The following is a 55,885-nucleotide window of genomic DNA, read 5'->3' on the forward strand; positions in this document are numbered from 1 at the left end:
AGAAGAGGTTGGCAGAGTGAAATCGATGTCAAGAATGAGAGCCCACTAACAGAAAGTAAAAGTTCAGACATCAGAGAGAGAAAAAGATTGAAGCTTATCTTTCAATATTTCTTTTACTGGATGGTGATGATGGTTCTCTTTTCATAGGGAGTAGCAAACATCTGTTACCATATTTTCCTGAAACACCCACGAGTATACATAGATACAATTTTTTTGCAGTAAAAAGAATGGCAGAGCAGTTGTTTGTGCCTGCTCTGGATCATGTGCTTTGCATGCGGGTTATTATGATGGGTATCGATTCTTGTCCTTGTTGAAGCAGCTAATTGAAGAAACTAGGACAAAAGACGGAGAAATAGGGAAACCCAATTTTTTTGTTTTTTTGTTTCTTTTATACTGTTCTGTCATGGAGGCTACAGAGATTTAGGAAGCATTTCAATTTCCCAGAGTGTGCGTTTCTTTTTAAGAAATAAAAATTCTTGCTTGGATTTGTGTGTAAGGGCTTGAGAGGGATTTCCAGGTAGAGTTTCAGCAGAAAAACAGAGAACTTGTTTTCCTTTTTCTATTCTCTGTTACCTACTTTTGAACAGCTAAAAGTGGTTTCTGCGACTAGCGCAAGCAGCAATTCAAGGCGGTGTGACATTAATCATTTCCAAGTGAGTTCATTTCTTTTCTGACTTTCCATCTCTTCCCTTTCAATTTCATGTTCTTTGTGCCTAATTAATCTGATTCCTTTTTTTATTTTTCTTTTATGGTAGTTGTTTAATATTATAATTTCTGGGGGCTGATATACTTCTGATAAGAGGTAGTTATGCTGAGGAATAGGTCCAGAGCAGTGACCAGCAAGCAAGCTCTAATGGCTGATCACAGCTCTCAATCAACCCCTGCCCAGAATTACACTAGACCAATCCCATCTTTCTTTGGTTCTCCAAGATTTAAAGCTTTCACCACAAAGGGTCTCCCCGATACTGAAGCTGTCAAGAGTCCTACTTCAATCCTTGATAACAAACCATTATTTCCTTTCGGTAGTCCCTTTGGTTTTGATATCAACCAGCCAAAATCCCCAAGAGTTTTCTCACCTAATAACAAACAGCAGCACTTACCTGAAAAATTAGACTCAAAAGGAATTGGTCTTGCTATAGTCGATACACTCAACGATACGCCAATTGAGGATAAGAGTTCTAGCGAGACAAGTAACAAAATGGTTTTGTTTGGAGCCAAGCTCAGAGTTCAGATTCCTCCACTGCCATCGTCTTTACGTTCTCCAACTACTTCTCCAATATCTCCAACTTATTTTGGAATCAAGAACAGGAATTCACATTTATCATCACCATTTGGTTCTCCCGATTCTGATATCCATGTAAAGGATTCTCCTCGGGTGTTCACTGGATGTCTTCCTGTTAGGGAAATGGAGCTGTCTGAGGACTATACATGCGTGATATCTCACGGGCCTAATCCCAAAACCACCCATATATTTGATAATTGCGTTGTAGAGAGCTATTGCACTCTACCGGATAAGCCCAAGTCGGCACCAGAGAGTTTCCTGAGCTTTTGTCACACATGCAAGAAGAATCTTGAACAGAAAATTGACATATACATGTACAGGTTCGTTTCCTTTTTTTCCTTTTTTCTATCTGATAAAACTGGATTGTTTTAGGTTTAAAAGCTTAATCTGATGATTGTTTACACTGCAATGCAGAGGTGAGAAAGCCTTTTGCAGTCAGGAGTGCCGCTATCAAGAAATGCTCCTGGATGGAGAGGAGAATTAAGATTTCCATTACTGCTTGGAGAAATTGTTTTCTGTTGCGAATGATTGATTCTATAAGCCAAACATTGCTAGTTAATTTTACTTCTTTTTCTTTGTAGTGTTTAGTTTTTTTTTTTTTTTTTTTTTTTTTTTATTTAACCCTCTCCCCTGCAGATAGAGATAAGAGAGGATGAGATAATGTGGGCTTAAATTAATTTTGTTTAAATGATTGCCAATGGGCTTTTTTCCCTTTGTGTTGATCCATGATTGAAAACTTGCCTTATCTTTTTGTGTTATTTTTTTTAAGAAAAATTACATCAATCATCATACATAAATAATTTAAACAGGGGAACCAATTATTTCGCTGATGAAGATTCTCATACCATTCTGTTTCTTATCACTTTTCTGGTGATCATACCCATCGTTGTCTGTATGGGTTGAGAAAGAAACATCTTAAGGAAATATTATATTATGGACGTTTGATATATGAAACTGACATTTTCAATGAGATAGATCCAAACTCGACTCTCGTTCTAGATCAATGCTTACAGGAGTGGACCAATTAACTATTAGTAGTAGTTGGGAACTTTGATCCCTTGTGCACAGATAAGTCCAAATATTCAAAATGTAACAAAGAAGCTTTTCAACGTGAATTATCTACCCACATCATTGCCAGGTCCCTCTTATCCCAACCTTTCTCAAAGAAAGGAAATATAATAATGATGATAATAATAATGGTGAGAACAGTGATAGCAATGATAATTTGTATTAGGCGAATGAAGAGAAAGCAACCTTCAGTTCCTATATGAATGAGCCTAGATAAGACTCGTTCAAAGCAGTAGCAAATTTGGTAAAATCCAGTGATTGTTGTGTGAATTTCTACCTTTTAACAGGGTTAAGTACTACCATAACCATGATTAGAGAAGTTCTAGAGGAGCTGGATCAAAAAGCAACTATAACATAAAATAGTAAATTCCATCCATCTCTCAACGACCTATCAACCTGCTCTTAATCAAAACCAAATTATGAAGGAATGCTTAGGTTTTCTGAAAAAGGTGAACAAAGCATGTGAATCATTTACAAAAATGATGTTACGATAATCAAATGGCTGGAAATGCAACTTGATGGTGACAATGCATTGCTTTGAGAAACTCTAACATAATTATCAAGAAAGAAAAAAAAAAAAAAAAGGCATCAGAGAAGTAAAATTGACAGAAGCTCGCTTTTCTGCAATCTATATATGATTTGTTTATCCCAGAAAATTGCCAAACAGCTTGCTTAATTTTTGTCATCAGACTCTGCCAACCTAGTTCTATCCCCACTTCACAAATTCCACCGAGATATTTCTCTCGTCTTTTATCACTTGTATTCTTTCTTGAATAATTGAATTTATTCATTCATCCATAAAAGAATAAGTTGCTATAAAGAAAAGAACCAGCTAGATTTTAGTTATTTGATAGTTTGTAGATTTATAATGCATGCAGGAATTGAATGTACCATTTCTTCTTATTAATTGTGTATGATTTTAGTATATGATTTGATAATGAAATCAATATTGATCATATTAATTGTTGAGATTAAGTGCATGTTTGGCTTAACTTTTTTTCAGCTTATTTACTTCTTAAAAGCAAAAGTTAAGCCAAATATAATTTTTTGATAAGCTCTTAAAAAAAAGTAATTTTTTTTTAAAAAATAAAATTTTAAAAAAAAGAGCTTAAAAAAAAGTTTCAAGGAAGAGCTTTTTCTTCTCTTCTTTTAAAAATATAAGAGAATTTTTATTTTTATTTAAAAAATATCCTCATTTATTAAAAATAATTACAATATTACCCTCTCAAAAAAAAGAAATACCTTTTACATTATTTTTCATAAGAGTTTCATAATAGCTTTTAAGTTAGAAAAAAGCTAGACCAAACAGGCTCTAAGTGTATTAATATTTTCTTATTCCTTGATCTATTAATTCTCTAATAAACGAGAATCTTAATATTTTTGTATAGACAAAAGAAGAGACCTACCATTTCTTTTACATAATGATTCCTTAATTAATCCAATCCATTATAAGACTTAAGATTTTTTTATATAAGCTTACACTTAAACTCACATTTAATATTGAACTCTAATACACTTATACATATATTTAGAGAAGGAAAATTCGAATGTTGCTCTTTTTTACAAAGAAATCATACACTAATCAATAAACTAAATGCTTGAGTGCGAAATCTAATACACTTTATTAAATCATAACTATAGTATTATTATTTTATCAAAATCAAATAAATTTAATCTATTTTTTATAAAAAAATTAAAATAATATAAATTCTCACTTTATTATAGAAAAAAAAAAAGTAACATAACAGTCATGGTAATATGCCTCCACATCTGGGTTTGAACTATCAAAATTGAAACTATCCGAGGTGTAAGAGAAAGGGTCAAAGTCCGGAAAATCAATTTTGCAGTCCAGTCAGCCAGGCGAAGCAATGACAAGCTAAGCACTAATTCTCAAAGTGATTGAAGATGGCCCGATTCGTTATACGAGCATTAGTGTTTATCAATCTGCACATGCCTTGTCACATATTATGCATCACAATTAGTAGATTGACACGTATGGACTTCGACCTTTATATCAACTGATGATCCCTTCACTCTTTTCCTTTTTCATGTTATTTGCAAGTATACTGAAATTGAACCAAAATCTGTGATTGGCCAGATAAAATAAAATAAAAAACCTTGGTGGGGACTGGGGGAGCAAGCAGCAAACCCCATTATCATTCCCGGGTAACTGGCTAGTTGACACCAGAAGAGATGAGATGACAGCAATATGGACAATGATTTTTAGAGCCCCTGTTTGTAAATTTAAAATCAGGAAGCCATGGGAACGTGTTCTTGTATTCAGACACACCGTTTTTGAGCTTAAGAAACAGGATTTGGAAGCACATTAACATCATCCTTCGGCAAATTCTACAGTAAGGTCACCATTTTTTACTTTACTGTAAGATTATTAATAATAAAGATCATCTGATCTATGAAATTAAATTACAGCTATTGATTTAAAACTCATAAAAAAATTGATAAACAAATTCAACCGGTAAACTAAAAATTCTTTCTTTGATAGACTCTTTTTATACTTTATTAATAGAAATCATTTATTTGCATTGCTTTTATTCAATGGCTGAAATTTCATATTATAAATAGGATTATCACTATAATAAATCAAAAGTCAAAATTAAAAATGTATAATAATAAAAATAAAAACACATGTAATTTGAAGTTGTCACTAAAAAACTTAGACATAAAGTTTTTGAAAGTTATGATTAAAAATCCTTAATATAAAGTAATAAAAATTAACATAAAAACTCGTAAAAGTAAAATAACTAAATTTAAAATTTTAACGTAAATGTGTAAGAGGTAACGTAACAAGTCATCTAATTTTAATGAAAAATAAATATTTAAATTTATATTTTCAGACTAAAAATGTTTAACGATATACAAATTTTAATTTTTAAATAAAAATAATAATAATAAAATAATTATAATTCAAAATTGACATAAATAAGTTTTGATGTAAAATTGTAACAATTGACGTAAAAACTTATAAAGGTAGAATAACTAAATTTTAAATCTTAACGTAAATGTGTGAGAGTTAACGTAACAAGTCAATTAAGCAAAAAAATCTAATTTTAATGAAAAACAAACATTTAAATTTATATTCTCGGATTAAAAGTGTTTAACAATATACAAATTTTAATTTTTAAATAAAGAATAATAAGGATAAAAATAATTATAGTTCAAAATTGACATAGAAAAGCCTTGACGTTAAACTGTAAGAATTGATGTAAAAACTTATAAAAGTGGAATAACCAAATTTTAAATGTTAACGTAAATATGTGAAAATTAAAGTAACATGTCAATTAAGTAAAAAAAATCTAATTTTAATGAAATATAAATATTTAAATTTATATTTTCAGACTAAAAGTATTTAACGATATACAAATTTTAATTTTTAAGTTTAAGATAAAACTGGTAAAAGCTTATAAAGATGAAATAACTAAATTTTAAATCCTAACGTAAATGTGTGAGAGTTAACATAATAAGTCAATTAAGTAAAAAAATTTAATTTTAGTGAAAAAAAATATTTAAATTTATATTTTCGAAATAAAAGTGGTTAACAATATATAAATTTTAATTTTTAAATAAAGAATAATAATGAAAAAAATTATAATTCAAAATTGACATAGATAAACCTTGACGTAAAATTATAAGAATTGATGTAAAAACTTATAAAAGTGAAATAACTAAATTTTAAATTTTAACCTAAATATTTAAAAGTTAATGTAATAAGTTAATTAAGTAAAAAATTTTAATTTTAATAAAAAATAAATATTTATATTTATATTATCAAGCTAAAAGTATGTAATGATATTTAGATTTTTATTTTTAAATAAAGAATAATAAGGATAAAAATAATTATAGTTCAAAATTAATATAAAAAAACCTTGACGTAAAATTGTAAGAATTAACGTAAAAACTTATAAAGGTAGAATAACTAAATTTTAAATTTTAACATAAACGTGTGAGAATTAACTTAACAAATCAATTAAGTAAAAAAATATAATTTTAGTGAAAAATAAATATTTAAATTTATATGCTCAGACTAAAAGTGTTTAATGATATACAAATTTTAATTTTTAAATAAAGAATAATAAGTATAAAAATAATTATAGTTCAAAATGGACATAGAAAAACATTGACGTAAAACTGTAAGAATTGACGTAAAACCTTATAAATGTTGAATAATTAAATTTTAAATCTTAAAATAAATATGTGAGAGTTAACATAACAAGTCAATTAAGTAAAAAAAATCTAATTTTATTGAAAAACAAATATTGAAATTTATATTTTCAAAATAAAAGTATTTAACGATATAAAAATTTTAATTTTTAAATAAAAATAATAAAGATAAAATAATTATAGGTCAAAATTGATATAGATAAGCCTTGACGTAAAACTTATAAAGGTGGAATAATTAAATTGTAAATTTTAATATAAACGTGTGAGAGTTAACGTAACAAGTCAATTAAGTAAAAAATATAATTTTAGTAAAAAATAAATATTTAAATTTATATTCTCAGGCTAAATGTGTTTAATAATATACAAATTTTAATTTTTAAATAAAGAATAATAAGGATAAAAATAATTATAGTTTAAAATTAACAAAGATAAGCCTTAATGTAAAACTGTAACAATTGACATAAAAACTTATAAATGCGGAATAACTAAATTTTAAATCTTAACGTAAATGTGTGAAAGCTGACATAACAAGTCAATTAAGTAAAAAAAATCTAATTTTAGTGAAGAACAAACATTTAAATTTATATTCTCGAAATAAAAGTGTTTAATGATATAAAAATTTTAATTTTTAAATAAAGAATAATAAAGATAACAGTAATCATAGTTAAAAGTTACTATTAAAAAGGCTTGACATGAAGTTATAAGAATTGACATAAAATCTTATAAAAATGAAATAATTAAATTTTAAATCTTAACGTAAATGTGTGAGAATTAACGTAACAAGCTAATTAAGTAAAAAAATATAATTTTAGTGAAAAACAAATAATTAAATTTATATTCTCAAACTAAAAGTGTTTAACGATATATAAATTTTAATTTTTAAATAAAGAATAATAAGGATAAAAATAATTATAGTTCAAATTTGACATAAATAAGTCTTGACATAAAACTGTAACAATTGACGTAACAACCCATAAATGTGGAATAACTAAATTTTAAATCTAAACGTAAATGTGTAAGAGTTAATGTAACAAGTCAATTAAGTAAAAAAAAAAATCTAATTTTAGTGAAAAATAAACATTTAAATTTATATTCTCAAGCTAAAAGTGTTTAACGATATATAAATTTTAATTTTTAAATAAAGAATAATAATAATAATAATAATTATAGTTCAAAATTAACATAAATAAGTCTTGACGTAAAACTGTAACAATTAACGTAAAAATCTATAAAGGTGGAATAAATAAATTTTAAATCTTAACGTAAATATGTTAGAATTAACGTGATAAGTTAATTAAGTAAAAAAATCTAATTTTAATGAAAAACAAACATTTATATTTATATTATCATACTAAAAGTATGTAACGATATTCAAATTTTTATTTTAAACAAAGAATAATAAAGATAACGATAATTATAGTTGAAAGTTACTATTGAAAAGACTTGATGTAAAGTTGTACGAATTGAGGTAAAGTTGTAAGAATTAACGTAAAATCTTATAAAAGTTGAATAACCAAATTTAAAATCTTAATATAAATGTGTGAGAGTTAACGTAACAAGTGATAATAATAATTTTTATTAAATAAATTAATTAAATACAATTAATATTAAAAAAAGAGTTCTTTTTATAAATGGGTCCAATGCATAAGGCGTTTTTGAAAATATGCCTCCCCATAATTTTAACTGTTTTTAGCCAAGATAATTAATATTTGGACAAATTTACCCTTAATGAAACTGACGCATTTGTTTAGTTCCACGCCTCAACTCAAAATCTATTAACGGGTCAAGTATGTTTAGGTTCGTGCCTCAAACCAACTCATATTCTTTGAGCTTTCCTAGCCAGATCATTCATCTCTGGAGTATTTCTTATCAGAAAGAAAAACGTTTAAACATTTTGAGCATTTTAGAGTAGTTTTTAATACACAAAGAAAAATCTTTGAACATTTTGAGCATTTTTAAGCATTTTGGAGTGATTTTTGATATACGAAGAAAAATCTTTGAGCATTTTGAACATTCTTTGTCAAGTAGGCATTTTCGTTAATTATGTTATTAAATGGAATATAGTGTATCGTTTGAAATTGTTGATCTTATTAAATGAAATTCAGTAGTTCTGGTAGTTTTTAGGTATTGTGTAATCGACTTTTGGGTATTGTGTGACTAGTTTTTAGGCATTACGTTACTAATTTTAGGTATTGTTTGACTGACTTTGGGTATTGTATGACTAGTTTTTAAGTATTGCGTGACTAATTTTTAGGTATTACGTGACTAGTTAATATGGCATTGCATGACTAGTTGATAGACATTGCGTGACTTGTTAGTAAAGCATTGCGTGAATGGTTAGTAAGGCATTGTGTGACTTAGGCAATGCTTAAAAATCAATCACGCAATGTCTAAAAATCAATCACACAATGCCTAAAACTAGTCACGTAATGCTTAAAAATTAGTCACACAATGATTAAGTCACATAATGTCTAAAAACTAGTCTTGCAATACTTAAAAACCAATGATACAATACCTAAAAACCAGTAATGTAATCTCTAATAACTAATTGATTTACTTGCTCACAGCTAAGTTTAAGTTACCAAAGTCATACAGTGTTCTAATGTACAGATATATCTAATCAATTTCAACTCCTCAACTATGGGGTTCTATGAATAAACCAATAAACCCAAGAACTAAAGCACATACTTTTTTTTTTCTAAGTCATGAAATTGTGCATTTATTAAAAAAGATGTTACAAAACTCCATAACCCTTTAAAATAAGACAAAATATATCCTTATCGGGAGGGCCTTGCTCACTCTCTTTATGCAAAAACAAAATATATTCCCTTTACAAAATATTCCCTGAATAATTTTAACTCAAAATCTCATAAAAAGAAACAAAATCTCTAGCAAACATGCTTAAAATCATCTCAATCCTAGACACAACAAAATCGTGAACCACTATAAAACCCATCAAACATGCTTTAGCTACTCATTCTTGTAGACACTAAATTGTAAACAAGGAAAAATTAAAAATATAATAAACAAAAAAAAATGAAAAATAATGAAAAAGAAAGGAGAGAGGTACGACTGGCAGGGTGCGGACGCACCCTGCCAGGCACCTCTCTCACCTGCCAGACGCGAAGAATTCGCGTCTGGCAGGATAGTGGAACTTGCCCCTGGGTGCCCAGGGACAAGGCAATGGGGCGTGCCCCCTCCAGAACCCGGGAATCGGGTATAAAGGAGAGGGGGCACTGTAGCATCGAGGAGGAGGAACCTGCAACAAAAAATCCTGGCAGCCAAGAAATCACAACAAGAGAATCCCTAAGTTCTCTAGCAAAGAAAACACAAAAAAGACCACACATATGCAGAAGAAATGAGAGGAAGCCTGGGGTTTTAGGCCCACCGCCGGTGAAAACAAAAAGCAGAAAAAAGGAAAGAGAGAGAGATCCGATTTAGTGGGAGCTGAGGCTTTTGGGTTCACCAATCACCGACCGGTGCATGAGAGATCTTGACCACCGGTGATAGGAGATCTGGAGATCGGATGGAGCGGTGCTAAGGAGGAGACAGCCGACCGGCGCAGGAGAGACGTTGCCGATTCGGGAAAGCGTTGACTGTTGGGTTGGCCGGCGGAGATCTGGAAATCGGATAGAGCGGTGCTAAGGAAGAGTTCGTCGGCGGGGGTCCTCCAACAGATCGACGGTCGAGGAAGCTTAACCGTCGCTCCACCGTACACGGCACAGGAAGGAGAGCAGCAGCACCCGATCGACGCCAAGGGGGTTCGCGCCGGCAGGAAGAGTTCATCGGCGTGGGTCCTCCAACAGATCGGCGGCCAAGGGGAGTTCGCCGGCGGGAGAAAGAGAAATCCAGCGGTGGAAGAGTGTAGAGAGAAGTTAGAGAGTTTGTGGGTAGAGAGAGAAAGTGAAGGGAAGAAATGGGAAGAAAAGAAAGAAAAAGTGCTTTTATAATTAGAGTTTAAAGCTAAACGGTGTCGTTTTGGGGAATACGATTGGGCAGCTCAAAGACATTCAAAACGACTGCGTTTTGGCTCAGGAAGGCTGAATACTTGAGGCATGATCACGGGCTTTCTGCCAGACTGATTCGTACTGGGCTAAGTTGGGCTTGAATCTTGGGTAAGTTTTAAATCTTGGGCTTTTGTTTGTGGTAGTTATGATGATTTTCTTAATGTAGTCTTGTTAGTAAAATAATGGGGACATAGTATAATAACATGGTAATATAAATTAAAAAAAATAATATAAGAAAAATAATAATAAGTAAAAAATCAAAATCATTAAAATAGAAAATATATAAAAAAAATAGGTAAATAACAAAAACAACAATAATAAAATAATAATATAAATGAATGAAACAAATATTAGGCTAAAAGATTAAATTAAGAAATTAAAAATTATTAGATTAAGCATCAAAATAATAAGATAGGTATGAGAATCAATATTAGAAATTTAACCCTTTTAAAATATATATATATATATAATTAATAAAATAATTTGTCGATGATGGGATAATCGATTGGGATGCGAGAAGTCGCGATCCCGAGCTTATGTTCCCTAGGCTCGAAATCCGAATCAAGGCTCCACCAGTACGATGGGAGGGCCTCGATTTCAAGTTTCCGAAATTCTTAATAAATGAAAAGTTTGACTATACCAAAAAATTACTTGATAAAAATAATAAATATATAATAATAATTCAAACATATAATAAATAATTAATTTGTGAAAATACAATATACATGACATTAAATAAATAAAATAATAAAATAATAAAAAACAACTAATTTAAAAGTAAGCATCGAATATTAAGTGGCATAAAGAAATGTGAAAATAATAAATAAAGACCTTAGGCATTAGGTTTGAATAAAAATCGCTTATGAAAAATATAATAATAATAAAAATATAAAAATATATATAAAATAGTACGATAAAAAATATATAATTTTTATTCATTAAAATAACATAGAATTATAAACAATTTGTCTAACTATAAATGAAAAACAAAGAACTTAGGACAAAAAAATGTAAAGTATAAAAATAATAATAATAATAATAAGAAATAAGAATAGGAAATAGGATAATAAAATATATAATAAAAATAAAAATAATAAATGATAAAAAAATAAATAATTGTATTAGCATAACATATACATATTGCATCATACATATCATTGCATATCAATATTTTTGGTTTTCGAGCTTAAGCCCCGATGATGGGATCTTTCGGGGATCCTGCGAAGGCGGGTATTTCTCGAAAAGTTCTTTAGGTGAAAAGATGTCCTCGGGTCCCACCAGTGCGATGGGAGGGCTCGAGAACCATATTTAATAAAAGGCTTTTGCTCGAATTAGGTTCATTATGCACAAAATATTATTTTAAAAAGAAAACGTACGATGACCCCGATGACGGGAATTATTCGTCGAATTTGCGAAGGCGAGTTTCTCGGATAATTCCTTAGGTGAGAGAATATCCCGAGTCCCACCAGTATGATGGGCGGATTCGGAAAATATCCTCGATAAAAGGTTATTTGTCCGGCATTTTTATCTCACGCCATGCATTTCATCTCACCACCCATTTGCATTCCATTTTAGGTTAAATAGGAGATAAAATAAAAAATAATAATTAAGGAAATCTAGTGAAATTAAAAATTAAAGCCCAATAGGATAATCTAAAAATGGTACCGTTCATGGAACGGGCGTCCGAGGGGTGCTAATCCTTCCCCGGGTGTAACCGTACTCCCGAACCTAGATCCAGAAAATTGTAGACCGGTTTAAGGTTCTTTTCGGTGGGCTTAAAATTAATTTAAGTTTGCATCGATTAGAATCGAGTCAATAGGTGGCCAATCGCACCTAGTAGTAAAAAAAAAGATTGGTGGCGACTCCTAGTTAAATTTTTTAGTGAGTTTTCACATTCACGTCTAGCGGTCGGGTTCCCGGACCCGCACGTTACGACACTTCTCCCTGAGCCCATCATCTTAACCAATCCGATCCAACTCATCAACACAAGCATCTCCATTGCAAAACACGTTTCGAAGCAAGTACTCACTAGAAAGCATCTAGTTACCACATTCATCATACTGACTGCAATCACCATAAAAGAGCAAAATCGTTGTTTATCGACCTTGAAAATTTGAAGATCGACCATCCAAAAAAATAAAATAAAATAAGAAAAAGCTTGATGTCATCTCTACTCTTTAGGATTGCGAGAAAGAGCTGGATGATGAGATAGATAATATTTAGTTAGAGAGAGAAATCGAGATTTAATTTTGAAATTTTTGTCTGGATGGCGAGATAGAGAAAACTAAAATCATTTTAATTTGTCTAAAATTGTTTAAAGGGCATTGTTGTTAAGTCATGTCAAAAATTGACTAAAAATAGTTAAAATTATAATGAATGATATTTTTGAATTAAGCTTATGAGGAACATTATCTCTCACAAGCACCCGAGCATTTGGTTCATTAGTTGGTACATTATCCCCTGCTTAAAGAGCAAGATTCGAATCCCCCCTCCCCCAATTACCAAAAAAAAAATTATCTCTCACAATTTCCTCTAAAAAAAATAATATTCTTATAGTTTAAAGTAAAAAATAAAATAAAATTAAAAGTTAAATAACTTTTAAAATAAACTAAACAAATTTAAAAATTATCAATCGTTGTTATCTTAAAATGGATAAATTTAAAGAATTATATATATTGTTTACCTGTTATACAAATTTTTATTATTTTTTAAAAATTTTATTAATTGATCTTACAGTAAGGTTAGACTTACTGTAGCATTTACCTTATCCTAAAGTCAATAACTCCTCCCATCATAAGCCAATATCTCGCTAGTAACTTCTGCCGTATTGAATGGTTCAGAAGAAATCGCTTTAACATTTGGATTCACTGTCAACGATTATTTAGACATAACCTTGCAAGCCAATGCATCAAAACTGAAGACATTGAGTCGCTCGTTTCACACTTTGCATCCCATATCCGAATAAAGAAGAGAACGAGGAACTAGAATTTATCAACCCTTTCAGCACAGCAGGAATAGCTTCTAAAGCTTTGCCGGACTTATCTCCTATTCTTCAATTTTGAGAATAAAGAGAACAACACTTCCCAGATCAGATACCCATTAATATGCTTTTATACCAGCTATGAAGACTTGAATTCAAATATCATTTTCTTAACAATTTTAATTTTACATTATGTGAATCTCCAAAATATTTAAATTTAAGTTGCTATCAATAATTAAATTAAACTTTATATAAATCTTAACATCACTCGTATAAATGTCTGATAGATATCACAACTACACTTCCAAAGAATAATTAAAAAAAATAGAGTACCTTGATCTCTTTTAAGTTTTAATCGAAATTTTAAGTAAATTCATTATTTTTTGAAATGGACACTCCGTTTTAAAAAAATATCTTTCGTTACATATATAAGTCTAGTCGTTAATGAAATGTTAACATTTTTATTATTTTGATGACATGATAATATTGAAATGATAATTTTATTTTTTATTAATTTTAAAAATTATTATTATATAATTTTTATTAATTAAAAAAAAGTTCAAGGGAGATTGGTGCTCCCAAAGGGAGGGGAGCACCGACTTGGTGCTCCCTTCCCTCACTTTGGGAGCATCAATCTGGTGCTCCCTCTTCTTGGAAAGCATCGATAAGTGCCTTTTTTTAACATAATAATAATTTTTTAAATTAATAAAAAAAATATTTTAATCATTTCATAATATGCTTTATCGGTGTTTGCATTTAGAAATAAAATATCTATTTCAAAAATTAATATATTCATCTAAAATTTCTATTAAAACTTAAGAGTGTCAAAATATTCTATAAAAAAATTAAAAAGAGAGAATGGAAATCAATTTAAACCATAATGTTTGCTTGAACCTTTTAATATTTTGAATTCAACTTCGTTTTCTATTAATAAAGTGAAATCAATTTATTAATTTTTGTATTTTTTTTATTTTTCATAAAATAAAAATATTTTATTTATAAATTTAAATAAAGAGACTAAAAACAATATTAAAAGTTAAAAATATTTAAATTTAAAAAATCCTGAAACTGAATTAGGATCGCGTTGGTTTTTTGAAAATCAGAGGTCCGGTCGGAGTCGGGTTTAGGGTGCACCGCCTTGATGTATATATAGATTAATATATTTTATTCTTTACTTGGGCCTAAACCCATATTCCACTCCCTCATTTAAACTTTGACAAAGAATCCGAGCATTTCAAGTCCTCAAGTTACCAGGAAGGATTGAAGACAAAAGTACTTGCCAACTATGATAATTTAACATTACAATAGATTGGTATTCCAACATACTTAAGCAGCATAATGCATAAATACAAGTGAAAAACACCCCTAAAAGAACATCCTTAACTCTGAACATTAACATTGCACTTTAAAGAAAACAAAGTCCAAAACTACAAAAGCTAATGCTTCAAGAACTCGTTGAAAAGCAAGAAACCGATAACAAACAAACATTTCTGAGACAGGTGCCTTACAAGACTTCATTAGCGACTACATCTAAACACGAAAACATCTTTAATAAAGCCTCCTAAAATACTTATCCCAGTCGCTCCCTGAAGAAAAATATAGAGCAGATTATTAGCAACAGTTAACAAAGACTTTCTAGTAAACTAACATAATAATCTAAAGTAAGTTTCATGGAAAGAAAATACCTTGTAAGTAGCTTGGCACAGTCAACAATCTCCAAGAAAGATGGGCTCTACGGACACTACAGTGAGAGAGTGGCATTACCCATTAGGACGAACAAGACACAAACAACACTTGCAACTGGGCATGGCAACACTGACTAACCTAACAAGATTCAGAAGCAGAAGTGACCACTTTACTTCCCCTTCCCATTTTTCCCTTTTAAAAAACAGAAAAAGATGGTGAGGAAGGAACAACACCCTTGCAGAGTGTAGAGGAGGGAAATCCTTACTAAAAGAAAGAGGTGTATTTTGGGGATATTTGATTGTTAAGCAGCCAATTCAGGCAATGATGGACAAAGGAAAAGTGTAGCAACAGAAAAAAAGATCATGTAGGCAGGCTACTTGAGGCAAGGTTTAAAAAAAGAAACAAAGGAAGTAATCAAAGTTAGACTATTAGAAACTAAAGACACTGATTGGAGACCAAGGAAATAAAAATGAGATAAAAAATAAAACAGAAACCTAAGGAATTTGCAGAAGCAATTTAGTGGAGATTCTACAGACTACAGTATATACATTGTACCTAATACAAAAGGAAGAAATTAGTTCAAAGTCAACAACTGAACTGAGACCAACCACCAAGGACTTGGTATCGTAAGTTGTCAACTAACAAGTACATAGTTTCCTTTAAGTCCAAGAGATAAAGAGGCAGTTATCTGTGCAATTTCATGACAAAGTAGAGAGCAGGCAATCTTTGATTCTAAGATAAGCTCCCAGCTTTCTTAACAGCTCGAGTCATCTTCCATCCAAGCTTACAGAGCCCATACTTCACATAACTTGTGCATCTTGTTAACAAAAATTTTCATAACCAGCACCAAACTCTCACAAAATCTGGAGATTGTCGACCTACAATTGCCATTACTTTCTCTCCTACCACCTCCCGAAGAAAGCTAAACAAATTCATACTGACCCATGCTACCAAACATTTTATTCAATCTATATACAACCTAAAACTAACTCCAATTTGCACAGTAAACTTATTTACAGGAGCTGAAATGCTCCTTCACTTTTCAGTCATCAGTGTTCTCAAGATTGAGAATGCGACGTAAAGTCTTAGTCGCAGAGTCAGCACTACGAAAAAGTTCTGCTACAGAAGGGCTCAGCTCCCTGGTGGGGGATGCAGGTGCAGACTTGGCAGTTGGGTAAACATCAATAACAGGGTCAGAAGTAGGCAAATCAAGTGACACGGTCCTCTTTGCACGAAGCGAGAATTTGGGTATTGGCAAAGAGCTAGGCGGTGGTGAATTGGAATAAGCAGGTCCAGCCCAAAGCTCAGAGCACAGGAAACATTCCCCAGAGATCTCTTCATTAAAAGACTTATCATTTCCAGGGGTTTTGTTGTTTTTGATAGGAATAGGAGAGCTTTTCCTGGTAGTCTTCAAGTGTGTTCCGTCAGCAATAGGAGATGGTGTTTTTAAGGAAGATGATGTAGAAGATGATGATGATGATGAAGGAGGTGAAGATGCCCTTTTGCGGATAGGAGTAGAGCTATACTTAAACGGGGTTGGAAGTAATCCTGCTCCAGATTCAAAAGTCCTACAGTTAATCCCTCTGAAATTTCTAGAGGGTGATGACCCAAATCGGGCTGGCCCATGTGGCTTCACCCTGCTACAATACTGATTTCTATGCTGCGCCACCACAACAAGAGTCTCCATACTTCTATTATTTTTGATAATCGAAATTCACTAATTCAACGATTCAACTCGGTCCTGTGATAACCCAACTTCTAAATCCACTAAATCCTCGCTACAGACCACTGAAATACAATAAAGGTGACAACTTTGAGGGCTAAAATCATACCCAAAACGACACCTTTAACTTCAAGATCTTCGCCATCACAGATCCAACAAGATGATACTAAAATCAAAGTGATTTAGATTTTTGTCTAAAATTACTGCATCAGAAACTTCGTAGATTCAAAGGAAAATCATGGTAATTATAAAAACCCACAACTCTATTGCCTCGAATCAGACAAGATCTTCGTAGATCACAACCATCAACCATCAAACTGTAAAAACAATGAAAAAAAAGGAAAACTTTGAGAAGTGACAGGAAAGTAAGAACCCTGAACCGTAAATTAAGAGAAAACAAAAATTTGACAGTCATTTTCTCGGGAGAAGCTTGAGAGTGGGAAATTACCGGAAAAAGGCTGGCCCTTTAGAAATTATAAGAGTGAAGTGATCTGATATTGTTAGATCTGAAGAGAGAGTGAGAGTTTCTTTTTCTTCTTCTTCTTCCTTCTTCTTCTTGTTCTTCTGGTGAACGATGATTTCATGTAAATTTTTATCGTGTGTTCTTTTTTTTTTGGCTTCTACTAATTTTTTTAGGGTTTTTTTTGTTTGGGTTCAAATCAAACCGCCGTGAAAATGAGACCCTGGAGAGGTTGAGAGAGAGAGAGAGAGAGAGAAGAAGCAGAATCCCACGGATCTGAAAAGACTTTGTCACAGTTATATTAAAAATCGTACATGTACTGTGTGCTCCTCTGTTTTACTGTGATTTTTAGAGGAAAAAAAAGGTGGGCCTCATGTTGACCCGATTTACGATTTTGACATTTTATTATTCTTTTGACACATGGGAAGGAAAATTATGAGTTGTTACATGTCTGTTTTACCCTCGGAATCATTTTTATTCTCTCTCTTGGAAAGGATAAACAATATAAGTACAAACAAACAAATAAAATAAACCAGTCATCTACAAGAAAATAAGTATATTTGATTTGGATTTTATATTTGAAAGACTCCCATTTGTGCTTTTATTTTTTTTTATGTATGGACTTGTTTCTACTTCTTAAAAATTGAAAATAAAATACCAAATATGAAAACACATTGGAAGACCATTTTAAAAGTCCATTAAAATTGTTTTCAAATGGTTATACTACTATCTTATATCTTGAATTTTTACTAAAGTGTCAAATTTATGGTAACAATCATTTTCCATTCCTTAAAACAAACAAACAATTTCCATGTAGAAGTAACAAAATTTATTGATAAATTAGTTGTTTTAAATGCTTTCATGGATATAACTTAAAAGGGGAGCCAAAGGAAAGAATCTTGGCCCTAAGGAGGTTCCCACAGAAGTGGCAACATGAACCTTTGGTTTCATTGTATAACTCATGCTAGTTGACACTTGAGTTATATCATTTGATGAAAATTCATAAAACTTTATCAAACTTTTTAAATACCTTCAAAAGTATGCAAAATAGGGATTAACATTAATGCAAAATTCAAATATTTGTTATGGTTATACCTTACACAAGAAAGCCGCAAGCCTAGTCAATCAAAGGCCCATTAAAATTATTCATCATTTTTATTAGTGTAGTAAGCTCAATTAGAGTGAAATTTCAAGAGAGGACAAATTGAAATTTTTGAAAACTTTTGCAATTTTTGAGATGATAAATATTTGTAAGCTAATAAAACCTTTTCGAGGCTTATGTAACATAACAAACTCTTAAAAAAAAATTTGTTTTCAACAAAAAGAGAGTTTGAGAGAAGGAAAACGCTTGCACAAATATTTTATAGAAGTTCAACCTTTTTGCCTACATCTTCACCCTTATCTTACTAAGGGTTTTAAATCCACTAATAAAAATATTTTTCTTTAGGTTTAAGCACAACATTTACAACAACTTTTTTAAGACTAAGATTTAACCTCAACTTTTTCAATGGTTAAGGTATAACTAATACTACCTTTTAATGATTAAAGTATAACCTTCTCAATGATATAATAAATGAAGTGAGGAGTAGCAAGAAAGACATTTTAAGGCAAATGTGCTTAATGGGTACAGAGATTATTAAGAGTAATACATACGAAGTGAAACGGTTTAGCTCAAAGCTCTAATCTAAGGAAGACTTCAATGTAGGGAAAGGAAATATTGATTTGAAGATTTTGTAGTTGCTCTTTTGTGTAGAGATTATTTTTTAGAGTTTCCTCTTTCATAAATGTGGTAGAGAGCTTCAATTTATACTCGAAAAGCCTTTTATAGCTGTTGAAGGTCATTAAATGCTGAAACTAGCCGTTGTGCACCTTAAATGCAAGTCTGTCGTGCTCCAAGGTTCGACCCTTTACAAAAAGGGGTCGATCCCTTGTTGCAATTTTTTTTCAAGAGGGATCAACCTTTTAAAAAAAGAAGGTCGATCCCTGCCAAGCTGCATGAGATAAAAGGCTTTCGAGTTCAAAGGGATCGACCTTTTAAAGAGGAAGGGTTGATCCTTGACCTTCAATGAAGGATATTTTGCTCTTTGTCTTTCAAGGATCGACCTTGTATCTTTAGGGGGTCGATCCCTATAGCTAAAAATTAAAAATAACTTTTCTTGAAAGCTTCTTTCATGTAAAACACTTAACCAAATCATTTTTAATTATATAAGGGATAATTTTACTAATTTAATTTCATTCTAAAAGCTTGTTTAAGCAATTTTGATCATTTGATTTTGTAATTTCAAAATAAAGGTCAATTTTAAAGCTAACAATCTTAAAGGACATGTGGTGTCCCAAACAAACACCATATGCCCTGGACATTAAGGACAAAATATTGTTACATTGTTTTCATGGTATGTTGTATGAATAGGTACATACCTTCCTCCTATACAAGAGGAGGAACACGTCTCAAAAGCTTTGATATCACTTTTTCTACCATTTTCTCACTCTTACCTCATCTTGTTCCTCATTTCCTAGTTGCTTATTGACTTCAACATTGACAGGGAATCATTGTAACCCTTAATGTCCCATTTTGCAAGTCATCCCTTTGGAAGAATCAGTTTGACTAGAAATTCTTCTAGTAGACCTAATCCATCTCTCTACTTTATTTAAACCTCAAAATTTGGCATCATTTGTGGAAACTGATGGCAACCATGTCTATTTTCCCTTCAAACCCCCTTTCTTCTCTTATTTTGGCTTCAATCACCTTATGTCCCATAAATACTTCTTCCCTTCTTAGTACACCACCTATAAATACTTAAATAACTCGCACCAAAACTCCAGAGAATCCTCCATCATTAGACCTCGTCAACAAATTACTTACAACATCATGGATCAACAGGACTAACCTTATGGCGATATATAAGCCCTTTTATCCTTAGCATCTATGTTCAGCAAGCCCACCACCTACAATTCTATACAACCTACTACAACAACGATAACATCAAGTAACCTTTCTCTACAACCTTACACCACAACCTTCCTCTCATAGCTTTTGTGCTCAGAAAAGCCATGCAAACAATTTAACATTAAAAAAAATTTAAATTTTTTTCCATAGCAAGATCATATTTAGTTGTTTAATACAAATTAATCTTAGTTATTAGGTAAAAGTTTGTTATTCTTTTGTGGCTCCACAAAAATTTGTGTCTCAAAAAACCCTCCACCAAGTTTGAGTTGTTGCAAACCTCAAGCTATCCACTAGTTCAATCTTCAATGGTGATTCAAAACAAGATGCAATAAAGAATAACACCAAGAGTGGTCATGGGGTTTTCTTGCCGCCAAGAGTGGTCATGTGGCGATCATGCTTCTGTTGGGATAATGCCTTAATGAAAGGATCTGTTGAATTATCCTTTGTGGGCACACGCTCCATTTTTATATCACCTCGTTGTATGATTTCTCTAATCAAATGGTAATTCCTTAACACATGTTTAGATCGTTGATGAGACCTTGGTTCATTTGCTTGCACACAAGAGCGGAATTAGCTAACTTTTGTTGGGAGGGCTAAAGACGAAGAGGACTCCAAATAAACTAATACCTGATAACATTGAGACAAGGATACTCTTATAAAATTACAGATAATTATCCTCTGACAAATCATATATCATGTTCACAAACATCAAAACCTGTTACACAACAAGCATAATGTAAAATTACTATTATAACACAATTATATATGACCATTCATGATCAGATTATATGTTGTATCCACCAAGTCAAAAATAATTTATTCAACTATATCATTTGATTCCTGAAATGAGAACTAAGAAGAAGGATGATCAAGGACCAATAAAAATTATATTATGAGCTTTAAGTCCTAGACCCTTTAATTTGAAAGGACGAAAAATGGTACCTAACTTTGAGCATCATTAAACCAATTAATTTATCAAAAATTAGAAGATGCTTTTGAGAATGTAGCAAGTATATGGTAAAGTTTTTTTTTTTTTTCTATTTGAACATCACATTTCTTCCAAAAAGAGGCTTAAAGGCTGAAGCATGCCATGTTAGCTCTGAAACGATAATCTAACAACCATTCACCATTCAATCTCCAAGCTATTGTCGATGTTTCTGTCAAAACCCCATCTTTAAGAAAACCAAAACGTCTACCCCTGTTAGAATATATCTTGAAAATAAACACTTTCAGCACCTGACTAAACTAGGTACTAATTCTGCCTAACCATTGTTTACCCACCCTAGGTGGTCGATTGTTGACAAACATGATAAAAATCTTATAAGGATTGCGATTCACCTGCCAATTCTGGTTCTGTTTACAACTTCTTTCTACACCGCCTTTCATTGTTCACTTCCCCAAACCTCTTTTGGCCCTTACAAAATTTACCATAATGAAGATGAGATTTGTCCCAAAATAATATGATATATATGGAAACAATACACATCGCTGTACCATATTTGTGCATCAAAATCTTTGAAACTCTAAGGTGACGTTTGGTACTTTATAATACAAAGTGATTATAGGTAATGTGATTACAAGTAATGTGATTACAAGCAATGTGATTGCAGAGAAAATAACATTACAATGTTTGATATACAAGTAAAATAATGATTAAAATGCAGAGAAGATAACATTACAGCGTTCGGTTTACAAGTACTTTGTTGGGAATGTCATGTTAATTTTCAAAATTACTCCTATTTATTAAAATGAAAGTTTAATATACTTGTATTTTTTATTGTTAATTTTTATATAATATAATCTCTTAGATATATTTTTAATGTCATATATTTTATTTTTATTTTTTATTATAATTTTATATATTTTATTTTTATTTCTTTAATATAATTTTTTATATTATATATTTTATTTTAATTTCTTTACCTATATTATATAAATTTTAATTTCTTATATTTTATTTTATTTTAATTTTTGATTCTTATATTATATATTTTATTTTAATATTTTTTATTTTAATTATAATATTATAAAATATTTTTAACAAAGTAATAAAGTTGAAGGGTAGAAATGTTTTTAATAACATTGCAGAGTGTAATGTAATATGATTGCATTAATTTTGGACTGTAATCACATTACATCATTTGGTTGTAATGTGATTGTATTGCAATCTGACATTACAGTAGTCTATTGTAAAACAAATACTACAATATAATTTAATCAGATATATTGCAGGGAACGTGCTCTCACTTTTCTTATACCAAACGCTATCTTAATGTTTGAGAATGTACACTCAAAGTCCTTATCATGCAATGTACATTAACGATCATTTTAAACTATTTTATTGAATAAAATAAAAGTTGATTGTCTAAGGGAGAAGATGAAAAACTAAGAAGACATTTTTGAATGAAAATGTAGCTTCGGTACCATTTTGGAATACAAGATCTTTTTGTTTAACACAGAACACGTGCAACTAAGTAAAGAATAAAGAGCATAGCAGTTAGCATGTGCAACTTTGTGAAAATGTGGGTTGTTTAGCTAATTAAAATAGTACTAGAAAATCTCTTCACTTCTCTGCACCTTTTTGTTCTTGATAACTAAAAGACAAAAAAATAATGTTATTTTAAATAAATAACACTGCTTCAATATCTTTTATTTAATACTTTCCTTAATTTATTTATATCACGATTTGCAGTCAATCTGTTATGCCAGCAAATAATAGAAGGACACTATAGTCATTTAGCTACCCCTTCATTGTTCACATTGATCAGCTTGGTTAGTAAGTTGTCCCAGTTGACGGAACATTAGAAGGAAAAATGCAAACAGGTCAAGGATAGTTTGGTAAAATGGGAAAGGCCCGATATGTGGGACCCATAAAAGTAAGAGCAAATGGACATGGTCCTCAGCATCAGGACAAAAGATAAGGATGACAAAGGTTGGTTGGAGTGCAGTGGGCAAAGGGCGCCGATTCTTGGTAACTATTCACCAGCTAACACGTGCCGGTTCTTGGGGCCTAGATCTTCCCACTCTTTTACCCTTCACCGTCCGATCAACTTTGAAGAAAAATAATATCAACTATCAAGAGGTTCTTTGCTTGGTGGGATCAAAATGTAAAAGCTGTCAAAGAAAACGTTTGATTGGGCTTTATTTTGAACGCCGAAAGGCATTACCAAACTGCCTACTTTTACAGATTGCCAAAGTACACTTAACCTTTCATTATGTTAAATCCAATAATAATTGAATATTATTGTTCCTGTTTAAATAGTTTGAAATGAAAGATACCTTCTTTGTTGTCCTTTATTTCCTTATAATAAAGAGGAGATGTATCTCTTTTTTGGCTTTTTTATTGCTACTAGTACGACCTTTTTTCCCAAGCATGTTTTTGCATGATTATGCAGGAAATATCTTTCTTATTACCGTCATTATTCAATGTTAAGCTGTTGATTATAGAATATGTTTGTGATTCCACATTGAGTTTATGTTGTCATAAAAGAATCAAGTTCAGTACAATACCGGTACACCCTCCACCACCATTAAAAATATATAGGAGTATATTATGGATGGTATAAATAAGATACATGTGAGATTCACGTGAAACAGGTTCTGTGTCTGCAACTACCCTTGCCACGTAAAATCGATTTAAGCCTTTCTAATTTCCCACATGAAAATTTTAATTTACTGTTTTGCAAGTTGTCATTTAATTGAAAAAAGTAATATATACAAAATATCTATGTACACATGTACATGTATTTTTCTTTTTTGAAACATACATGTACATGTATATTAACTACTAGTTTGATGTATTATAATTTTTTTAAAAATATAAATTTTGTAAAGCAGTTTCCCTGTGTTTCTATATTTATTTATCTTAATGCACGAGCTTGATGTATTATGTCAATAAAAGTCATTAGCAAAGTGTTAAAGACTTTGGATACATGTATGTTAACTACTAGTTTGATGTATTATAATTTTTTTTAAAATATAAATTTTGTAAAGCAGTTTCCCTGTGTTTCTATATTTATTTATCTTAATGCACGAGCTTGATGTATTATGTCAATAAAAGTCATTAGCAAAGTGTTAAAGACTTTGGATGGCATGATGGTTTGATACTAATAAAATCACCTTTCAAAAAAATAATTAATAATTTTTAATTTTCTTTTGAGCAAATAATTACTACATGAATACCATTCATATTAATTGTTCTTGCCATGTCATATTTTGAAAATAATTGTTTATTGTCACGTGAACATGTACACTTGTTAAGGGCAGCTGACATAAATGGTTATTTGGAATATCTATGAATGTTTGTTATTTTTGAAATGGTTGAACGATCAAAATAACAATATTTGTTTTTTTTAATAGTTAAAAATAATATTTATAAATGTTGATAATCAAAAATTAACTTTCAAATTTAAGTAAACAAAATAGAAATTTTGAAAAATTAGATGAGGAAATAGATAATTTACTTTAATTTTTTAATCTTAAAATCTTTATTTTTCAAAAAGAAAGGCTTTTACAGGTCTGCTCATGGAGGTTGAATAATGGATTGATGGTTCTGCCCTTTGGAAAGCAATAAGGAGGGACTTCCCTTTTATATGATCATTGTACTTGTAGGTGGCAAAGACAACATGTTGTTTAAAATATGATTGTATCTTTTGGTAGGATACGAAGCTTTTCTTGAGTAACATGCACCTGAAGCATACACTTTTTTTATATATAAAATATATAAAAAAATGTGGATGCTATTAATCAATATATTGAAAGATGATCCTTGGCGTTGGCTTTGAATGTGTCTACCTTATAACACTGCAAATTATCATTGCTTGCACATGATGGAGGGATCCCACACACGTTTGCTTTTGATGAGCTTTGATCCCCTACCATTTTATTTAATGCATGTATTGCCATGAAAAACTGCTAAAAGATCGTTTCTTAGACAATCTTGAACTCAATTGAGTTTGACTGGTCCACCTCGATCTGATTAAAAGCTCACTAATTTATTTATTCTAAACAAAGTTATGCTTTGTTTGAAATAAAGAATTTCAAGTAACTTTAGTGCATATTTACTCTCAAAAAAAAAAAAACCCCCCTTTAGTGCACTTACCAAAAACATAGCCCATTCAGCGTCAAAAGAAAAGGTGTGTTAAGTAAATCTTGGCAATTAAAGAATTTTAATTTTTAACAATTAATTAACGTCTCAATGACCCCCAAATACTAAGAAATCAATTCAATCTAGAAACTTTTTAACTTGTTCAAATTCGAAAAATAAAGAGATAAAAATAAGTCATTGTTTGTAAAGAAGATTTCAAATTGTACTTAAAATTATGCATAATCCATGTGATTCTGCCAAAAAAATTATCAAAAGTCATCTTTCAGATTACATCTACTCTCGGGTAGAATTTCTTAATTTCATAATCCAGTACCATTTTCCTATTCAAGTCAGGGGTACTAAGTGCAGCAGCAAGCCCATAATGGTCCAAACTCCAAATACAATCAGGGGCTGAGGCCCAAAACATAAGTTAATGTGCTGTTGACCAACTTTTGCTGGTGACCAAAATAAATGTGGCAATGAAGAGAAAAAAAAAAAGAAAAAGAACAGAAATGAGCGAGCGAGAGAGGTTTTCCTTTCTTCTTTCGTTTTTACTTATACTTTCCAGTCCTTATGCTCCGACCCAGCCAAGTGTACAACAAATGGCGAACTCGGGTTCAGCGTAAGCTTTTATCCTTGTCATATGTCGCATATTTGGGAGTTAATCTATGACAAGTTTGAAAACCCAACCACCACCTGTCAACCCAAGATCCATATGTCTTGTTGCCTCGCTGAAACGTGTTAAACTTAAGTATACGTGGACTACGCATTTATATACCCTAATGCACCACCTCGACCCTCCGTAGTGTGTTCTCACGAAATCCATCAGTCTTTGATCCACAGTTCCACTAAAAGAAATGAGCCAGAGACAACCAAGAAGGCCCCAAGGCGATCAAACTTCCGACCAGGAAGCTATCAAGTACGGCGATGTTTTCGATGTCACCGGTGGATTGGCATCTAAGCCAGTTGCACCACGAGACGCAGAGACCATGCGCATTGCCGAGAACCAAGTGCTGGGGAAGACGCTCGATGCAGGTGCTGCCGCTGTAATGCAATCTGCAGCTGATGTAAATGTGATGTCCGGTGTTGTTGGTCCCAGCCCAGGCAATAAGATGGTCGAAAGAGAGGGCGTCGCTGTACCTAAATCGAGAGACCTCCAAGGAAAAGTTGTTGTCACTGAAGCTATAGCTGGCCAGGTTAAATATATTCTTGTCTCCTGGCATTTTCAACTCACGGTGTAATGATTATGATATGCAAGTCGTAAGAGATTGATTGTTTTTCTCAAGCAGATTGTAGGGCAGTACACTCCATCTGATGTTCGAGGGATAACCCCTTTTCCATCTCCAACGCCAGTTAGAGGGGATGTGGGTTGGACAACATCTCCAACTCCAACGGGTGCGGTTGATCATAATGGCATCACCATTGGAGAAGCTTTGGAGGCAACAGCTATCTCTGTTGGCAACAAACCGGTTGACCAAGGTGATGCTGCCGCAATACGTTTGGCTGAGGTGAGAGCTGCTGGCAGCAATGTGACCCAACGTAACGGCCTTGGCGCCACAGCTCAAGCTGCTGCCACTTTCAATGACCGTGTGTCTTATGATTATAATAAGATGACGATATCCAATGTTCTATCGGTAACTAAGACTTCATATATTCTTCGCCCTTCACATAATTAGCTAGAGTAATAATTTTTCCCAATTCGTCTTTCCTGATAATTTTCTCTTGGACAGGATGCTTCTTCAAAATTCCCTCAAGATAAAGCCGTGACAAGTGAAGATGCTGATGGAGTGAGAGGCGCGGATCTGAGAAACAAGCTTGACATGATACCCACGCCCGGTGGAGTGGCGGATACCATGGCCACAGCTGCTAGGGTAAATCGGGATGACACGCCATGAAGCTTTCGTGTGTATTTCATACAGTAGCTCATGTTACAAGACCGTTATATTTTCCATATTTTTTTTTCTTTTTCCAGGGCCTTATCCCAAAGGGAGCCCTTTCATAAATTCTCTAAGGCCAGGGCCGAACCCAGGCCTAAAAAGGGGGTTTGGAAATAATTTTCAACCAGCAATAGACGCGCCTCGATTAAAACCTCACCAGCTGCATCATTGCCCCAAGCGCAAAGATAGTTTCCATATTTTGTAACGATAAAGTTCAACCAAAACTAATGTATGTTACATGCAGCATATCTTAAATAGCAGCTTTTAAGTTGAGAAAATTGTGAGAAATAATCTTTTTTATAAAGTGATTTTAAAAATAATCACTCATATAAATTTTTTTGTTTTTATTAAAAACAAGCATGATTAGACTAAAATGCTCTTAAAAATATCTTGGTAAATTAATCTCTTGATATCTCTCTCTCATCATAGAAAAAATAGAAATAAATGTTCAGCTATTTGAGCTTGCTTAACTCTCTCTTTCAACTTTTTGAACTATATTAGTTCTATCAATTCTCTTTTGAGCACCATCATCATCAACTCTCTGAACTATATTAGATTTGTCAACTCTCTGTTGCGCACCATTATCATTATGCTGTGGTCTATCTCTCGGCATTTGGTCATATCGTCGTTGATAAACAACCCTATTGCAGAGATGACATCAATGTATGTTATTGGATTTATTACTACAACATATTAATTTCGGAAACTTTTTATATAAATTAGAACAAACATTGCCCAAAGTTGTTACACACCATGCATTTATAATGCACATGACGTGTAAAAAATATATTGAAATAACATGTGTTAGCACATGGTGTGTAACATGTTGTGAACATGGCGTGTAACAATTTTGAACTTGTGTGTAACATTTTGAAAATGACGTGTAACATTTTGAACATGGTATGTAACATTTTTTGAACATGGCATGTAACAAATACTTGAAAAAATTTTAGAACACGCCATGTAATGTGTAAAATGACTAACAAATTTTTTGTTTTTAAAATTTCAGTGGGGTTCCAACTATGCGACTTGTGATAAGACACGGTGGTCAGTGGGTGGATGGCATTTACAAGGGCGGTGAGTCATGAATGTGGGGAGTTAGGAGTGATTTGTTGTTTGCGGGCTTGATGAAACTAGTTGAAGATGTTGTTGGGGTAAACTCAGAAATTCACAAGATTAAGTTAAATGCATTGATCAGTACACCCGAAGAGCTATCACACCCAAATATCAAGGATGATGAGGATGTTGCATTAATTTTGCTAGAATATAGGAATGTTTCAGCTCTGTATGTTACCATTAAGAAACGCCAAACAAATGTTATGTCACATGAAGAAGCTGTACAACATGGTAATCAGCTCAATTAAAATGAGATTTATAGTGCATCACATATACCACAGCATTCGGTCCGTAACCCATAACAATGGCAATTGACGTATGCACAAAGTTTGTGCAACCCAATAGACACACGACATTCACAAAATAGTTGGCTGCAGAATTTCGATCAACATGTGCATCGAACCAATTACTTGCTTTTGTCCAACAAATGCAACGATCGGGTGAAACTGTAGAGGGTGTAATGCCATTTTCAAATAAGACTACGACACTTGAGGACAACATTGCGACGTTGGAGGGTGACACTGCGATGCTCGAGGATAACACTCAATTGATGAGGAAAATGAGGATTTGTTCCCTGCCGATGAAGATAGATTTGATGATAATTCAGATGACGGGCCTGATGAATGACATGATGACAGTTTAGACAATGACTGGCTTTATGACAGTGACATTCCAATTTGCAATAATGTTGAAGGCAAAACAGAACCTGTTGGAGGTGTTGATGTAGGAGATGTTCAATGTGATGACCTCATATACAAAAACCCCATCGCTGGTGAGAACGAGATTCATTTGCCTTAGATATTGCTCGATGACAGTTATCAAGAAAGGCAAAATGTAGGGATTTCTCATACGTGGCTAATTCTAGGTGCAGAAAGGTTATCATTCCAAACAATTACCACTAAGGAGTCAGTATGTGCCGATAATCACTTATACAAAACGACAAGGTGGTAGCAAAACGACAATTTATTTCACATGAAGGGGGATGTCCCACTCATTGAGATGCCCTATCGGGAGAATGGACCCCACATAACCCTTCATCAAAACGGTTGTCTTATAGTAATCAACGCAGAATTCAACAGCTTCACATTTGCATTTATTGAAAAATACAATGAACTCAATGTTCAAGCATAATGAAAATGTTATGTTAATTAGGTTTCAAATAAGAAATAAAGATATCCTGACCTTATTGTCACAATGGCATGGCTGCATGGTAGTAGATCTGTTTGGAACTCACAACATGAACACGTCTTCTTGGACAAGTTTACAAGTTCGTCCATCTTCCCATCTTTAACTTCGAACTCCACTCGATTGATAGGTTTAACTATAAAGCGATGTGCATCATTGAATCGTTTGCTCAACTACCTGGCAACCTAAGGGCCGAGAGGTGTGGTCACCTTGAAAGCCTTTTGGTACCAATCATGGAACCAAAGCTGGAACATGTCTTTGATGAACTCGATCAAAATAGTGATTGACATTTGTCATGCATGCTTCAAGCATGAGTTAACACATTCACCAATGTTGGATGTCATGAGTTAGCATCGCCTTGCCGGTGAACGTGCACATGCCCATCTCTTAAGGCTTAGTCTCATAAGGTTAGAGTGGGCTCCCGTGTGAATTTGCTTGAGCTGGTTCATATGCCTGTTAAAATTGAAAACCTTATAGCAATCTCGAGCAAGGGTGAAAATTATAGAAACGTCATCGCGCTTGAACTTGTTTTTAAAGTTTTTCTTTATATGGTAACCATATAAACTATGGTGCGCTTCTAGGTATGCATTTTGGATTACTTTCTTAATGTTGAGATGCTGATCAGAAATGAACATAGGGTTTTTAGGACAACCAATCTCATCACGCAACTTGCTAAGAAACCACGTTCACAAGTCTTCATCCTCAACATGGCCTATGCCAAATGCAATTGGATATACGCACTCATTCGCATCTTTGCATATAATGACAAACATAATACCTTTGAACCTGCCTTTTAGATGTGTCACATCAATTATAACAGTAGGATGCATTACATCCCTAAACCCCCAGATACAAGCCCCGTCTGACCAAAAACAATATTTGTGTCATGGCCCGGTACTCCCCTCGAGCCCGTGACAACCGTCGCGGTGTCTCGATCGACACTCATTACCCCGAATATCAACCGGAACCCTGCAAGGCTTTAATATCAGTTTCTCATTTTTCTTGTGAGTAACCGTTGTCAAATATTATGTTCTAAAAGATTTTAAGCTATTTCCAAGTTAAATCAATTAAAAAAAATGATTTCTGTCTCACAATGCCATTTTGGTAATTTTTTCTCAAAAATCTCGAAACCAGTTAAAAATGTAGTATGCAAGTGAAAAACACATATTTCATAATAAAAAATAAGTTTAGATGTATAAAACATTCATTTAAAATGAAATTATGACTATTTGAATATAATAAAAATATTCTATTTTCTTATAAAACAATATTTATAGAGTTACCGGTAAATAATTTTTGTAGCGAAAAAGCTAAATAAATTCATACATATTGTAATACAGATAACCAAAGTATAAAATTTAATTTACAGTGACACGTGAACTCACAAACAATCAAAAGTATCAAAAACGGTAAACCTACAGTTTTTTAAGATGCAAGTCCAACTGTAGCCCTCAACGAAATGAGCTATCTCCCGACTATCTTGAGCCTAAAAGGGGTGAAAATGAGGGTGGTGAGATTATATAATCCTAGTGAGTAAACAAATATCATTTAAAATATCTAAAACTGAGTAAATGGAGACAGATAAATTAGATTAGCATAAAAATGATTATTAGCATTTCAAACTCATTTTAATAAGATAAAATAGATTCATTTCACCAAAATAAACAACGAGACTTATGATTTCTTGAAAAGTTTGGCTCGTGCCAAAATCATTATCATACTCAATTATCAGGGATACCTTGGCCAAGGGCTATCCCAACCGAGTTCGCCAAGGCTGTTAAAAAGTCATGTACGCATAAATCATGTTTTTGTTTTTTGAAAATATAGTCGTTCCTTGGCGTTAGCTGAGTTCACCTTCACGTGGTGGTTTAGCGTGAAATGAACTCTAAAGTGTTAACCTCAGGAGTTATCCATCTGCGCCTCTCATACTGAGGTAAGAATATAATAGGGTTACCGTGCCCCTCTAATAGGCTGGTCCACAGAACCCGTCCACTACAGCGACCAATATATAACCCACCAATTTAATAAAATTTGTAATAGCATAACATGACAATTATTTTATTTTACAGCCTCTCAAGGTAAATCAACAGTTCATACATTTTCAGCACATTTACCAAATCCAGCCACTCATGCCCACATTATCATAAGCCATTCAATTCAAACCATAATTTACAACACAACAATTAGTCTCCAATTACTCCATTTTCAAAACCATCATTCAATTTCAAGACAATTTTATAAAATCACTTCATTTAATCACATTTTGTTTATAAAACATAAAAATTTACCATTTAAACTCATTTTCCATAAAATTCACAAAAACGAATAAAAACTACTTTAGATAATTAAGACGATAGTAAGATTACTCACTGTATCAAGAGTTTGAAATACTCCTATTCTCAGTCCTCTGACACAACGTCTTTACCCTTGTTAGAGGGCTCACCACCTATATACAATACACGACACATAATTCCATATACTGTGTCATACCATTATAAATCTATTTCAGGCTCTTTACTAATGCATGAAATGGGATGTGAAATGCTCGGGTAACCATCTAAATACGGTGTTCAATATAAGTTCAATTGTGTACCGAAATAAAATGGTATTGGCCTAATTCGATCTATCACCCGATTAATTGGCCAATACGTCCAATTCAACTCCAAATAATTCCATTTTTCTCTCAATACTCCAAATCATCAAACACAAATTAAATAACTTGAAATATGAAAAAATCATCCTCACATTTTCTTTTGGAAAATTCGGCCATGGAGGGTTCACTAACAATATAATTTTTCAAGCTTGATTTTCATGCTACACATCACTAATCAACTAAAAACACTAGAATATCTTAAAATCTAACCAAAACAACCATCAAAATCTCTCTCTAAGTGTTCGGCCAGCAAGAGACCCATCATGAAATCATGTGATTCAACCATGGAAAATGCAAAAGAATGTATGGGAAAGGTAGATCACAAGTCAAAATCAAGAAATTTTACCTTTGATTGCTTGATTACTTGAAATCCACCAATTTTCTCTTGAATTTTCACTCTAGGGTTTTTGTTCTTTCTTTTCTTCCTTTGTTCTTGCTTTGGCCTGCCATAATGAAGAGGAATGGGCTGGTTTTGTGCTAATTTATAAGGAAAATAATAAAGAAATAAAAGCTTGACACTTGTCACCTATTGGTCTATTTTTAAATTCTTAACTATTAAGCTTTCTTTCTTCACCACATAAAATTCTTCAATTATCCATGATAATAATGGATAAAATCCATGTGCTGGACAAGTGTTGGGTGGTGCAAAATTACAATTTTGCCATTGAGATGGTAAAATGACTATTTTTCCCTTATACTCGAAAAAATACTGAAATTAAAATTTTTCACTTCTTAAACTCAAATTATACTCCAAATGATCAATCTTAGTCAAAAATTTCATCCAACACTCACATCTTAACCTCGGGTGGCAAAATGACCATTTTGCCCATGGATCATGAAAATTTCAATTTGACTTCAAATTAGTCCTCGAACTCCGAATCACCATTTTAAGTCATTCTGAGGTTTTAAAATTCTCAATTTCATCTTAAAATCTCTAATTGGACTAGTTCGTGGCTTAATTCAACTTAATTGTACCATTTGGTATATTATCGTCCTTTAACGATTTTTGAGGTACCTAAGTAAGCAAACATGCATTCTTATGTAAGAATGGCATAATAAACATATTGTAGAGCTGGGCTTGACAATTTGAATCTTTGTGCCTCATTAGTAGCCACTGCAGTGATTGTATCGAGATTTTCTCGTTCCAACATATAAAAATATGAGAGCTGTAGTTGCAATAACTCCTTTGGGGGACCAAAAACAAGCCTTTCCGCATACTTATTCGCATGCCAAGCCTTACCATACAAGCATTCTAATCCCCACTGAACCTTTATTTCACCAATTATGTCAACTAGATAAACGCACTCGTTCGCATCTTTGCATACAGCTACAAACAAAACACCCTTAAACTTGCCTTTCAGATGTGTCACATCAATTGCAACAGTAGAACGCATTACATCCCTAACCCCCGGATACAAGCCCCGTATGACCAGAAACAATATTTGAATCTTTATGCCTCATCAGTAGCCACTGCAGTGACTGTGTCGGGATTTTCTCATTCTAATATATAAAAATACGAGGGTAGTAGTTGAAATGACTCCTCCGGGGGACCAAAAATAAGCCTTTTCGCATACTCCTTCGCTTGCCAGGCCTTACCATACAAGCATTCCAACCCCCACTAAACTCTCATCTCACCAATTATGTCCTTAGGTTTCAATGCTACTCCATTAGCCTGAAGCTTGTGTGACATAAGTTCACCAATTATCTTCGTACTTGCGGTTCAAAATCACCCTTGCAAACCATCGACAATACACGTGTGTACTTTGTGAAACGTCCGAACTTGTCAATATTCTCTTTCAGGTAACTGCATTACACACACACTGAACTTGCATGCCTTGTCCTTGCAACCAAACTCAAAACGACCTTTATATGACCTTTTTAATCTTATCTCAAACTGCTCTTTTAGAGTCAACATGTTTAAACCAGTTGACCAGAGTGATGCGGCTGTAATTCAAGCTGCAAAAATGAGAGCCACTCACAGGACCGAGATACTCCCAGGCGGTATCGCCTTCGAAGCCTAGTCTGCAGCCAGTCACAATTCTCAAACCATGCGGTTTGAAGATCAAACCACCCTTTTGGACGTTTTATCAATAATAATTTTATACGGAATTTCCTATTGGTTTTTATTTACAAATTAAAAGGCAATTTCTACTGGAATGAAATGCGATTTTCCTTCTAACAAAATTTCAACTATTGGGCAGGATGCTACTATGATGTTGCCTAGGGATAAGCTTGTGACTCGTGAAGATGCTGACAGGTTTGTAGCTGCGGAAATGAGAAATAATCTTGACATGACTACCACGCCTGGTGGCGTGGGGGCAGCCATGGCTGCTGCAGCTGGACGTAATCAAAATTCAACAATTTAAATCTTTGGACATTACTACGTACTTAGTTTACTTCTTGTTTTCTGAAAGAAAGTTTCGTTTTGTTTTACAAGATTTAAGTTGTGGCTTTGTGTAGTACTACTCTTATCGTAGCAACCATGTGACATATTGCAAGAGCAAAATGTTGCTTTTGGAATACTAATTCTGTCTCTCTTTGATCCGCTTGTTCAGTGATAAATGCTCATCTTTCTTCATTAAGATGGATTGTCCGTCTTTATTCTAAAAAAAAAAAAAGAAATTTTGTTTTCAATTACAAGGTATCACGTATATAAAATGAATCAAATCATGAATTAAATACAGAAGGAATTATGTACCGCGGATTGATAACATTATTTAAACAGATTCAATGATATAGTTTAAGTTAGTTATATAATTAATTATAAATGAAATACGATGTTTTGTTATTGGAGATTTTTTTAAACTCAAAGATCTCTCAAGGTCAGTTATTTTGTTAAAATTTTATTAAGATGAAAAATTGAAAAATTTTTATTAAGATGAAAAAATGAAGTACATTGAAGAGAGATATAAACTTCATCTTCAAGAGATATTCACAACAAGAAAATAGGTTTTTGCAACAGAAAAATTCTGTTGGAATATATAACAAAAATTTTTATTATTTTTTTTGACGGATTTTCAACGGAATATTTCCGTTGGAAATCCGTTGAAAAATGTTTTAGCGCCAAAAAAAAATTTCTCTCACCAAATTTTCCAACCGAATTTTCAACGAAATTTTCTAACGGAAAATTTTCTGTTGGAGATCTGTTGAAAAGTTAAAGAACCCAAAAAATTTGAAAACCCGCGAAAGTTTCCAATAAAAAATTCCGTTGGTAATAGTATTTTTTCAATTTTTATGCTTCAAATATGTTAAACTTTTTATAAATTTTATTAATCCTTTACGAAAAATAGATATTAATAAAAGGAAATATATTAATATGTGAAGTTTATAATATTTAAAAGTTTAATTATGTTTTCTTTTGCTTATTTTTATACATTTTTAAAACTTTATTGAATCATAAATTATAAATTAATAATTCCAAATTCATTAATTGTATAACATTAAAAAATTGATAAAAAGAACAAAATAAATTTTTAAATTTAAAAAAAACACATGATACGATATAATAAGAAATTTTAAAAAAATACTAATACTTTAGGTATGTTTTAATATTAATTAGTTAATATATATAAATTGAGAAGATAGATATATAATGAACTTATTAATTTAATATATTTAAAATATATTAGTTTATTATATCTATGTATACAAATTAGAATCATAGCTATATTAGACTATATATATAAACCTGCATTATTAACAAAAAAAGAAACTTATTGTATTAATATGAAATTACAAGTTATATTTTTTAATTGATATAACTTTATAAGTTAATATATATATGTATGTATATGAGATATTTAAATATCCTACATACATATATATTAATATGTTTTATATGTAAGCTTATAGTAATTTTATTTGTAGGATTAGAATTATTAGTTTTATTAGTTATTATCATACTTTTTATAAAATTATATTGATAAACAATTATACAAATTTTGTAATATATATCAAATTATATTACATAATATTTGTGTCATTAATATATATAATAAATTTAGTAATATACCATTATGTTTTATATTGAGTAATTTTTAAACATTAATTTATTAATAAAATTCAAAATATTTAAGTTTGTGCTGCTAGGGTGACTTGAACTTTTGCCCAGATGAAAAATGAGTTAAACTTTAACCAAGTCTACCACCCATCCAAACTGATTTTAAAACTCCCCAACTTAATTTCAAACGAATTCAAACTGCCATATAACTCAAATGAAAATCTCTAGCCACCGCGTCAGTCATTTTCCCCAAATCTCTCAACCTGTCTTCCCTTTTTTCTGCCTACAATAGAGGGTTCTTGCTGCCGATCTCCGTGTGGTGCTCACTTTCCCTAAATCTCCTTCCTTGTGCGGAGAGTAGAGGCTTGTTGCTGTGAAATCTCTCTGCTTGGGTTCTTGTTGTTTTGCCAAGCGTAGAGTCTTGTTGCTGCCGATCTCCATGCGTTGCTCACTTTTTTTGGTGAGTTCTTAGACCAGATCTTGCTGCTGAGCCTATTTGCCGAGCATAGAGTTCTTGTTTTGCCGAGGGTAGAGTCTTGTTGTCGAGCCTATTTACTACAAATCTTGGACCGGATCTTTGGTGAGTTGTTATTGCACTTTTATGGGATTTTTTGTAGCATTTGAAACTTGGTAAATGCAATGGCTTGAGTGCTTAAGGCTGCTTCTAGATTTTTTTTTGTACTGTTTATAATCGACATCTTCGAATTCAAAAAATGAAAAGAAAAACGACTTGAATCTAGCTTCCTTATCGCTACAGGAGATATTGCAGCCCACACTTGCTAACAACTAACAAGAAAAAAAGAAAAACTCTCTTTATTCAGGGTCATCGATCCATGAAAAAGAAATAGGATAGAAAAAAATGAACTCCCTCTCGATCTCTGTAGAATATTGATCCAAAATCATGTTACTGCTGTATTTGATTTCTTGTTACTGCTGCCTTTGATTATAGCTGCTTTAGAAATTGGATTTGTTTTTCAATTATCCTAGGCAACAAATATAGGAAAATGGTAAACACAAATTTCAATAACAAGTCACACAGGGAACATATACATACAGCTTTTATGAAATGAAAATTCTTCGATGGTAAACCAACAGCTACTACTACTGCCCGAGCATACTTCTCCATCTTCCTGTTAAGATCCACACCAAATACTTGGACCTCACTATTATCAGCATAGTACTCAAGATTAGGGCCTATGCCAATGCCAATTTCTAGTACCTTTTTGGCCTTTCTCCTTAGTTCCCTAAATAGCTGTGACTTGTAACTTGCAACCTTTGACATATAACAAAAGAGGTGTCATTGTCATGACCCATCGCCATCAAAACTCTAAAGATGAAGACTTTCTTCTTCAACTAATCAACAAACCTCTGCCTTATAAGATTACATAGTGTATGAGAAATTAACATAGTGTATGAAATACTATTATTAGATTACATAAGATTACAATTATAAAAAGCAAATTAACAAACCTCTACCTCATAAGATTACACTATGTAATACACTATGCAATATTATTAGATGAGAAATTAATTTGCTTTGATATTATTACAATTATAAAAAAAAGACTTGAGTCAATTAAATTTTATTATATCGATCATATAAAAAATATATATTTTAACATATGAGTATTTGATTCAATGATAAATGTGTGTATTTTTTTTATCAAAAATTATATATATATGAATCAAGAAAGAAAATAAAGGAAAATTATATAAAAGATATACATAAATATAATGACTTAGATGAGGCGGATCAAATCTCTTGTCTAATAAATATTGAGTATATGGTACAAGAATTTTATTTTTGATACCTAAAAAATAATATACAAGATTTGGTTATATTAAAAGTAAAGAAGTCATCAATAATTGGCTTGTAATTAATTAATGTAATGAATATGATTAATAGATCCCAATTAGTAGAACATAGTTTATTATACAATGATGTAAATTCTTCATTAAAAAGAAAAAGAAATTAGATGTGGAGTATGAACATATAACGGACTGCTGAGACCCATAAAGAGAAAGATTCAAGGGGAAGAGTGGACGCCCATTTAATTATTTATTTATTCAATCAAAGCTCTTTATCCCCTTTATAAAAGCCCTCCTCCTTTCTCTGAGTTCCTCAGAATTTTCCTCACCCTTGTACATTCCCTTTGAAATACTATTTCATAATATTACATAGTGTAATCTATCAAAGCATATTTTTTTTTTCGTAAGATTACATAGTGTATGAAATACTATTTCCTTTTGTATATAACATTTTTTTCATATTAAATAATAAAAATATCAAAAGTCCTTACTTTTAAAAAATAGTAATTCCTTTCCTACATAATTTTTTAATTTTTTAATCATAAAAAACTAATCCAAACTTAGGGTCCAATTCATAGTGATAATGGTTATCCAAAAGGCAAAGCAAAAAAGTTTTGCCCATTTCTCAGTCACTTGGTTGTAATGGATTTTATACTCATTAATACGTAGAAAAGCTTGTGAATATGAATTTATCCACTCGTTTATAAAGTTACACTTATATACCATCCTGTTTTTATATTTTTTTTTGTATGGAATCATTTTTACTATCCTCATATGTTATTATTTTTTTCTTATTATATTTAAATTGTTTAACTTAGTTTTGCATATTGGAATGTAGTTGTTAACAAATTTTATTATAAACAACGGTGGAAATTACTCTTGACTGTTATATTTTATGACACTTAAGATTACAAAATGACGAGAGATCGATCTTGGATGTACCGTCGCTTAACTTCTGATGGATTCATTAGAGATGAATTTGTAAATAGAGTTAATGAATTCATTCATTTTGCACGTTCTAACACTACATTTATGTGGGATAATAAAATTAGATGCCCTTGATCTCGATGTAGTAACAAAAAGTTTCTATGTGAGGATAAGGTGACAGAGCACATCCTTAATAGAGGTTTTATTGGTGCTTACACAATTTGGAGTTTACATGGGGAACATGATGTTGGACAATCATCAAGAAGTAGAGATAGAGTTAAACCATATGCTAGTAATGAGGAACATGAGTAATATGGAGAACTTATATATGATGAAGAAATAGAAATTCCATATAGTAAAATGGTTAGGGATGTTATGGGTCCTGAAGTTGCTTTCAATTATGGTTGTGAAAATGAGTCAAGGTTTGTGGAAGAAGATCCAAATCCAAATGCATCTATCTTTTACTCTTTGTTAAGTAATGCAGAGGAACCTTTGTGGTCAGGTTGCATAAAGCACACAACGCTTTTAGCTGTGTCACAATTTTTAAATGTTAAGTCAGAGTACAATTTGAGTGAATCATGTTTTGATCGACTATTGGAGATAATAAAAAATATGTTACCTTCATATGAAACTTTATCTACTTATAGAATGAAAAAAAAGGTAGCAAAACTTGGATTGGGATATATCAAAACTCATGCTTCCAAAAACAATTGCATGTTATTTTGGATGGAAACTGCTAATTTTGACATTGTATGATATGTGAGTATCCTCAATATAAACTGAGGAAATCAAGTATGAACAGGCAGAGGAAAATACCTTACAAGATTTTGCGTTACTTACCACTTATACCCAGGCTTCAAAGGCTTTATATGTTATGCAAAACTACTGAATATATGACGTGGCATGCGTAAAACCAAAGTGATGATGGAGTCCTCAAACACCCTGTTGATGGTGAGGCTTGGCAACACTTCAACCGCACACATAAGTTATTTGCAATGGAACCTCAAAATGTCAGACTAGGGTTATGTGCTGACGGTTTCAATCCTTTTAGACCGACTGCAAAACCTTATTCTATTTGGCCAGTAATGCTATGTGTGTACAATTTACCCCCACGAATGTGTATGAAACAATAATATATATTTCTTAATATGGTTATTTCGGGAAAGAAAAATCCAAGTCAAAACATATATGTTTTCTTGAAGCCTTTGATATATGAGTTGAAAGTTGTCACAGCCCAAATTCCCGGGCCATGACCGGCGCATGGGCCTAATGGGCATAGCCCACCAAGCCCAAGCAAGCCTATTATGTAATCTTGCTTAACATCTCATCAACTATTCTCAAGTCACCTTTCATAATTCCAACTTATAATCACTTTAATAATGGGTTATAGCAATCAAGAATTTCATTAATATAAACCCAAAATGATGTTAACATTTCAACTCATGGTGGCATTAACAGTTAAAATATACATATTTCGTCTAAGACACGTATCTTAGTATTTTACATCACATGAACGTACTCATAAAATAAAATAACTCTTGACTTCCAGCGGAGTGACCACAGTGAAGATGCAGCTACTAAGATGCTATAGTACCTATCAAGAAATCGAGTATATGTGTGTAACTCAATCTAGGTCCTAACTGCCTCCAAATCAATCTTGTTGTTTTTTTTTACTTGACTCTAACCTCAACTAATACTCCAAATAGACATGTGAGGCCTTGTTGGAACCTTAGGGTTTCTTTGTAGTTGAATTCTCTTCCAATAGCTTCCAAGCTAGTATGGCAAGTCTTTCTTTCTCTTTCTAAAACTTTCAACTAGTGAGAGAAAGTGCTGAACAAAGACTTTTTGAGGGTTTTAAGGTGTAAAAGTGGAAGAGCATGAAAAATCGTATGAAAGAGTGGGCAAAAGCATGAAATTTGGAACTAGAGAGAAAGTTATGAAGTTTTCATACCATGCTTCCATGGAGAAAGAAACAAATGTGAGATAGAAGGATGAAGAATAAGAAGCTGCTGAAAATTGAAGAAGCTGCTGGAAGGAGAAGATATTTATAGCTCAAACTTATCCAATTCCCTTAGAAATTACGAAAATGCCCTTAGCAAGTTAGCTTGTTCTTCTCCAATCCTTTGTGAAATCTTTTTACTCTTTTGATACTGAGGCCAAGTCCATAATGGTCTAAATATACTCGGGTTTACGAAAACTTAAAAATTTTACCCCTGTTACGAAAATTATTGCCACATCTAGTTTTTTCATGTTTTCATCATTATACATCATTTATTTGGTCTTTATGCTCATTTAGACCTTAAATATCATAAAACTTCCTTCTGAGAACTTATTAGAGGAAATGAAGAAATTACCCATGACCCAGGTTATTACGCCTATGCCTCGTTATGAGCCTATAGGGGTTAAGGTCTCACATTTTTCCCTACTAATAAAAATTTGGTCCCCGAATTTAAATTTAACTATAAGGTAATGTACCTCTAAGCATTAAAGAGGTGGGGATACTTTGTCCGCATCTCCTCCTCGGCCTCTCATGTTACCTCCTCGAATTCAAATCGAAGTACAGTGAATGATCAAAGTTCTCAAGTTCTGCCACATCACTCTCGTCGAGCATTCTTAACATAGAATCTTGGTTTATGCATTGTATCAACTTCCAATCTTGATAGAAAAGTCAACGATGTCATAATATATAATTATGTGTACTACTCTTGTTAGATCAAAACAATATCATTCTTTATCTTATGAAGAGAATTCAAATATGCTATTAATTCTGGTCACACCTCAATCAAATCATCCTTAAATCATCAATCATGCATGTTTACTTAACCATCCACAATTCCTCTACTTTGATCTTTTATCAAACCTTCCAACATTCAAGCATTTATTCCACCATTGACTATAAGTCAAAATGGTCAACCAACCTCTATTCTGTTTCACATACCTCCATACAAATTCCATTCAAGCATTTTATAATACATAAGGATCAAACACTCTTTATTTATTCATATATGTTTAACATCACAACTGATTCAAATCCGATAACCATTAGTAACCATCTTCCCAAAAACAAATTCCAATACGTTCATGTTCGAGTGCTCACTAGATAAATCTCAACTTATACCATAAGGCATTTCAATAAATCATGACATTTCACATACCCCTTTATAATCTTAATCAATCTCTTTAATCAATAACTCAACCTCTCAAGATTAAAGTTACTCAAAATTTTCCTTTTAAAGTTCTTTTCCAAGTCTCATTTTGATTACTAATTATTTCTACATTTCCGATGTCATAACTAATTTGTTCGTCATCAATCATCCACAACATATCTAACTTGATATTTCTCAAATTTACTCCAAACATCAGATCTCATAGCCTTATTAGTTTATCAATTTGAAGATCAAATTAAACATTTGTCTCTCTTTAAGTGCACTTTAAAATTTAAGAATCACTTATTAAGGCCTTTTTGATATTAACTTCTTTTAGTCCCTTTTACCTTAGAAAATTAAATCCATAATTATTCATTTTGAATCATGAGCTTTACATCAATCAAGATAGATTTTACACTTTTAATTATACGAATCCAAATGCACACCTTTACGCATAAGTTATAAACTTTTTCCCACATCTTTATATCTCAAAATTATATATATTGAAGTTATACCAAAACTGATACATCATTTTCCATTGCCCCTTAGGATATTAAATTTATGTCATACTTCTCTATTTGTGTACTTCATAATAGCCTAACAATTTCTAGCTCACAGTTAAGCTAGGTCATACACCAAGCCTTTCAGGCTATATCAAAACACCAAGTTTTATCATGATATAATAGAATTTGATAAACTCATACCAAAAGTATAAACACTTACTTTTAAGCTAACAGAATTATAATCCACTTGTCCACTGCCAAAATCAGCGATAAATTATCTTAATCATTATCTAGCACTATAACCGTTGATAGAATATCATCATCAAATCAAATTATAACTAACTCCGCATGAGCTTTTATACCAATATGCAACATATATATCCATGCATATATTTTTTCAAAAATTTTAACTTCGAATAGCCTTAGGCATATCAAGCCCAATAAGCCATCTGTAAAATCAAAATAACCAACAATCAAGTTTAGAATCATTTTTTTTTCTCTTGGTTGGTTAGATCATGCTCCTCATTTGTGGTGAATACACAAAGCTGATTCCAGTATTCCATTGTCATACAAGAGTTAACCACTAATTGGCACTATCTCCAAACACCACGTGTTTTATAAGTCGATTTTCTTAGTCAAAATTTATGTTGTAGTATTCCATCTCTAGGTCATGTCCCATTACCAAATCTTTACTCGTATAAGAGTACTTGAATTCTCAAATCATCATCTATTTTCTAAGTAGATTTCTACAATTTTCGTAGTGCATTTCTATTCCCTTACCAAGGGTAGTATCATTTAATCAAACCATGTCACCCTTCTTTTATAAACATTTGAAGCATAATTTAACCTTCCACTATCCCTATCAGGCACTTTACCTTGATAGTTACTCAAAATAAATTGGAACTTGTGGGGAAGCACTTTTTACTATTGTATGCTCTACCTCCATAAGCGTATCAAGATCGTATTAATATCGAGTCTACATAATGGCAAGGTAGTCGTTACCTCAAATCAACATTCCCAAGCATTCTTAGACTTGCAGCGTACCTTGGTACTACGTGACATATCAGTCACGAACATCAACATCATTATAAAATTATTAGCTTCTTGAACTTTAATGTTTTCTCAATGTGAAAAATCTATCGAATTTATCTTACCAGGGTGTTCACAAGGTGGATACATGTTCGTAATTTACTATTCAATGCCTAAAGTAGTGAACACAGTCTCATCATTAAAGTTCTACCCTTATCTATCAATCATAACTCCCTTGCACATTTACCTATACATTGTTGGGTTACTCACAAGCCACTTATGGCCATCCAAATTTTGACCTCTTATAGCAAGTCAAGCTAATATATTCTCTTATGTTTTTCCATATACTTCTAAAACACTTAAACACTTCCTTTAATAGGGTTCCATTGAGAACTTAATCAATCAAAGGCTTATCTTTAAAGCCACTTTTGACTTTAATCGTTCATTGTATGCCCGATAACACTTTAGCTCACTGACCCTACTAGACATTATTTTAAAATCTCCCAAAGTGTTTGTGTTCTTAGTTCAGATCATACCATCTAACTTAGTATAATTGCATTAATTATCCTTAAGCTATTTATGCTCAGCATATCAACATTCATATTTTCCCTTCAATCATGTTATTGACCTTGTCAAGGTACATGTGGCTTTTCAACCTTTCACAATGCATTCCACATTTATGCCAGGGCATTCTCAATCTCATGCCAAGCTTATAGGCATGTAATCACCAATTAGGCCAAATCCTTCTATGGAATATCTTCTTCCATACAATGAATGCGAATCACAAGATATACAACTTCGAGTGTATGTTTACATATTGGTAACCTCCATATATTTCATGATCATAAAAACCACAATTTGCAAAACTAGCTTTCTATCACAAGTTTGCTATTGGAACATTAGTCTCAACATATCTCACTTTGGGCATACTTCACTACTAGCATTCACATACCTTTACCATAACATTCAGTGCAAATTGATTAAGTAATGATCTCCAAATTTACTCTTAGATACACATATATCAAATTGTACACCACTTAGTGTTGAGATCTTGACTTTACTCATCAATTCTTAACCAATTGCATCCATAAGATAAATAATTCAGATAATTTTTTGTATCTTGTCTTTGCAGTCATAAGATCAAAATTTCTTAAGCTTGGGATGCAGAAACTTCCTCTTAGAGCATATACGAAAATCCACATGTTTTAAGTCCCTCACCTTTGGAGAAGTCACATTCAAGACAAATCATTTACATCATAGGTTGCATATTGAGCCAAATATATTTTTAAATTGACCTTCAAAGCAATTCATATATCGATCTTCATATAGAACTCCATATGACACTTAGACTAAATTTGTCATTTCCATGTCATTTAATTTCAAACTACTAAATCCATATCTAGTCCTTTAATCCTTTGGCTCCACACTAAGCATAGCAAAATTCAAGCTCATTCTTAGAGTAGATCATTTACTAGCCTTTTACTTCATGACCATATATCAATTATAATAATCCGTGATTTTCTCCCTTGAGCTAATTCATGCAATTATAACCATAAACTACAACAATTCAATCCAAGCCTTGGAATCTTGCAATCACTTAGTTGAAATCAAAACCAACTCCATTTAAGCTACTATACACATATTCAACACTTATACACTTATAAAATATTTCAAAAGCTCACACAATTTCTATAGGGACATGTCAAGCTCAATTAACATAGTGCCCTTACCACCGTGCACATAAACATTAGTTTACATTTTCCTCAATACTTAAATTTATAAACCTCAAGTGAGTCATAACAATCACTATTCATTCCAGTCAAAATACAGCTCTTAATATCATTATCGTACGTCCTCCCTATATTGACCTCAAATACAATCCATAGTCCCCAAAATTTTAATTTTAATTTTTTTTTAACCATGAGTTCAAATCATAATTCCAGCAAATGAATAAACTATTACGGACTTAACAGTCCAGCTCCACCTTCCTCCATCCTTAATCAGAGGAGTATATCATTATATTGGCCTTTCATTAGGAGCATTTGCTTAAAAATCTTTCCAATAATGGTTTGTGTCTCGGGTGGCATCTCAAACCCGGACAACGGCACCACTTATGACCTTTACATAATGTTAGCATGAGGGTAGGTTGTTAGGAATAAGAGTTCATATAGCCTCTTGTCTATGACTTGTGCTGTAGTCACAAATCATAGACAAGACTCTACATTAACTTCGACAACTCCGCTGACTGACAAGAGAACCCCTAGAACTCGACTAAACTTAAAGCTCTGATACCACTTTTGTCACAGCCCAAATTTTTGAGCCATGACCGACGCATGGGCCCAATAGGCATAGCCCACCGAGCCCAAGCAAGCCTATTATGTAATCTTGCTTAACATCCCATCAACTATTCTCAAGTCACCTTTCATAATTCCAACTTATAATCACTTTAATAATGGGCTATAGCAATCAAGAATTTCATTAATATAAACCCAAAATGATGTTAACATTTCAACTCATGGTGGCATTAACAGTTAAAATATACATATTTCATCTAAGACATGTATCTTACTATTTTACATCATATGAACGTACTCATAAAATAAAATGACTCTTGACTTCTTGCGGAGTGACCACAGTGAAGATGCGGCTATTGAGATACCATAGTACCTACCAAGAAAGTGAGCATATGTGTGCAACTCAATCTAGGTCCCAACTGCCTCCAAATCGGCCTCCAAATCGGTCTTATTGTTTCTTTTGCTTGACTCTAACCTCAACTAATACTCCAAATGGACATATGAGGCCTTGTTGGAACCTTAGGGTTTCTTTGTAGTTGAATTCTCTTCCAATAGCTTCCAAGCTACTATGGTAAGTCTCTTTTTCTCTTTCTAAAACTTTCAGCTAGTGAGAGAAAGTTCTGAACAAAGACTTTTTGAGGGTTTTAAGGTGTAAAAGTGGAAGAGCATGAAAAATCGTATGAAAGAGTGGGCAAAAGCATGAAATTTAGAGCTAGAGAGATAAAGTTATGAAGTTTTCATATCATGCTTCCATGAAGGGGTAAACAAACATGAGATAAAAGGAGGAAGAAGAAAAAGCTACTGGAAATTGAAGAAGCTGCTAGAAGGAGAAGATATTTATAGCTCAAACTTATCCAATTCTTTTAAAAATTATGAAAATGCCCTTAGCAAGTTAGCTTGTTCTTCTCCAATCCTCTATGAAATCTTTACCTTTTTAACACTAAGGCCAAGTCCACAATGGTCTAAATATACTCCGGTTTACGAAACTTAAAAATTTTTACTCGATGTGCAAAATGACCATTTTGCCCCTATTGTGAAAATTATTGTCACATCTAGTTTTCTTTGTGTTTTCATCATTATACATCATTTATTTGGTCTTTATGCTTATTTAGACCTTAAATATCAGAAAAATTCCTTCTAGGAACTTATTAAAGAAAATGACGAAACTACCCCTAGCTCGGGTTATTACGCCTATGCCTCGTTATAAGCCTATAGGGGTTGAGGTCTCACAAAAGTATTGTGGACTGAAGGTGTTGTAACGTATGATGCATATAGGAAACAAAATTTTCATATGAGAGCAGCATTATTATGGATAATTAATGATTTCCTTACTTACGGTATGTTGTCAGGGTGAAGTACTCATGGATGATTATCATATCCCTATTGCATAGAACATTCTAAGGCTTTCATATTGGATCATGGTAGGAAACCTTGTTTCTTTGATTGTCATAGACAATTCTTGCGATCTAATCATCCTTTTAGAAGACAGAAAGATAAATTTATTAAAAAAAGAGTTGAACATGACTTACCATTTTCTCAATTATCCGGTGAGGAAATATTGTCACGTTTGAATTCGCTTCTTGATCTCCCATTCGGAACAAAATGTGGTGACTCGTAGCTAGAAGTGGACGCAATATTAAGGATTAGCGGTAATTTTGTCATTTCTTTAGTGAGCCCCTAGAAGTATGCTTTCAAACAATATTAAGGCCTAAGTAGGCCTAAGACATAAATGAATGATGAAAATAAGGATAAAATGACAAAGAAAATAGAAATAATGATGATTTCCAAGGTAGGGGCAAAATGGCCATTTTTCCATCTTGGGTCAAAATTTTAAGTTTTCGTGAACCCAAATATTTTTAAACTATTATGGACCATGTCCCATTGTCAAAAGAGTAAAAATATTACACTAAGGATTAGAGGAGGACAAGCCCACTTGTTAAGGGCATTTTCATAATTTAAGAAGAGATTGGATAAGCTTTAGCTATAAATATCATTTGTTCCAGCAGCTTCTTCTTCTTCTTCTTCCTATCTCACGTTGCTTTCATCCTCCATGGAAGCTTGTTTTGAAACCTCCATAACTTCTCTCAAGCTAGCCCCAATTTTCATGTTTTTATGCACCCTTTCATATAACCTTTTGTGCTCTTTCACTTTCTCACTTTAAAACCCTTGAAAAGTCTTACTTTCATACTTTCTCTCACTAGCTAGGTGTTTTAGAGAGAGAAAGAGAGAGCGTCTATAATAGTTTGAAATTTTTTTGAAAGAATTTCAATTACCAAGCTACCAAGGTGAGTAGTGAATTAGAGTTGATTTTTAGTTGTTGATAAAGTCTAGTAATTTGATTTATAAGTGTTTTATTGTTGAGATTGTTTAATCATTTTTAACGTGACTAGAGTAGTGGAAATAATATCCATTTAATGGTAGTTGGAAGCTAGTTAGGAATGACTAGTAGAACTCAATTTAGAAAATAACTTTGGAATAGTATTAATGGTAAGTTGGGTTGATGGTGATGTTGTTGTGTATGATAGGTTCCAACGAAACCCTACACCTCCATTCGGAATCTTAGTCGAAGTTAGAGCCCACCAAAACATCAATAAAGACTGGTGAGTGAACTTGCATTTCAAAATTCTTTGGGAAATGTAAATGTATTTGAACGAAACATTTGAATGATTTTATCTAACCTTTCTTTAAAAATGTGTGCCAGGGAACAAGCCTTTGATAAAATGTTTTGATGTTATGAAAATGTAAAATGTGTAAAAGGATGAATCCAAGTGCTCCTATATTATGTTGATATGTATATTATGCATTGGATGTTCCTTTTTGTGTGATAATGATGACCCAACTATGTGCATGTGGGAGTGCACATGAGTTGATAATGACCCAGCTATGTACGAGTAGGGAGTGCACATGAGTGGAGTGTGGTGGGATGGTATGCATGATAATGTATGTATATATATATATATGTCATAGAAAGTTTATGAAAATATTTGTGATTGTGTTGTATTTTGACATTGTTAATTGCTCCCAAATTGCTTTTCATTTTAGCAAGAAAATGGCTTTTGATGTAACAAGACCCTTTTTAACAAAATTGCTCTGTTTCTCGCTGCAGCGAGAAACTCTCAGGTTGGATGGGGGTTACACTAGCCTAATTCTTGCTGTAGCGAGAAATTTTCTGGAGATTCTCGCTACAGTGAAAATGAATCTCGCTGCAGCGAGAAACTCTCAGGTTCTAGTGCAGTACTTTCATTTTCACAAAGATTTTGACCACCTTCCAATTAAAATTGGAAAAAGTGGTAAACATAAAAGTTATAGCCCAGCCTCTTAGCTTTCTAATGGTCTAAAATAATGTCAACTAGATTTCTGTAGTGGAAGATATGTTTGAAAAACCAAAACATATGCAAATTGAGACTGTTTCTCGCTACAGCAAGAAACTTGCTGTCATGCTTGCTACCTTGCTGGATTTTGACATGTTTTTCACCCATTTAACTTCATGGATTGCTCATGAGTTTTTGTAACACTATGAGGTTATTAATCAAAGTTTGAAATGAGGGGTTTTTAGTAAGAAATTAAATCAATTGCATTGTTTTTGAAACAAATGCATCATGATTGCCAAGTTTTCCTTATCGATTGCTTGTTCCCTTCTTATGTTCACTCATTGAGTTTATACTCACCTTTTTCAAATTCATGTTTTCAGATCAGGAGGCAGTTGAGACATAGATTGAGGTGTCCACATACATCCATCTTTTGGTAGGTATCAATGGCATTCAATTGTTGCACCTTCATTATAGTCACTCTGCGGGAAGTCTAGAGTCATTTTCATTGAACATACATACCCTGATGTAAATTGTTAAGACATATATATATCTTAAGCAATAGATGTTTATGTTGATTAATGTTGCCACTACGAGATGGCACGGATGACATTATTTTGAATCATATAAATGTGAATATATGGTTTCGATAGAAAAGTATTGAAATGCTCGTTAATAAGAATTACGAAATACGGTTGTAAGAACGAATAATGAAATCGATGAATGGAGTCACATAGATAGGCTTGCTTGGGCTTAGTGGGCTATGTCCATTGAGTTCAAGCACTGGTCATGGCTTGGGATTTAGGTCGTGACAAGATCTTTCCTCCCGGTTTCTTTGACTCTATGGAGCATATGCCGATTCATTTACCTTACGAGGCAAAGGTTGGTGGACCCGTCTAGTATCGATGGATGTATCCGTTTGAGAGGTACTATAATTGTTATTTGTTTTCAAATAGTTTATTAGAATAGTTTAAGGTACTTTATAAGTTTGATTCATATTGTGATATTTAGGTTTTTACAACATTTGAAGAAGAAAGTAAAAAATCGAGCCTTTGTCGAAGGATCTATATGTGAGGCTTATATTATCAAGGAAATATCCTCGTTTTGCTCATGATATTTTGAACTTGCAGTGCGAACAAGATTAAATAGAGTGCCACGTAATGATGATGGGGGAGACATGGACTCTCAGGGTCGTCTTTCAATTTTCACTCATCTTGGGTGAGCTTCTGGTCCATTAGATAAATCTCGATTTTTAGATGAAGATGAGTTTTATGCTGCTGAGCTATATGTTTTAATGAATTGTGAAGAGATGCTCCCATATATAAAGTAAGTATCATTCAACCATAAACTCAAATGATTGATCATAAGAATGAATTTAATCACTAAATTATGGATATGATGATAGAATGTTTGATGAAATGATCAAGGGAGATGTTATGCATATATCGGAAGATGAATTGGAGAAAGCATGTGATGCAAGATTCGTTAAATGGTTTAAAAATTATGTAAGTTTATATAAATTAAAAGTGAACTTTTAATAACATTGAGGCATTAATTATGTAATTATTAATTTTTGATCTTGTGTGTCATGTTCGTAGGTTGCAACACGTATGGATGAAATTGACCCACGTATACTTGAAATCTCTCATGGTCCAAGACGTATGATAAGGTGTTACAAAGAATACTTTGTAAATAGTTTCAAGTTTCACACCTTAGATTACGACCAAAATCTTAAGACAATGAATAGTGGGGTTGCATAAAAGGGAGTTTTTACAATGATTATGAGCATGACTTTTATGGTATTTTAGTGGATATAATCGAGTTGGAGCATTTTGGTATCGGAAATAAAGTTGTGCTATTTAAGTGTCATTGGTTTGACAATGAAAAATGTATTAAGGTATATCCTTTGCATGGTCTTGTTGATATTAAATACAATTCAATACTTGCCAGTAATGAACCATTTGTTTTAGCTGCACAAGCTCATCAAGTTTATTATAGTAGTTATCCATCAAGGAAAAGAGATTGACATGATTAGTGGGCAGTATTTAAAACAAAAGTTAAGAGTAGATTTCACATTCCTAGTAGTAGAGATAGAGAAAATGAAATTGATTTGAATGAAGAAGTATACCAACAAAATGTGTCTATTTCAATTAATGGTATTCCATCGGAAGAACTTGATAACTTTACAGTTTTAGCAAGTGGTAATTATGAAGAGGTTAATCTCTTTATTGAGGATGAAGAAGATGACATGCAAAGAGATGAAGATGAAGAAAATGACATGGAAATAGATGAAAATGAAGATGACCATGAAGAAGAAGATGAACTTGAAGACGACACTTGTGAAGCTTTTAGTGATGATAGTGATAATAATAAAGAACATGAGTTTGCTTATTCTGAAAGTGATTGATGATGGTAGGCATATATGTGATAATTCTATTTTATAGAATTATTTTACTCTAATTTTGTTATTAAATATTAGCTAAGTTTTCAATTTTCAATTATAATTTACTTATTTTAGTTGTTTTTATAATTAGGTTACTCTTAAGTTAGTTATTTTAATTTTATGTTATTTTTTTTAATTTGTTTATTATTGATTAGTTTTTATATTTTTTGTAAGATTAAAAGTGATTGGGCTTAAGTTTGGAAAGTAAGGTGTAGATAGACCCATAATTTGCTTGCATATGCTTCAGTATTTTGGCTATATCTTGAGTTATAGAACTCCAAATGATGCGATTCTTAGACCAGTGCAAATCTAAGAGACAGAGCTACAACTTTTATGAAGATCACTTTGCCCAGTTCTACTTTGAAGATAGAGAAAATTATGTCGGAAAATAGCTGGATGTACTATGCCGGAAATGAAAATTTGTAAAGACTGATAATTGATTTTTGGGCCTCTTATTATACTTTTAAGCCCAATTAAACCCTAGGTCAGCTTAAGGAACTTTAATTTAAGTTTATTAGTATAAATAGGATATGTTTAACAACATTAAGGAGAGAACCTTTGGGAGATTCAAGAAACTAGAAGTTGAGGCTGAAACTTGGAGATCAAGACGACAAATATTGTTTTGTTTTATTCCTTAGCTTTTATCGTTCTTGATACTTTCAATGGTTGAATTTTATACAATGTTATTTTATTGTGCAATTATGAGTAGAAAAATTTCTTTTTCTAGGATTGCAATTAAACTCACATGTAGTCTAAGTTTTTAATCTCTGTCTTACTTATTTTCAATGGGATTTGAATTGTTTATTCGAATTTGTTCTTAATACTTTTAATTACTTGGCCACCAATTAAATTAATTTAGGAACCTAAACAAACTTGGGAAAGGGAGTTTAGAGTAGACTAAAATTGGGATAGCATATGATCATATCAATTGATTTGCGTATAGGATAGGGATATACCTATAGGCCATATGTAGCCAAATTAGAGACTGAACTTAATGAGTCTGTTTTAATTTCAATTCACATAGGGACATAGTGTTTTAATTAAAATAGATATTTTTATCGGACTAGTCGGGAGACCCTTATAAATAATTGAGGACTCTAGGTTAGCAATTCAACCCATTGAAATAAGTTAAGGATTAGAGGTAAGATTTAGATGAAGTGTAAGGGATATTGTAATCCTAGGTTTATTGATTAGATATTTTCTTAAGTTATTATTTTGATTTTTCTTGTTGGTTTTAATTTTAGTTTTAATTAATTATTTAATTTTGATTATTTGGATAAGATTAAATTGTTCTAATTTTAGTACTTAGTAAAGTTTTAGATCAATTTTCTGTGGGATCGATACCCTGCTTGCTAATATACTATCTATTCGATACGTATACTTGCATAGTAGGATTTTAACTGACAATATGATATTGGTTTTATATTTTTTATTACATATTTGTTTAATTTTAATTTTATAATATTACAAAATCTTGACATGATGTAAAAGTATAACAAAAAGTTTATATTTATAAATGTTGAAATTAATACTATATAATAGCAGCTTTGATTATACAAATGAATAATCATACTTGTCATTGTTGTAAATTGACGATTTGTATACTTTGATTAAATTTGATTGAAAATAATTTGTGTCTAAATTTTAAGTTTTTAATTTTGCAAGAACGATGGTTAAAAGGAAGCATTCACAACCGAGACCTAGATTAACAAATGCCTCTGGAAGTATGTCCTTGCCACAGTATGCTAGTGCGTTTGCTTATCTATCCATTCAACTACAGATGTAGCAGGAGTATAATGATGTACCCTTTAAGACACCTTCTTTGTTGGGTGCATCTGCAGAGCAAGTAGAAAATGAGACATCTCCTCACGATTCTCGCAGATCCCCATCTATTGATTTAAGTGCAAGTGTAGATGACACATCATCAAGGTCAAAGGGTAAGGGGCCTAGTGTAAAATTACAGACTCCTGTAGATCCATCCGGCAAATTACGTATAACTCCTATTAGGGAGAGGTATGTTGCCTTGTTATATTTGTTATATTTGTTAATGAAATTTTTATATTTGTTATAAATTTTAATATATAAAAATTTTCTTATATATTCTACAAGTACTTTTTTTAAGCGAGGGGTCACCACTACAATAACAAGGATAATCAAAAATCACTTCAATGGTCCATGGTCGACATAGAGGAAAGTCCCTAATGATGTAAAGGAGTTAATGTTTCAAAAATTTCAGGTACATAGTTTGTTATATATTTATTTATTATAACTTGATGTTTTCAATTAGTTTGTATCAATTTTTTTAATTACGTTATTATTTTGCTATATGAAAAATGTGTTTGGTCTGCAAATCAAGATGTTTTGGTTCGAAGAATATGAGAAAAAATTTGTTTCAATAAGTTACGAAACATGCTTTCAGAAAAAAAGAATAAAGCAATGACAGAAGCCAAAACAAATAACATTAGGGATTGCAAAGGCATGTCAAGGGAATGAATTACAAATGAAATCTGGGATGTTCTTATCAATACGGTACGAGGTACAGAAGTATGGCAAAACAAATCAAGAAAAGCAAGGCAAAACTGTTTAACAGCAAAATAAAGAAGCATCCCAAAGCACACTGGCGGTTCAGTTCCATTTGTTGTTCATGCAAAAAGGATGGTATGAATTAGTCTTACTTTGCATTTATATGTAAGGTTTTCTTTCAAACTAAATTTAAATAGTATGTTTAGTAGTTTGACTTTGGTTTTTCATTACATGTTATTTATATATATCGATTATGATTGAGTGTATATAGTTGTAAATAAATGCAGGCAATTGAGATGAAACGAGATGTTAGCTTTTTGAAAGTGTTTAACCACACTCATAAGCGTTTAGGGGGTCATGGTGATTTTATAGATAACAAGTCCAAGTCTACGAGTGTAGGTACAAAATTGATTAATTTTGACATTAAATTTGACAACCCTAGTTGAATACTAATCTTATTTAATTTTTTATGTAGAAAATGTATAATTCTGTACTATCGCAGAAGTATGGTGAGAATTTATCTTCTCAACCAGAATTCGATCCGAATGCTTGGATTGAAGCAATTGGAGGGATTGAGACTACACGCACTCACGTGTATGGGTTTGGTACTCGGGTGCCTGCTACAGCTTTACTTACTGGAACACATAGCAATGTAACAACATCTGAGTCTGCATGTGGCGCTATCAACTCAAACGCTACCAGTCCCGCAATTGCATTGAAAGAAAAAGTGAAAAATCTTTCAAAAAACTTGGGTAAGATACGTGATGAAATACGTGAAGAAATTAAGAATGCAATGGCAGAAAGCATGAGTGAATTTAAGGCACGTATGGAAACCATGATCATGACTAATGCACTTTCAAAACAAGGAAATGCGAGACCTTCAAGTTAACATCTTGACAAGTAAGATCACATTTCATGATATGATGTCTATGTTTCACTGCTACACTTAGATACTTTTTAGTATAGCTGTTTAATAACAATTTTAGCTTTATATTCATATGTGTTGAATTTTTTTAGATATTATGTATTAGGGTAATTTTGAATTGTACGAATTTGACTTCGAATCTCGATTTTTAATGTGTGTTTCTTTTATATATATTGAAAGTCAAATGTGGATGTGAATAGATATTTTATTATCGACATGGAAATTGGTAATTTTTTTTGGAAAAGCAATAGTAGAAGGATATGCAATTAAAATTTACTAAATTAATTTTCGTTGAAAATTCATTTCTAGCGAAATTTCCAAAGGAATTCCAATGAGGTATCCTACAAAAATCACATTTTTTCAACCGAATTTTTCGTTGAAAATTTTTAACTGATTTTCAACAGAAAGTATTAGCGACGAGGTTTTTACAGACGAAATTTTTAATAAATTTTTCTGTTAGAAATCCATTGGAAAAATGTATTTCCAACGAAAATCATCCTTTTTTCAACAAAAAAATTCGTTGAAAAAATGCTGTTTTTTTGTAGTGATTGAAGTATTATCCTTTTTTTACCTAAAATATAAAAATATGAACTAAATATTCTAACTTGCTTATAAAAAATAAATTGCATAAAGTCATTGGGACATATGCGAAAGAGAAAGACTGAAAAT

At 32.2% G+C, this 55,885-nt stretch overlaps 3 protein-coding genes, 1 long non-coding RNA gene and 1 other non-coding gene across 6 annotated transcripts in view; 3 read left to right on the top strand and 2 right to left on the bottom strand.

The window, feature by feature from the left end:
* LOC18613315 (FCS-Like Zinc finger 8-like) overlaps positions 1-1,996 on the top strand; it is a 2,139-nt gene extending 143 nt beyond the window's left edge. The window contains exons 1-3 of the mRNA XM_007050494.3: positions 1-653; positions 756-1,602; positions 1,697-1,996. The exon at positions 1-653 is cut by the window's left edge and continues 143 nt beyond it. Of these exons, the coding sequence (XP_007050556.3) occupies positions 809-1,602; positions 1,697-1,766 (864 nt within the window). The 5' untranslated portion in view covers positions 1-653; positions 756-808 and the 3' untranslated portion in view covers positions 1,767-1,996. The remainder of the gene's footprint in view (positions 654-755; positions 1,603-1,696) is intronic.
* A 12,796-nt stretch (positions 1,997-14,792) lies between these two features.
* LOC18613318 (flocculation FLO11-like protein) lies at positions 14,793-17,682 on the bottom strand. The gene is made up of 3 exons (XM_018114060.2): positions 17,374-17,682; positions 15,202-17,242; positions 14,793-15,102 (listed from the first exon to the last, which is right to left on the bottom strand). The coding sequence occupies exon 2, from the start codon at positions 16,887-16,889 to the stop codon at positions 16,245-16,247; it is 645 nt and encodes a 214-aa protein (XP_017969549.2). The 5' UTR covers positions 16,890-17,242; positions 17,374-17,682; the 3' UTR covers positions 14,793-15,102; positions 15,202-16,244.
* An 8,565-nt stretch (positions 17,683-26,247) lies between these two features.
* RAB28 (responsive to abscisic acid 28) lies at positions 26,248-27,511 on the top strand. Its single transcript, XM_088810351.1, has 3 exons — positions 26,248-26,614; positions 26,708-27,052; positions 27,149-27,511. Exons 1-3 carry the CDS (start codon positions 26,276-26,278, stop codon positions 27,311-27,313), a joined length of 849 nt encoding a protein of 282 aa, XP_088666477.1. The 5' UTR covers positions 26,248-26,275; the 3' UTR covers positions 27,314-27,511.
* On the bottom strand, positions 27,391-27,542 carry LOC148764765 (U4 spliceosomal RNA). Its single transcript, XR_016024380.1, has one exon. It is a non-coding gene; the product is annotated as a U4 spliceosomal RNA (small nuclear RNA).
* An 8,982-nt stretch (positions 27,543-36,524) lies between these two features.
* LOC18613325 (uncharacterized) lies at positions 36,525-51,109 on the top strand. Of its 2 annotated transcripts, XR_016024171.1 has the most exons (6): positions 36,525-36,889; positions 48,543-48,617; positions 49,709-49,761; positions 50,456-50,651; positions 50,731-50,830; positions 50,924-51,109. It is a non-coding gene; the product is annotated as an uncharacterized LOC18613325 (long non-coding RNA). The 2 variants fall into 2 exon arrangements; XR_001926825.2 differs by lacking the exon at positions 48,543-48,617.
* Positions 51,110-55,885: the final 4,776 nt, after the last annotated feature.

This window comes from Theobroma cacao, chromosome 1 (genome assembly GCF_053813885.1).
Source record: "Theobroma cacao isolate CCN51 chromosome 1, ASM5381388v1, whole genome shotgun sequence".
NCBI classification, from domain to species: Eukaryota; Viridiplantae; Streptophyta; class Magnoliopsida; order Malvales; family Malvaceae; genus Theobroma; species Theobroma cacao.

Excerpts from the sequence above, each read along its gene's own strand:
- LOC18613318 (XM_018114060.2), bottom strand. The coding sequence starts at position 16,889 with ATGGAGACTCTTGTTGTGGTGGCGCAGCATAGAAATCAGTATTGTAGC.
- RAB28 (XM_088810351.1), top strand. The coding sequence starts at position 26,276 with ATGAGCCAGAGACAACCAAGAAGGCCCCAAGGCGATCAAACTTCCGAC. Across the intron at positions 26,615-26,707 it reads CTGAAGCTATAGCTGGCCAG|ATTGTAGGGCAGTACACTCC; the intron begins GTTAAATATATT and ends TTTCTCAAGCAG. Across the intron at positions 27,053-27,148 it reads CGATATCCAATGTTCTATCG|GATGCTTCTTCAAAATTCCC; the intron begins GTAACTAAGACT and ends TCTCTTGGACAG.